At 35.0% G+C, this 62,346-nt stretch overlaps 5 protein-coding genes and 1 pseudogene across 5 annotated transcripts; 5 read left to right on the forward strand and 1 right to left on the reverse strand.

Annotated features, from left to right (window-relative positions):
• Positions 1–5,150: 5,150 nt before the first annotated feature.
• LOC112516805 (palmitoyl-acyl carrier protein thioesterase, chloroplastic-like) lies at positions 5,151–8,357 on the forward strand. Its single transcript, XM_025124038.1, has 6 exons — positions 5,151–5,513; positions 6,753–6,889; positions 7,352–7,465; positions 7,545–7,713; positions 7,795–7,863; positions 7,952–8,357. Exons 1-6 carry the CDS (start codon positions 5,151–5,153, stop codon positions 8,189–8,191), a joined length of 1,092 nt encoding a protein of 363 aa, XP_024979806.1. The 3' UTR covers positions 8,192–8,357.
• Positions 8,358–16,631: 8,274 nt separating this feature from the next.
• LOC112516806 lies at positions 16,632–21,165 on the forward strand (annotated as a pseudogene).
• A 13,339-nt stretch (positions 21,166–34,504) lies between these two features.
• Positions 34,505–37,809, forward strand: LOC112517211 (serine/threonine protein phosphatase 2A 57 kDa regulatory subunit B' kappa isoform-like). Its single transcript, XM_025124573.1, has 3 exons — positions 34,505–34,532; positions 35,398–36,578; positions 37,251–37,809. Exons 1-3 carry the CDS (start codon positions 34,505–34,507, stop codon positions 37,614–37,616), a joined length of 1,575 nt encoding a protein of 524 aa, XP_024980341.1. The 3' UTR covers positions 37,617–37,809.
• A 3,405-nt stretch (positions 37,810–41,214) lies between these two features.
• On the reverse strand, positions 41,215–44,388 carry LOC112516809 (tudor domain-containing protein 3). Its single transcript, XM_025124040.1, has 6 exons — positions 44,139–44,388; positions 43,865–44,032; positions 42,364–42,610; positions 41,974–42,168; positions 41,625–41,893; positions 41,215–41,373 (listed from the first exon to the last, which is right to left on the reverse strand). Exons 1-6 carry the CDS (start codon positions 44,382–44,384, stop codon positions 41,215–41,217), a joined length of 1,284 nt encoding a protein of 427 aa, XP_024979808.1. The 5' UTR covers positions 44,385–44,388.
• A 145-nt stretch (positions 44,389–44,533) lies between these two features.
• Positions 44,534–48,428, forward strand: LOC112516826 (50S ribosomal protein L7/L12). The gene is made up of 2 exons (XM_025124058.1): positions 44,534–44,606; positions 47,401–48,428. The coding sequence occupies exon 2, from the start codon at positions 47,486–47,488 to the stop codon at positions 48,119–48,121; it is 636 nt and encodes a 211-aa protein (XP_024979826.1). The 5' UTR covers positions 44,534–44,606; positions 47,401–47,485; the 3' UTR covers positions 48,122–48,428.
• A 6,140-nt stretch (positions 48,429–54,568) lies between these two features.
• Positions 54,569–58,994, forward strand: LOC112517126 (DNA replication licensing factor MCM7). Its single transcript, XM_025124460.1, has 15 exons — positions 54,569–54,599; positions 54,672–54,739; positions 54,832–54,891; positions 54,974–55,197; positions 55,555–55,732; positions 56,055–56,177; positions 56,302–56,391; positions 56,478–56,620; positions 56,837–57,014; positions 57,250–57,441; positions 57,611–57,783; positions 57,878–58,081; positions 58,230–58,395; positions 58,493–58,714; positions 58,810–58,994. The coding sequence occupies exons 1-15, from the start codon at positions 54,569–54,571 to the stop codon at positions 58,912–58,914; spliced, it is 2,157 nt and encodes a 718-aa protein (XP_024980228.1). The 3' UTR covers positions 58,915–58,994.
• The last annotated feature ends 3,352 nt before the right edge of the window (positions 58,995–62,346 follow it).

A 62,346-nucleotide genomic window follows, 5' to 3' on the forward strand; every position in this document is an offset into this window, starting at 1 on the left:
TTGGAATACTTAGAATTTGAGAGTGTCCTATAAACCCGATTTTCTTGTAGTGTGGGAAGGGTGGCTGTCGAAGGAGTTCGCTACAAAACAAATGACTTTTATCCATAAAAATCACTCAGAAAATTTTTCGTCAGTGATTATCGATATCACCAAGGAAATACCAATGGGTCGGTAGAATCCGATGTTTTTCAAGAAAATACCCACGGATTATCGAGAAAATGTCTGGGAGATCTGTCACTGATTTGAGTTTCCCATCAACAATTTACCCAAAACTTTTGTGATGAATCACCTTTTTAGCGACGGATTTCCCAGGAAAATGTTAGTAGGTAAAAGCATTTCGTTTAGCAGTAGTTGTTAATTGGTAGGAGAACCGGGGGAGACTTGGAGAGGAGGACCAACGATGTCTATTTTAATCTATCACTACAATAAAATCGGGTTTATAGGACACTCCCAAATTCTAAGTGTCTTAATAAACTTCTTTATAAGACTTAGTTCATAGGACCAAAAAAATAAAGTGTTCTATCTAAAGGTGTTGTAATAGGTTTATATGACATTTTTTGACGTCGTAATAAGTTATTTAGGACACTTTTAATATAAAGTGTCCTATTATCAACTTTATAGGACACTATTTGAAAAACTATCCTATAAAAACAAGTGTCCTATAAAAAATTGAGTTTATAGGACAATTTATCAAAAGTGTCCTATAAAGTTGCTAATACGACATTTTGTATTAAAAATGTCCTCAAAAACTTGTTAAGACGTCCAAAAGTGTCATATAAACTTATTATAATATGACACTTTATATTTTGGTCATATAAATTAAGTCATATAAAACGGTCTATTGGGACACTTAGAGATTGTGGGCATCTTATAAACCCAATTTTGTTGTAGTGTATTATATATATATATATATATATATATATCATGTTTTTGTTGTGTTGCAGTATGATGATGATGATGAATAAAAAGACAAGAAGGTTCTCCAAAATCCCAGATGAAGTCCATGCCGAATTAAAGCAAATATTTGTGGACACACCGTTGGTTATTGAAAAGGGTACAAAAAAATGGTCAAAATTGGATGAGAATACCGTTGACTACGTTCGCAATGGTATAATGGTGGGTCAACTTTTATTCACATATGAATGTCGTCTATAATTACTTTCTTACTGCTTACATGACCTTCTTGATTATTTGTATACACTAATTAACGTTTAGCCAAGATGGAGCGATTTCGATGGTAACCAACATGTTAACTACGTCAAATATATCGTATGGATCCTCGAGGTAATTATCTAATTAACTTGCATTTTAAGGATAAATAACGCCAACCCAAATGAATATGGATCGAGACGTACACTTGGTTGTTACACAGAGTGTTCCGGTGACGATTAGGGAGAAGTACGAGCTTGATAGCATGACTTTAGAGTATCGTCGAGAATGTACAAAGGAAGATGTGTTGCAGTGCCGTACGTATGTATTGGGGGAAAACAATGATGGAATAGCGGAAAGCGACCATGTTGATTGCCAACATATTCTTCAACTTGAGGTAATTGGCGGTGGCGGTGGCGGCACTGGTGACGGTGATGAGATCTTGAAAGGACGGACTAAGTGGCGGCCGAAAAACAAAAACTGTTAAGAGCGTGACGCCTTTAGATAGAACACTTTATATTTTGGTCTTATAAACTAGGTCCTATAAAGAGGTCTATTAGGACACTTAGGATTTGTGAGTGTCCTATAAAACCGATTTTGTTGTAATCTAGTTTATATCAATCAATTAAAGGAATAAATTTGTACACTACTTTTGACTTGGAAACTTCAGCTACATATCATAACTCTAGACTAGTATTATATATTTATTTCCTTAATTAATTCCATCGTAGGGATTAGTTTCTATTAACGAGACGTCTATTTTTTAATGCTTTTGAATTTAATCGAATCGTACATAGTAGATCCAGTTTTTTCCAATTTGTAACACTGTTTAACCATAAGAGTTTGAAATACAGACATCTTAAACGACATTATAACTGCTTATATAGTTTTATGCTTATTTTGTCAAACATAATACTGAAATAATTCACAGATAGGGGTCGTTTACCAAATGCTTATCAGGTGAGTGCTGACCGACAAGAGAAACTACTGTTACTTAACTTACCTTATCATGTAACATTGTCAGCTATTACAATGGATTGTTGGTGAGCGTGTTAAATCCGGTAAGTGCTTACCAAGTAGGAGTCGTTTTGCTCACTTACCGGATAAAACTCTGGGTCCTTATAGCACCTCTTACTGGGTAAGATTCTTGGTCACTAATTTGCGAGGGATGGTCCTAATACCAGTTCCTTCTAGTTTTTGGACCATCCTTCGCTGATCTGTGATGATTTTTTTTCGTCGCTAATGACCGTTGCTGATACTCTGTTTTCTACTAGTGTTTAATACGACACTTCTCCAAAATGTCTTGTGAAAAAATAGTACAAAATTTTATCTTAAAACTGTTCTAAAAAACTAGTTATCACGTCAAAAACGTCCTCTGAACTCATTAGGACATTTTACATATGACAAATAATTGTTTGGTTCTATAACGTTAAGTCTTGTAAAGTAGTCTATTAAGATACTTAGACAATTTTTGACGTTCTATAAACCTAATATGATCTCTTTGACTTGACACGTTCCTTGTGATTAAACATATCTCGTCAATACGTTTAATCTCTAACTATAATGGTATAATATCTATGTATTAAAAATAATTCGTAAATATTTATAATATTTAATAATATAAGATTAAAATAAAAAATATTCAACATTGGATTCATTTGGAACGTATTAACGAGACGATTATAATGGTGTAATTTATAAAAAAAACATTAATATATGATTATATGTGTTAATATAATAACTATATAAATGAAAAATGAAAGAACAAGGGATATAAAATAATTAAATAACTTCACACAATTAGGGATTTTCTATATAAAGCCTCATTTTTCTGTGTAAAACGTCTTTTAAATTATTATTATTTTTGTCCTAAATAAACTTTACTTAGAAAAGTATCTTTTTACGTAAAGATTTTTTTTATGAACTTTGGCTATTTAGAAAAAAGATTTCTAAGATTACTAAAAACTAAAATCATTTTAATAAATTAGATATTTATATAAATTCCCTTTAAGGTAACATTTGGTACGCAGACATGATTGGAGATGACTGGACATGACAAAACTAGTCATGACTTGACAAGACAAAAGGATAGGACTAGACAGGACAGGCCTGGACAGAACAAGTGTATAGGGTTATTTATAAAAATAACCGGTTTACACAACTCTTTGCCACAAAATAACCACATTTTAGAGGTTTTGCCAAAATAACCACCCGGATCGCCCCCGGGGGCGATCCGTACACAATGGGGGCGATCCGGGTTAAAAGTCTTAAAAAAAATTCCTCAAAAGTCGAGATTACTGTTCATCTCGTTGACCGTGTTTGACCTCGCCCCCGGGGCGATCCGTACTGTACCGGGGGCGATTCGGGGCGATCCGGGTAAAAAAAAAAAATTCTAATACCAATTTCACTATAAATACCAACCTCCTAATTCATAATTTTTCACACATTCCCTTCCATTTCTTTTCTCATATATTTTACATACACAACCCTTAACCCATTAAACACAATAAACCATCACAACCTTTAACCCACTAAACACAATCAACCATCACAAAACATGAAATCACGTGAAAGTGATAATGTTTGTGTGTATCTTCGAAGTGGCGGTTTATTCCAAGATATAACTGGTGTTTTAGAGTACCTTCCGATAACCTCCCCCACATGTGCAATACGTTTGTCTTCGCCAATAACGTATTCTGAGGTCGTCAAACGTGTGACGAAAAAGTTAAGTTTACGTGGTCCTTTCAATTTATTTTTTAAAACGAATACGTTATATCAGTTTATGGACGATGATGATGTGGTAATCCTCCACAACGCCATTCGTCAAACTTTAACAGAAATGTTGACACTATATGTTGACACAACGCCATGTTGTCAAGCTTTAAAATTAAATATGTAAAAAGACACTTTATGTATTTTTCAATTTTTATTAAAAACACCCCTTAATTGTTAAATAAAAAACACAAAATGACAAAATAGAGGTCAAATTTCGTAAATCAGATATTATATCTGATTTACGAAACCCAAAACAAATAAAAATAATTTTTGCTTCTTCATAATTATAAACCTTTATTTTTAAACCTTACCTTTACCTATGAAATTTGGTTCTAAAAAAGTTAAAAAATACAACTTAAAATGGCGTATCAGTTTTATTAAAAATACCAAAAAATAAAAAAAAAATACAACAATTATCATTCGGTTATTTTATAACGAAAAACTGGGAAATTTAAAATTAAATATGTAAAAAGACACACTTTATGTATTTTTCCATTTTTATTAAAAACACCCCTTAATTGTTGAATAAAAAACAAAAAAATAGAGGTCAAATTTCGTCAATCAGATATTATATCTGATTTCCGAAACACAAAACAGAGAAAAATAATTTTTGCGTCTCCATAATTATAAAGATTTATTTTTAAACCTTTTCCCATAAAATTTGATTTTAAAAAAGTAAAAAGTACAACTTCAATTTTATAAAAAATACAAAAAAAAAAAAAACACGGGGTGAACAGTATGGATCGCCCCCCGTACAGTACGGATCGCCCCGGGGGCGAGGTCAAACACGGTCAACGAGGTGAACAGTAATCTCGACTTTTGAGGAATTTTTTTTTTAAGACTTTTAACCCGGATCGCCCCCATTGTGTACGGATCGCCCCCGAGGGCGATCCGGGTGGTTATTTTGGCAAAACTTCTAAAATGTGGTTATTTTGTGACAAAGGATTGTGTAAACCGGTTATTTTTATAAATAACCCTTATTTTTTTCTAGTGGCCTAAACGCTTAATTTTGTAGACGAATGTTCCATATTTAGTAACTATTTTGTGCCCTAATTTAGACTTATAACATTCAATTCTAGGCTACCCCTAAAAGAAGCAATAACTTTATCCATGTTTTGTGAAATACATGGAGTAATCAAGAATTTCATCAAGAAATTCATCCAACGTGGTTGCTATAAATAGTAATATAACGAACGAACGAACCAATTAGTAAGAACTTCGTTCACATGGCTACCATTACATCATTCTTTCCCAATTCTTCCCACTGCCATGGCACAGTAGGGACCATAAATGTGCTTGGAATTTCCCAAACGAAATACGTTTCTTCTTGGGGTTTGCAAGTTAAAGCTTCGAAGGTGAATGGTACCAGCAGAAATGGAGGTATACTCCTTCCAGCAAATACAACTGTTGTAATGAAAACTAGGATGATGATGGACCAGAAGAAAATGCATCCAAACATGGTTTCAGATGTTAGTTTGGGGAGAATGGTTCACAATGGCTTTGTATTCCGACAAAATTTTTGTATTAGATCATATGAAGTTGGGCCAGATGGAAGAGCTTTGGTAGAAACATTAATGAATCAGCTGCAGGTATATATATATATATATATATATATATATATATATATATATATATATATTAGAAGGTTACTCGTGCAATGCATCGAGACATATTTTCATTTTAATGTTTGGTTTTATTTTTTACCCATGTCAATACAATACGATTTTATGTGGTTTTGAAAAACGATAATGTTTCCATTTTTGAATAAAATATAAATTTGAATATATTATATAAAATTTGCAAAAACTATATCAATATTAGGATTAAAATAAACTATTTAAAAGTTTTTGTTTATGTATTTTTAATTCAAAATTTTTATTATAATTTAATTTAACATAACGAAGTAACTTAATTTAGGTTTAATAATTATATTTTTTATAAAGATAATAATTAAGTATTCTGTTAAAACTCAATAATTATTTTAATTATATTTTACATTTTTTTTATATTTTAAAATGAGATGTTTATCATCTGCAGTTAGTTACACGAATTCAAATATAGAACTTTAATAAGTTGTACTTATGCACAATTTATTTGTAATCCTGAATTTTAAGTAATATGCATCAATAAACAGTACTTTATACATAAAAAATAGTTTTTAAGAATTTTTGTCAAATGTTTTATAATATAGCATAGATATGTGTGTGTCATATAAAATGTTTTATGAAAATGTGCCAACATTTCTTGGCCTCCAATTATGTAATTAATTAATAGTAAAAATTAGAATAAATGGAAATGGATTAGTGTTTATCGACAATTTAATTTTCTGTTATTTTAGATTTGTAGTTATACCTTAAATGTTACTAGTATCATGGAAGATTTCTGATGTCGATGCGTTCGTTGTTGATAATGATGCGACTTTACTTTGATAAATCGAACACTTCTTATGATGTGATTTTGTTGTGATAATTATCTGAATTTTGTTGTAATAATAATGTGACAAATAGAAAACCAGTGCTGTTCACGTCCATAATCATCGGCTTTGTCTTTACATTATGTGATTTGCGGCTTATTTTTCTACTTCACTCTTGCATGCCTTCAATGTTCTTAAATAAGGGTAAATATTAATTCAATATTTTAAATTGTGACTTCAACAAAATGATGGTCTTACGAGCGTAAATCACAGGTGTTCTCATTTGAACTCTTTTATATATATATATATATATATATATATATATATATAATATGGATGTTGGAGTTTCATATCGGTTAGACTTTGACCATTTATTCTCAATATATATATGTTTAAACCTCCTCTCTCTTTACAGGAAACGTTCCTTAATCATTTTAAGACAGCTGGACTCACTCATCATGATAACTACGGTGTAACACCAGAGATGTGCAATAAGAACCTATTTTGGGCAATAGCAAAAACGCAAGTGGAAGTAGACCGTTATCCACGTTGGTACAACTTAACACTCTTCTCTCTCGGTATACTTCAAATGCAATCACGTCTATTTGTACAACCAATGCAACCCAATCAATTGAGATATTTATGAAAATGATGAGAGTTCATTTATTATGATTTGAATATTTATGAAAGATGACTATAGTTCATTAATTATGATCAATACTTTATATTAGGAAACCATCAAAACTTTTATGAATCACATATTCATCAAATTAAATGGACGGTTGATATTGGTTGTACAAATGTAAATGATTGCATAATAACCCACGTCTATATATATATTAGCTTGGTTCACAGTAATACGATATATAAACCGATCATCTTTGTTTAGGGTTATTTAGGGTTAGTTGTTGCTTTGATGATTAGTATAGCAACCAAGTTACAAATCCAGGAACTTAAAGGCTTTGTAAAATTATACCATTGGGAACTTGAGCATCTTTTTCAAATCTCTTACAGGGGTGATGTTATTCAAATTGATACTTGGATATCTGCATTTGGCAAAAATGGTATGTCCACTAATTGGATGTTGTGTGATTGCAAAACAGGCGATATATTAATGAGAGCTTCAAGGTAAGAACATGAAAACTAAAAACTTGAGGCAAAACTTCTTTGTACTAATGATGGTATATCCATGGATGCAATCTTGTAGTACTTTTGTGATGATTAATAAAGAGACGAGAAGGCTATCCAAAATCCCACTCGAAGTTCGAGCTGAATTAGAGAAATATTTTGTGGATACAGCACCTATCATCGAAGAGATTACTAGCAACTTCCCAAAACTTGATAAGAACAACGTTTATGTTCGCAATGAATTAATAGTGAGTCGAGTTTATATAGCCTACAGGTTTTTTGCTGGTTAGGTGACCTTCTTGACATTTTCTGTATGCACACATATTTAGACAAGATGGAGCGATTTGGATGCCAACCAACATGTTAATAATGTGAAATATATTGGATGGATTCTCCAGGTAATTTGGGTTGTCTTGCATTTTAAGGATCTGAATGACATAAGCTCACCCCACTATGCATTAATAAGACACCTGTTTGTTGTTATAGGATGTTCCGGAGCTAATTTTGGAGAGTTATGAGCTTGCTAGCATGACTTTAAAGTATTGTCGAGAGTGCACGAAGGGCAGTGTGGTGCACGCGTACACTTCTGTATTGGGGGATAACAATGGCGGAATAGCTTACTACGATCATGTTGATTGTCAGCATCAGCTTCAACTCGACGTTGCTGGTGGTGATGGCGAGATCATATTGGAAGGAAGGACTAGGTGGCGGCCGAAACAGTGGTGACTAGTTCCCAAATGGAACTGATAGAGAGTATGTTTATATTCTTCAATATTCGTAAACGTTTGCAAATATCTTATTTCCTTGGCGATTGTACATTAACTAGGAATGTATTCACTATATACATATGTCGCATCCACAGTGGCACAACGGCGTGCATGCCTATGATGCCCCTATACGTGGTTAATAGTCGGATGCACCCGTAATCTAAGTGTCACAACACATTTGACAGCGTAACGTCTCAATTATGATCAAGTTATATTAAAGGATGTCAAAATCAAATGAGTACGTGATATTGATCAATGGTTAATTAAACAAGGATGCAAATATGCGATGACCTAAGTGAAATAAAGTCGAAATGTTGCATTTGAAATAAGTGATAAGAGTTTGAATCGACAGTATGCAATTAACACTGTACTATAACTTTGTATCAATATATAGAAGTTCTATCACAATGGGTGGGTGCTCTTGTATAGCCACAATTGATTTAAATGCCACTATCCAACTTTAACGTATGTATTCATATGATTTATCGATCTATGCATGTTTGTACTCTTCATTTCAGCCTTTGTGGTTGATGAAGAAACTTGTTATCCTATCACATTCTTTTGTATGTCGAGAGAATAGTGAAGGAAGTACGACACTAATAAAATAGTGTTTTAGAACTTACTTTGTCTGACATGTTGAACATGTCCCCATACCAGGATGAGTGTTGAAAAAGTTGGTAAGTCAAACTTGTTGGACGAGTTTGTACTCCAAAATCCAGCTTTGTGGTAGTAGTATTTGTCATATTACTATTTTACTTTATCTTTATATTTGATCTTCTTTTCGTTAGATGACAAACTAATCCACTTCAGTGACGATCTTGACCTCACTTCAACAAGTCATCAATTTTGTTGAAGGTTTTTCGTTATCAGATCACTACAGCTCGTGATAAGACTTTTACAAGTAAAAATCCTATATTTTCTATTCCCAAAAATAAGTTATACATCGATTCCAACTATAGAATATTCGTAAAGTAGATTTATTGGATTCTAAAATAACTTAGAATAAAATGTGGATCCTTGAAACTCAAGATGGAAAGACCAAATGATTAGTCAATTGGGTTCTGGAAATTGTATGAAGAATAATCAAATCAAAGATTTGATCTCACAAGTTATCTGAATTACAGATCCAATGTTTGACTAACATATGAAGCCTTACTAAGGTTCAGATGTTAATCCTTTTGAGTTATACTGATTGATGTTGTTTATTGGATAATAATGTTACAAGGAAATGATAAGAATTTCTTTCTAAGTATTGAATCAGATGCTAGTTGTATTATCAGAACATCAGATGGTTAAAACTAAAGATCTCCCCCTTTTTTGTTAATAATTCAGATAGATATCTATAAATGAAACACTTAAAATAAAATGGTATTGAAACTCAAGCGAAAAATAAAATCAAAACTCAGAAATTCAATGATCTATTTTTTGATTCTTTTTGTCTTTTTTTTCTTTCCTTTTTATTTTATTTCCTTTTCTTTTCTTTTTTATTACAAAACAATATAAATGAAAATAATGTAAACGAAACTTTTCATTCAACTTATAAGATACGACCAGAATATGATTACATAAAATTATGTTAATCATAATTGAATCTTGGAGGTTGAAGATGAAGGCAATCAGTCTTTTGATTTTTTCGAGTTACATATTTTCTTGCTCGTCCTTTAGCTTTTTCCTCTTCATATGTCATATGTCATTTTCCTTTATCAAAAGGACTTTGACTTCTGCTTTGCTTCCCTGAGTTGTTGGAGGGATTTGCTCCCCTTCAATGGTTGGAAGTATTTTGCTTTCATTATGTTGCTAATCGGATCATCTTGTTTCTCCCCCTCATCAGCAACAGTGGAAAAAAGTAGGGCATCCACTTTTGTGGTCAAGAGGTGCATAGAACATCTTGTAGTTTCATGATATTTCTCAATCTGAATTATTCGTACCCTATCTTCAACAGTGAACGATGTCGTAAAAGAGGACTTAGTGGAACTTTTGTTGAGTCAGAGTTTGAAGTAAGGAGTTTTGAACATCAATTTTGGAATGGAGTTGCTCCAAATATGTCACAAGGCATCGAATGAGAATAAATGCTACTTCTTCTTGAAGTGTTTCACTATACTCCAGTCTTTTGTTGGAACGAGACCGGTATCCTGTAATGCTGAAAGTTGCTTTTGTATTTCGAAAAGTTGGTGAAATAAGGAGGTTGATAAGATTTAGGTGTTAGAAGAATGAATTAGATGAGAATACGTGTGTTGAACATCTGATTGATGAGGAAGGAAAGTTGAGGTTACTAGATGATTTTCAAATAGTGGAGAATGGATGGGGCTTGAAAGAAAATCATGTATCTTGAGGAATTTGGATAAGTTTGAATCAACATTGCCCGTATGTTGAGATATAGGAATGGATTATGGATATATGGTTAGGATCCGATGAATCAACAATGTCCTTTGAAGAGGGCATTGAGGGGATGGTTGGGGGTGCGGATATTGTGGGTCCGATATGGAATGGAGAAAATAATTTGGAAAGAAAGTCATTTTTTGAGGGATCGAAGTGCACCCTGGGAGTATTGGTGATCACTGAAGATGCATCATAATTGGCTAGGAAAGCAAAGTCTTTTCCTCATTTGTTATTTGATGATTGTGAGATATGAGAAGATGTCAATGGCTCTATTGGCATTATTATCTCAAAAGAGAATACGGGATCATGACTTTGACCAATGAAAGTAAGGTCTTTGTAGGAATCCAGATCTTCTAATGCACTAGTAATCACAGCTTAAGTCAATAAGTGAGCGGAAACAATATTATGAAACTAGTAGGTTAAGAAGAAATGAACAAGACATAGAAATCCTTGAATTATCGAAAAAGTCGACTGTATTTGAATTGTTAATGAGAATATGTCAAGAACACCAAGAACATGCACAAGTGTGTGTACAAAATATCTCTCAACTAGCTAACTTTCTCACAAGTGCTAAAATATCTCTATAAACTGGCAAGGAGCACGTCTTCTTCTTTTCAAGATTGGTAATTGATATCCTTAGAGAAATTACCCTTTTATAGGAGTTTTCTAGAAAAGGAATCTGCCATAATTTGGGAAATAAGAGAAGTTAACGCGTCCACCAATCATCTGCCTTCACGTGTCTGATTGGAATAACCGTTTTTGGAAACGTGTCGGGTTGAGACTTGACCACTTGCAAGACGCACCGTGGAACCTTCACATGAAAGGAAGAGTAGGAGACCTAGAGGCTCTGCATGTATAGTGCAGAGGCTCTGTGTCTTGAGTCGGGATCTGTACGAATCCTTAGCTTTTTGACACGCAATCTTCGATCTTCTTTCCTCTTAGCGACGAGCTCTATATCCGGGTATCATCTCTGTATCTGAGCTCTTGCTTCCAGACATATTTCTAGACCAAGACCTCTTGACTAGAGCAAGAAGCTTATTACTTTCACTTTTGAAATAAACATTTTAACAATCTTCCTCTAAGTGTAATAAAAAGACTTGTTGGAATTAAATTCTAGTCCAGAAAGCAAGAGGCCAACATGGTCTTCTGTAGGATATTTTTATTTGGAATTGATAAAGCAGAGTACAATACTTAACCAAAAAAAAACTTACAATGAAAGAGACCTAGAAATGTTGAAGTTTCATGAACCTCCTAAGAAGCTTATGAAACTCAAGTACACCATCGATTGAGTGTATGAGTGCAGAGGCTCTTTCTCTTGCAGCGAGGTCTTGGTCTTCCTTTTGACATAAGTGATTCTTGATCCAGTGCAGAGTGTCATTTGAATATTTGAAACGTTGATCTACTCTGAAGAATACTTTCTGTTTGAGTTCATTTCGAAAGACCACCCCAAGCTATGGCTCTATGATGACTATCCAGGAAGGGATGAACTTGATGCCTTCAAGATCTTCGTTTGGCACGGTAACAGATAGTTGATCCACTCTTTGAAAGTCGACCTTGCTCCTAAACTCCTATAAATCCATCATGGTTTGGCGTATAGCAGAGTTAGCCAATGCGAACTTGATCTCCTTTTCTCTCTTATGATCCGTATGAAAGTACACAATGATAAGATCCCAAGGGTTCAGATTTATGAGATCACAATTTGTGAAAACACTTATCTGTCCTTGAGATCGTTCCACCATGTATTGATGAAAGATGATATGGTTGTCAATGAAGGTCCTCTTCTTGATGTATGGTACTTGTTTTATCCCATCACAGAAGTGAACTTCTCAGACAGGAAGAATATATTGACGAAGGAACCTCTGCCTTGTATTCTCTTCGGCAGTTGGGTGGAGGTTGATCTTTATTTGTGGCACCTCTTCCCTTTATCTGTATAAAAACTGGTATATCTTTTCATTTGCAATCGGTTCTTTAATTGCCTTGTTCTTGAGAAGAGGCCTCATCATCGCATCCATTTGTTCCCTGATTTTCTTGTACTCTGTCATACACAGGATTGGAGCTCCGAGGTTGGTTGCTGCTTGCTTATGGTTGAGTATGATGTTGTTGGTGTGGTTTTGGAGCTTGGTGAGGATTTTGGCTTGGCTTTGGAGTTCTGGTTCTTGGATCTTGGACAGACAGAGCAGATGCAGAAGCAGATGTGAGCCTTGTTGGATTCACTTATTTTGCAACAAGAGGTTCATCCTCAGACTCGTCTACTATAACATTTACGATGACCTCCTCTTTAATCTTTGTCTTGCTGAGGTAGAGCTTCTTCCATAAGGGTTCAAAGGATGATGATGATGTTGATGAAGAGTCATACGTGTTGATGAGGAGTTTCAAGGCAGAGCTCTTTTCTTGACCAATGCATGTAGAGGCAAGCCCTGATTTCGCAGGCTTTGGTTGCTCTGGTTCTTTCTGTTGAGGTTGTGGTGAAAGCGCAGGCTTTTGATTTGATTCTGGGGCAGACAAAGAGGAGGTGGGAGCAGCATGAAATGAATTTTGTTGAGAGCTCTCCCTTTTTTGATGATCTTGAGGACCAAATTCATCTGGATTCTCTTGATCATCAAACATCCTATGTTTTCTGGAGCTTTCTGCACATGGAGACTCTATCTTCCTCAACCTTCTCTTTCTCTTCTTCTTGAGGTCCGTTGGTATCATGGATTTCACTTTCTCATCGAACATCTCCATGATGTCGGCTGCTGCTTGGTTTGCTTTTGTGATCTCCACATCAGCTCTGAACTTAAAGGCAACCAAAGAGCAATGCATCTCTGCAGCTGCAGTCTTGATTGTGGAGACGAAGTTAGAGGTAAACATGGAGACCTTCTGTAGTAAATTATCACCAAGGGCCACTATCTCCTTCTTGGTTATGTAATCAGCAGGGGCACCAAAAGGGATCAAGGCATGTTCATTGAGCTTTACCATGTTTTATGTGAACCTTTGGAATTGGTCCACAGAGACAAGTGTGACTGTTGCATCCCATTCCTCATTCTGAATGTACTCAAGGACCCTTTGTAGAGTGGCGTTCATGCTTGCCGTCAATTCCTTTTATTGTTCGAGTAAGGTAGCATTTGTCTTCGACTCAGCTTTCAAGGCTGCAATGGATGCTCGAACATGATCCAAAGCAGATGTAGAAGTTTATGGCTCTACACGGGCCATTGTGAGTTTTAGCTCTTTCAAGGAGCATATAAAAGAGGTGGCAAATGCATGGAACTCTGCCTTTTGTGACATACTCTGTATAGGTAACCTATGGCTCAACACATGAGCCAGAGTAAGTCCTTGTTCCTTGGATACCTTCATTCAGATCTGCATTGACGTTGAATCTAGAAGGATTTTTGTCTGATCCTTGTATCTCATCATTAGAATAGGATACTACAAACATACTCTCAAGATGATCTCTTCCAACCAATTCAGAGTTGGAGGGAAGGTCATCAGTAAGTGGCCTAAGAGGTCGGTCGAGATCCTTAAAGCCTTGTGCACCTAACACATGCTCTGAACAAGTTTGGGGAAATTCTAGTGCAGAGTAAACGAATTCCTCTGTGTGGGAAGGTGGCATGGCATGGGGAGACATGTCACTTATAGTTTCAAAGGTCTCATCCTTTTGAGAGGATGAGCCCCCTGCGATGTGGCTTCCCTTTGGATGTGCGGGCTAGAGGTAGATACGACCTCTGGTTGGATAAGCTGGTTGGGGTTCGAGGTGTGCACATCTGTTTCAATTGTTCTTGTTGCTCGACCAACAGAATTAGGAGATCTGCTTACATTGGGAGTTGGGGTTTGGAAATAAATGTGTTTGTTTTGCACATGTCTCTCTTGCTCCAGCTCCCCCTCTGCCTGAGCTCCCTCCCCTTCACTCTCTTCTTCAGCACTCTCTTCTTCTTCACCCTCATTCTCACTCTCACCTTCATCACCCGCAAGTAGTAGGCCAGCTTCTTTTTCTTTTATTTCTCCCTCCTCTCTCTTTCCCTTCGTTCTTGCTCTTCTCTCTCTTTCCGCTCTTTCTTCTCCCTCTCTATTCTTGCCTTCTTGCTTCCTCTTGCTTTCTCTTCTTCTCCCTCTTGTGAGGATGACACATCAGCAGGGCCTTGGTTTTGCTTTTATATATATAGATAGATTAGAGGAACCAATGTATGTAGTTTGAAGAAGGATCTAAGGGGTTGTTCGGTTCGAATCAAAATGAGGTGAAGAAAACATAGGACCACAATGGAGGTGAAGATAAACATCGAACCAAAATCAAAGAGTGGATATTGCAAAAACACCCGTTCTACGTATGCCATTCACCAACGCTCACGGACACCGCTCTCTTGTTCTCTTTTCGACAAGGATAGGCACACATGGAAATGTAAAGTAAGCTCCCCCATTTTTGAATGAGTATGGGTGAACCTCTTTCACCTATGACTTAATCTAAGGTTGCCATTATTTACTAGAATTTAGGTATGTTGAACCAAAATATAAGCTCGCCTGCTCCTTTGTTGAGTTTTGTACAAATTTAAAAAACAATGGTTGAATGTGTTGGGAAATTTGCGGATGTTTAGTTTCTTACAAGATGGAAACGGACAGGGATAGGGATGAAAGAGGGAAAGGGTAAAAGGGGAATAATTGGATTAACAAAGGGTTGAGTCTAAAGTACTCTATATTTTGGCTTACCAAATAAGCAGCAACCGAACACCCATGTATGCCTTACCGAATAAGCCATACAGGCTATTAAGCCCATTAAACCGTTACCCAACATTCCCTAAGAGTTGTTACAAATAGTTGCCACCAAATGTATAATACGTAACAGAAAAACTTTGAAACATTTATGAATCAGTTGAGTTGCCTAAAATTGGTCGTCTTTCAATCCGATAAGAATTCAAAATTTGACCTAACATACTTATTAATATATACTTTTAACATCATCATCCAACAAACAGAACCTATTTACAACCACAAATTAAATAAACAAACATGTATTAATTAAATTTAGTTATTAACTTGTAATGTAGCTTAATTACATGGTTGATATATATATATATATATATATATATATATCTATATATATATAGAGAGAGAGGAGCGATCAAATGAAAACTACCCCCATTTGTGTAAATCATGTAAATCAATCTCATCCATTCGTTTTCTTGATCAATGGTCAATATTAGTTTAGTTTATTTTAGGAAATAAAAAAATATATATATTAAAAAATTCATTTTATAATAACGGGAAGGGCAAAATGGTAAACTCAACCACATCTTAAACCTCATGAACTTGTTTCATGAAACATTTGCACTATTCATCATGCACCCATTTCATGCATCTTAAACCTCATCACGCAACCATATCCTCATGCACCCTATTCATCATGCACCTATTTCATTATGCACCCATCTCATAATCATTTTCACTTACTCTATGCACCAATTTCACCATGTATGAAGCCGGTTTCATCATGCATTCATTCCATAATCATTTTCACTTACTCCATGCACCAATTTCATCATGTATGAAACCGTTTTCATGAATATATTTTTTTATTCTACTACTGATTTCATGGATTTATTACTCTAATAACTTACGATTTTCATGAATCTTGACAATAATAAATCGAAACACAATATAACAAAATCCAATTTTTAATATTATAATTTCATTAAATATTTAAATGTTACCATATATAAAATTTTATTTATTATGTTGCCTTAATTAAGATTTATTAATAACTTTCATATTTAATAGAAAACAATGCAAATGATTAATATACCCTTAATAATTAAATTTTATTAGAAAAAAAAAATAGAATTTTCCTATTGCTTTAGTTTACACGGTTTCTAAGAATTGCATGGTTTTCATTTGAACGTGACTATATTGGTTGTCGTTTTCTAAGAATTGCATGGTTTTCATTTCAACATGCCTATATATATATATATATATATATATATATATATATATATTTTGCAACAATTCGGCTTCAAGAATTCGATTTCAATTAATTAGCAACATTGGTTGTGGTTATGGCTGCCACTGCACCATTCTTTCTCCAAGATTCTTTCACACACCATGGCATGACATTTAACAAGCTTGAAGGTACAACAAGAACCATGGATGTGTGTGGACTTATTAACACAAAATACGCTTCTTCTTGGCGAGTTAAAGCAACTCCTGCTACCAGAATTGGTGTCATGGACTGGAGCACAATTACAGCTAATTTCTTGACACCGAAGATGATGTTAGACCCGAAGAAAAAGCTTCCGAACATGGTTTCAAATCTTGGTTCGGGAAGAATGGTTCAAGACGGGTTTGCCTTTCGACAAAAGTTTTATATTAGATCGTATGAAATCGGGCCAGATGGAACAGCTTCGCTAGAAACACTAATGAATCATTTGCAGGTATATATTTATGGTAAACTTGTGATTCAATAGATCCGATCATTTGCTGGTATGGGGAGAACTAATTAGTTTGTGGTAACTGTGAGATCCAATCTCAATCATAAATCAACGGATAAATTAGGAAATTAATAATTACGGTAGTTTGAGTTAAAATTATAATTAGAGGGCATTTTATGTATTTTAAAAAAAAACTCCTCTCTCCTCTCTCATCTCTCCGACCTCCAATCTCCGACCTCCGGTGAAAATTAATCCGGCAGGTACCAAATAATCACAAAGATACACAATGTGATACCTATTGTGATATATTGTGATACCGTTATGATACCAACTCAAATCTTAGAAACAAAGATACACAATGTGATACCTATTGTAATACACAATGTGATACCTATTATACTCTGATACCGATTTCACCGGAGGCCGGAAATTGGAGGTCGGAGAGAGGAGAGAGGAGTTCTTTAAAAATACCTAATATGCCCTATAATTATAATTTTAACTCAAACTACCATAATCATTAATTTTCTAATTTATTCGTTGATTTGTGGTTAAGATTGGACCTTACAGTTACCACAAAATAATATATATATATATATATATATATATATATGTTTTTTTTTTACTCTCAATCACTTCACAGGAAGCATCCCTCAATCATTTAATGGCAATTGGGCTCTTGCGAGATGACTTGGGTTCACACCAGAGATGTGCAAGAAGAACCTAATTTGGGTAATGGCAAGCATGAAATTGGTAGTGGACCATTATCCAACATGGTACAACGCTCATCTTCTTTTTTCTTTCTTTTTTTCATTAACCTGGATATCTAACTCGCTATGTGAGCCACCATGATACAACGCTCATAGCGGGCCAACATGGTACAATTCTCATAGCGGGCCAACATGGTACAACGCTCATCTTCTTGATCTCTACATAGTATAGTCTTTGGGTTGATTATGGTTCTATCGAGATGATATTGTTTTAATAGAGTATTAGATTACAGATCCAGAAACTTAATAGTTTCGTAAAACACCCCTTTGCTTAACGAAACCATATGGAACTTTTCAAGTTAACATTAATATTACGCAGGGCCCTCTTGGGGGAGGGCGACACGGGTGCATGCCCAGGGACCAAAAATATCAAGGGGCCCAAATTTTTTCCTTAAAATACAATAGTAATCTAAAAAATTTTAATAAATTAAAAAAAAAACCCCAAAAAAATTGTAGCATATAATGAGCAAAACGAATTTAGTAGATAATAAGGGCATAAAAATATATCAACTAATTACATTCGAAAAAAAATAAAAAAATTAATTGGTTATTTATTATATGCTATTGTTTATTGTCTCTCTAATTTTTTTATCTCCAATAAGGTCTAATAATATTGGTTATTGCTATCTCTATATGTTTGACTGTTTTTGTGCGTCAACAATTCAACTTTAAGATCATGTGCTTGCTATTGCTATATATTTTTGTTGGATATTTTTATCGATTTCTGTTTCTATTGACTATTGTTATTTGGTTATCTTGTTCTAATTGTTTTTGTTGGCTATTGTTATATATTTTTGTTTCTACATAAAATATTTTACTATTGTTTGACAATCAATCTATTGTTCTTATAATTTATGACATGTTTCATGGTTTGTGATTAATGAATAATTTTTTTTCTACTAGATGTATTTAGTAATGTCTCTTATATATGTCATGTTCCATAAATTTTTAATCTTGACATCTTATTTTAGTTGAGCAAAGAAAGAAGGAAGATAGAATTTAGATATTTTCATCAATTGTTTGACTTATATCTTTCATTGGGATTCCATCACACTATAAGATTCTATTTAAGTGCTCAAATAATCATTTGTTGAACTTGCATATTATATGTTTAATTCATTATTTATTCTTATTGGATCTCAATGGATCATCTTTTCTTTCATATTTTTATTGATCCTCATTTGTCTACTTGTATAGAAAACCTTGATAATATTATTTATTATTGATGTCTCATTGACCCTCATGATTACTTCATTCATAGGAATTCTCTTTTTGTATCAAAATAACACATATTTCTTGTTATTAAGCTTTCTTTCCTCACTAAATTATTAGCATTTCTTGTACTCAATTTTATATGGAAAAAAAATTATTGAATTTTTTTCCGTACTCACCGAGGGTCACTACAAGAAAAGTGAATTCTGACGATGCACTTTTTAGAGATGAAATGTTTCCGCTACAAGTTATAGCATGTCGTTGTTATATACTCTTTTTTATTATAAATGAACTTTTTGCGACGACAAAAGTCGTTGCCTTATTTCTTGCAGTGGGCCCTGTTTTTACGTTCGCTCATGGCCTAAAAAATGTCGGGAACGGGCTTGATATTACGCCTTGATTATGTACTTGGGCATGCCATAATTCATCTACTAATTACAGGGGTGACGTTGTTCAAGTCGATACCTGGAAAGCTGCATCGGGAAAGAATGGCATGTGTTGTAATTGGATGTTTTCCGATTGCAAAACAAACGAGATGTTAATACGAGCTTCAAGGTACATATAAACCTTAAATCTTGCTATATAAAAACAAGGTTGATTGTGGGAAAACTTGCTTAATTGTATTATTTTGCAGTATTTTTGTGATGATGAATAAAGAGACACGAAGGTTATCGAAATTCCCAGATGAAGTTCGAGCTGAATTAGAGCAGTACTTTATGGATACACCGCCTATCGTCAATGAAGATGCAAAAAGATGGTCGAAACGAGATGATCATAACATTTTTGACCATGTTCAGAATGGTTTAACGGTACGTGGGTCATTCTGATCTACGTTTCAGAATTAATATTGCTTACATAACCTTAACATATTGATTCTTTGATATTTAGCCAAGATGGAGCGATCTCGATATTAACCAACACGTTAACAACGTGAAATATATTGGATGGATCGTCGAGGTACGTATTGGCTTAATTAATTATAAGTACGAATGGCGTACTTATGCCCGTGCCATGCGAAAGATTAATTCACGGCAACGAAATTTGTTTTATAAGATTCGAAATTTGTCTAAACGTTGTAATAGACTCTGGTATAGGATTTAAGTTTATAGAACCAAACAATTATGTGTCATATGTAGTGGTGTTACACTAAGTTAACTGGACACTTTTAAGTGTCGTTTCTTATAAGACATTTTTTATACGGAGCTTACACTACAACAAAATCGGGTTTATAGGACACTCTCAATTTCTAAGCGTCCTTATAGACCTCTTTATAAGACTTAGTTTATAGGACCAAAAAAATAAATCGTCATATCTAAAGGCGTTGTAATAAGTTTATGTGACACTTTTAATATAAAACGTCCTATTAGCAACTTTATAGGACACTATTTGAAAAATTGTCCTATAAAAACAAATATCCTATAAAAAATTGAGTTTATAAGACATTTTCTCAAAAGTGTCATATAAAGTTGCTAATGCGACATTTTGTATTAAAAACGTTCTAAAATACTTGTTAAGACGGCCAAAAGTGTCATATAAACTTATTACAACATCTTTAGATAGAACGTTTTATATTTTGGTCCTATAAATTAAGTCTTATAAAGCGGTCTATTAAGACGCTTAGAGATTGAGGGTGCCCTATAAACCCAATTTTGTTGTAGTGTTATGAACACATTTTTACATGACACATGTTTTTGTAAGACATTTTTCAAATAATATCATATAAAAAAGACTAATATAACAGTATATTGATGAACAACATCCTAAAAAGTTTGTTATAAAGCCTACAAAGCGTCATATATCAACTTATTATAACACTTTTACATGGAACGAACAGTTATTTGGTCCTATAAACTTAAATTGTATTTAACAGTCTATTATAACATTTAAACATATTTATATTGTGATGATTAGATATCTGGTTGTTATTGCAGGGTGTTCCGAAGCCAATCCTCGAGAAGTATGAGCTTGCTAGCATGGCTTTGGAGTATTGTCGAGAGTGTACAAAGGACAACGTGTTGCAGTTTCACACTTGTATATTGGAGAACAACAATATTGGTGGAATAGCTGATTCCAACCACGTTGATTGCCAGCATTTGCTTCGACTTCAGATTGGAGGTGGTGATGATGTTGGCAGTAGTGGTGGTGAGATCTTGAAAGGTAGGACTCGATGGCGGCCAAAATGATAGAAACAATCAAGAGATAATAGGAGCATTGGTTCACGTGAGACCAGTCTGTTTTCGTGAGACCCGTGAGACCATCTTTTTACACTTATAAAAATACTGATATATATGTTACTAATAATAAATACATGAATCTTTATTTAGTCACGTGTGTGTCTTGCTTATAAGAGAAAACCGAGTTGTGATATCTAACCTATATATATAAACAATGATCTTATTTACAAAATTATTCGATAAATAGAAAAACGAGCTACGTAAATTGAAAAAAATAACATTCAACGATCATTTTATCTGATATATTTAGAAAAACAACTGTCTTTTCAGTTAACTGTAACAAATGATATTATTATTATAAGGAATCATATATATTCACATGGGTGTTATAACAATGAGCAAGCAAAGAGACATTGCATTATTAATATATGATACTCCCAAATAGAGGTGGCCAAAAATCGGTCTCGGGCCGGGCCATAACTGGTTACGGCCGATCTCGATCAAGACAAAAACATTCCATAACCGGTCCCTCCATAACCGGTCCCGGTTCCGGTGAAATTCTGCATAACCGGTCAAGCTTACCAGTAACCGATTAAGCCGTCCGGTCCCGGTCCCGGTCCCATAACCGGTTACGGCCGGTCCTTTGCAAAAAAAATATTTTTTTTCTTCAAATTTTTGGTAATTAATAAATTTATATACATATATATATATATATATAACAAAACATATTTTTAAACGTATTTATAAAATTAAACGTATTTATTTTTAATATGTTATTAATATGTTTGTAATATGTTATTTTTAATATGTTTTATGTAAATACGTTTAAAAATATGTTTTGTTATATATATATATATATATATATATATATATACACACGTTGACTTTTGTTGACCGGGCCGGGCCGGTCCTATAACCGGTTACATAACCGGTTCCGGTCTTAACCGGTCTCGGTCCTAAAAAAACGTTAAAATCCATAACCGGTTCATAATCGGCGGTCCACAACCGGTCCATACCGGTCCCGGGCCGGTTCCGGTCCCGGTTCCGTCCTCCGGCGGTTACGGGCCGAGCCGGGCCCATTTGGCCATCTCTACTTCCAAACAAGAATTTATCCAAATAACATTAAATACTTATGTTTATTTTTTAATAGCAAATACACTTTTTTTTTAAATTTTGTCATATGTCATCATAAGTTAATTAACAATGGTTTTATTGTCAAGTTATTTCATATTTTCTGAATATATACAGATATATATATATATAGATGGATTAAAATAAGAATAATTAACTTATGAAAAATACGTATAATGATAATTAAATTATATGTGATTTATAACACTTCCAAAAAAAATGACATTGACATTGGCACTTGACCCACCATTGTGCACACAAGTTTCACATGGTCTTGGTCCGCTAGTTGCTGACCGGTCATCAACGTCCTTGTGAACTCCTTGTAAACTAGCTTGTTGTAAAACGCATGTGATTTGATCATTCTCGTAAGTTGACTCTCTTCTCATTCCATCGTCCTTTATTTTTATATATATATACATACATTATATATATATACTATATTATAAAGTATTTGACAAAAACTCTTAAAAACTACTTTTTATGCATGAAGTATTGTTTATTGATGTATATTACTTAAAATTCAATATTACAAGTAGATTGTGCTTAAGTACAACTTATTAAAGCTCTATCTTTGAGTTTTTGTAACTAACTGCAGATAAACATAATCAAATACAAGATAAATATCTCATTTTAAATATAAAAAATCTAAAATATAATTAGAATAATCATTAAATTCTAACAGAATACTTAATTATTATCTTTTTAAAAGTTATATTATATTAAACCTAAATTAAATTATAATTAAAAATTTTGAATTAAGAAAATTACACAAGAACTGTTAAAAAGATATATATAAAAGGGTGGATTTAAATGAAAACCAAAAAATTTGTATATATATAAAAGGGTGGATTTAAATGAAAAACCAAAAAAAAAAATATAAAAAGGAGGACAAAATTTGTTCATTGATCAAAACTTAGAAAAATTAATCAATAATTAAAACATAAAAAGGTTACTTGAGAAATTATTAGGTGCAAAAATGGAAGTTAAGATTTACGCCTACCATATTTGACTTTTTTTTTTAATTAGAAAACTTTTACCCTTTAACTTTTAAACTAAAGTATCTTTAAAATAATTAATATTTTAATCAAATAAATTACATCAAAAAATAGAGCATTTTATTCTCTTCGATTCGACATTCATCTTGATATAGTTTTTTTTTTATTGTTAACGTTTTTTTACGTCAAATAGTATATTTATATAATATTCATTAGAAATGTTCATGGATGTTCATATGTTTATAACAATTCTTTAATATTTTAATTCAGAATTACCAAAATTATAAATTTTTTAATTTATCTATTGATTTGTGGTTGAGATTGGACCTCACGGCTACCACAAACTAATTAGTTCTCATTTGATTAGACCCCTATATGTGTGTGTGTGTGTGTATAGAGAGAGAGTGAGAGGAAAATTCAAATGCAAACTCAATTTTCATTGTAAATGTGAGAACTGATCTTCGTCTTTCATTTTATTTGATCAAACAACTCACATTAAATATAATTTTTAATTAAAAATATTAATTAAGGTGATTAGGGGTAAAAAGAGCATTTAATTTCAATCCATGCCTACCTTTTTTGACTTTTTCTTTTCTTTTTCAATTAAATTTTTTACCTCCTTAAAAGTTTAAAATAAATTATCTTAAAAATTACTAATATTTTAATTAAACAAATTAAATAAAAAAAACGAGAATTCTATGCTCTTCGATATGACGTCCATCTCGATATAGTTTTTTTTTTGTTTTAACCGTTTTTACATGAAATGGTATATATGTGTTATATTCATTATGAATATGTACGTTCAAACGAGTACAAGAGCTCGACACCGTAAGTTCGTACTTGAACATCACCTTCTTCAGAACTTTCTTCAACGTTGTAAGGCATCATGTTCTTCATCACTGTAACCTAATACCCATCAAGACCGATCGAGAACCCATCGAGACTGAGCGAGAACCAATCGAGAATGGTCGAAAATCCATTCATTGACTTATTGTGTGTTTATATGTGTTAAACCATAACCTACCACCTTCATTTCCCATCAAGAACCTATCAATTGATTTTTTGTTTGTGTGTAAAACAATGGACTATCACTTTCACCTTTTATCGAGAAGGATCGGCAACCCATCAAAACCAATCAAGAACCCATCGAGATCAATCGAAAACCCATTGGGACCGATCGACACCAATCGAGACTAATCAAGAACTCATCCATTGACTTGATTTGTGTTTGTTTTTGTAAAACCATAACCTACCACTTTTAACTTTTATCGAGATGAATCAAGAAATCTATTGAGACGAATCGGAAACTCATTCAGATCAATCGAGAACCCAATAACGAAAAACTAAAGTATGTAGAGTTGAAAGTGTAGTATATTCATGATGAATAATATGTATATGCATGATGAATATTGTGGTGAAAATTAATATTTATGATAAATATCATACTAATATAAATACTAGAGAGTTATTGTATCATACATAAATATTCATGATGAATGTTACAGTAAAAATGTATATTCATGATGAATATCATACTGATGCATGAATCATGAAATACTCGATTTTTTGATGTAAATGTATTTGATTAAAATATTAATTATTTTTAAAATAATTTAACTTAAATATTAACGGGGTAAAAGTCTTTTAATAAAAAAAAGAGAATTAAAAAATCAATATGGTAATCGTAAATCCTAACTTTTTTTTTGCGCTTAATCACTTCTTAATTAACATTTTTATCTTTCAACCATAAATTAGTTTTCTAAATTTTGATAAATAGCCAATATTTATCCTCATGTTCATGATGAAAAATAAGTTTTTATTTGAAATCATCCACACACACACATACACACACACACACACACACATATATATATATATATATATAAAGAGAGAGAAGAGCGATCAAATGCAAACCACACATATTTGTACAAACCGTACAAATCACCATCATCCGTCGATTTCATTGTATAATCTTATGAATTTTTTTTAATGAAATTGTTTAATCTTACGAAATTGTTTCATATAATACTATTTTTGATGAAATTGTTTTATATATGGTTATGAAATTTTAATGAAATTGTTTCATGTATTTTTCTAAAATTAATATAATAAAAATGATAATATTCATGATTAACACTCTCTACAATAAAAATAATTAATCAATCTTTCATAATTACAAAAAATGAACAAAATGAAAAATTATAATTAATTAAATAAGATTTGTATGGTTTGTACAAATATCATGGTTTACAAAGTAAACCTCATATATATATATATATATATATATATATATATATAAAAGTTGCTTTCACAAACAATTTTAAGTAACCATATTTTATTTTAAAAAAAAAAGTAGACACAAACACTCAAACTCACATGCTAAGCTTACCATTATGCATTTACTTTGCCAATTGTTGACAAATTGGTTCTCAATCATGAACCAAACTTTGCTATCTTATATACATAAAGATAACACTTTATAATTTGTAACAAATAAATATACAAAAAATAATTATCTTTTATTGATTCATGCATCTTCAGTAATTTATTATATCATATATTCAAAATCCAACCTAGAGGCTGTTTATCTAAATGCTTACTCGGTAAGTGCTTACTCTTAGGAGTCAACACCGTAATTTACTTTCTAGCTAAGATTGTAGTATATCAAAATGGTATCATGTGCAACAATATATATGACAAACGTTTACCCGAGTAAGAATCGTCACCTTCACTTACCGGGTAAGACTCTCTATCCTTATCATCGCTCTTACCATGTAAGATAATTGGGTCTTGTCATGTTCGTGGAGTGAGGAAAATTGGCCGGTAAACACCCACCGGGTAAGCGTTTAGTAAACGACCCCTTACTACTTTTGGAATCTTCTCAAAACCCGTAGATAAATCATATAGAACAATAATTCATCCAACAAAATTACGATAATTTTTATTTTAAGATATTGTAAGTTTCTGATTTTCGTAAAATTGTAATGGATAGAATATTGGACCGATATAATCCATGAATTTTATGCAAGACGTCTAATTCATATAGATCGAACAAATCTTCTCACTTCCCAAATTTTGAAATTTTATGGGTATCATGTTCTTTTTTAACATCAAATGAAACATGTGTCGTGTTTTTTCGTACTACATAATAGTCTGTACCACAAACATAATATATATATATATATATATATATATAGGCTCATTCAAGGGAGAACTGACTAGTTTGTGGTGACTGTGGGATCCAATAATAATCACGAATCAATAGATAAATTAGGAAATTTATAATTTTGGTAATTTTTAATTAAAATTTTAGTACAAGGACATTTTAGGGGTTTTTTTTTCTCCTCTCTTCTCTCTCCGTCCCCGTCTTCCGGTGATACCACATTGTGATATTCAAGCACATATAAGATGCATTGTGATACCACTGTGTTACATATCTGATCGACCAGACAAACAACCTCAATGTGATACCCAAACAAATATAAAATGCATTGTGATACCACTGTGGTATCACCGGAGGACGGTGGCAGGAGACAAGAGGACGAAGGTCGGGAGACGGAGAGAGGAGAAAGGAGAGAAAATACCTAAAATGTTCTTGTATTAAAATTTTACTAAATTACCAAAATTAATAATTTCCTAATTTATCTATTGGTTTGTGGTTAAGATTGGACCTCACGGTTACCACAAACTAATTAGTTTTCATTTGATTAGTCCCCTATATATATATATATACATATATATATGTATAGAGGAGTGATCATATGAAAACCGCCCTCATTTGTGTAAACCGTGCAAACCACCTTTATCTGTCGATTTCATTGTTTAATCTTATGAAATTTTTTCATGAAATTATTTAATCTTGTGAAATTGTTTCATATAATACTTTTTTTATGAAGTTGTTTCATATATGGTTGTGAAATTGTTTCATATAATATTTAATGAAACTGTTTCATATATTTCTTTAAAATTAAAATAATGAAGATGATAATATCTATGATTAACACCCTCCACAATAAAAATGATTAATCAACCTCTCATAATTACAAAAAAATGAACAAAATGAAAAATTATGATTAGTTGAATGCGGTTTGCACGGTTTGTACAAATTGAGTGGATTGCATTTGATCGCTCCCCTATATGTATATGTATACATATGTGGACTGTAGGATGTTTCTTTTGAACGAATTGATTGTAGTTTCTTAATTACATGTAATTCACATTACTGTTTTACCTCTAGAGCGTAAAATCGTTAGGGATCGATGAAAATGGGGCAAATATTAGGCGGGTTATAATGCAACCCTTGATCTTAATCCCGGTTTAATCCCCTCTTCCCCCGACTTCCCCTTAATGGATTCGGGGGGGGGGGGGGGGGGGGGGGGGGGGGGGGGGGGGAAGGATTAATTACCGGATAGGTTCAAGAATCCGTTGGGTACCCATTTAGTAAAAAAGAGTAAATTATTTTTTTCGTCTATGTGGTTTGTTAAAAATTGCAAGTTTTGATCCTTGTGGTTTACAAATTGTTCGTCCGTATGGTTTGTAATTCATTGTTATTTTTGTTCTTATGATTATAATATTTTTGTTGTTTCGGTCCTAGTGGTTTACAATTCTTTAATTTTTTGGTCCCTTGTAGTTAAAAATATGAACCACAAGGGTGGTGCCTGATTGGTTTGAGCTTGGCTCCAAAGATCAAAAAGTACCAGGAGATCTCAGGTTCAAATCCAAGGAGGAATAAAAATCCCCTCATGGCCACAGAGGTTCAAATGCGGTGATTCCGGACTATCTGCAAAGCAAGTGGTCGCCCTGGAATTAATCAGCTCACATAGCGGTTGGATGTCCAGGTTAATCAATATATATATATATATATATATATATATATATATATATATAGACTTGGGATCATGTGAGACCCGTGAGACCAGCATTTTACACTTGAAACTTCACAGCAAAATACTGTGAAGGTAACTTTTTAAAACCTTCACAGTGTTTTTGCTGTGAATGTTCGACTTTTTTTAAACCTTCACAGCGTTTTTGCTGTGAAGTTTACGTGTAAAATTAGGTCTCACGGGTCTCACGAAAACAGGCTGGTCTCACGTGAACCCAACCCTATATATATATATATATATATATATATATATATATGAATTAGTCTATGAACAAAAATCGCAATTTCTAAATCATAGGAAAGAAAATCGTAATTTAAACTATAGGGACGAAAACCGAAATAATCAATAAACCATAGGGACAAAAACCATAATTTACTTAAAAAGATAATTAAAAATAATGTATTATAAAATAAATCAACACTAAACTAATTACGAATATTGAATATAAATATATTTGTTATAAATATATATACTCACACACGTATATACATATATTAAACAACAACAAAAAAATAAACAAGGGTTGGATTAGGACGGGTATTTGTAACACCCTAAAATCTGGAAATAACGATTAATTTAAAATTTTCAATAAAACATCAAATACAGGGTAAATTCTTTTTTATAAATCAATAACGGATTCCCTTCAATAGCAAATCTAGATTTAACATTAACAGTTAATGAACCAAATCTTACATAAAGTCTAGGTTAAGGTCGGGTGTTACTAAAACCAAATAATAATGGCTATCTCTGAATGCAGAGAAGTCGTCACCGGAAAGCTAGATCCTTATCGGGCCCCTAACTAACACTCAATTCATCACACTGTCGCTAGAACTATTCTCAAACAAGGACCTGATACACATGCCGACAAATAAAAAAGGTTACGTTTAATGCCTAGTGAGTTCAAGTAGTTTTCATCTTAAATATAAAACGGTAAAACTGAAAATATGTTATTCAAATCACAATTTCCAAAATGAAATGTATTTAGCATTTGTGTATTTAAAACACATTTTTATAAGATATTCTTGAAGATCCAAAATTTACTAGCAAAAAGGGTTAAAAAAAAACCCCTCAAATCTCCTGAAATTGGTCAAAGTCCATGGGTGTGTAAAATACACCAAGAGGGATGTTTTAGGAGACTAAAATGAAGTAATTTGACAAGTTTAGAAAAGTTAGACGAACTCACAAATGGGTTTTCAAGAAAACCCCAAAATATGGTCAACAAGGGTGGAAAGATGATGAAAAAGATGAAGATCTTGAATTTCAACCCACAAGACTTGAATCTCTAGTTGTCAAGCTCTTAGAATTTCTGCAAGAAATCGATTCGGAGGAACAAATTCTCTTTGATGGATTAAGTTAAGTGATAGGGAAGGGGAAGACGAGAATTGAGTTTGGAAACAAAAATAAGGGTTTATAGGGCAAAATAACAATCAAAGCCAATTTTCTGTCCAACTCCCAGGTGTTAATGGATTTTTGCCCTGGGAGTGATGAATTTCACCCCGAGTGTGAAGATTTTACCCCGGACGTGAAACTTCTCCAAAAAAATTAATTAGTTTGTTTCTCACCTAAAACATTAGACCAACTCAAAATACATACCAAGAGTTATTCTAAAGTCGAAATATAAATATGGAACTCAAAATTATACGCACCAAAAATTCAGGTGTTACAGTATGGGAGGTGCAACTAATGTGCAATTTGACCTAAATGAGTGCACAATCAAGCCCAAAAACCATCTTGCACTCCTTGAGATACCAAGCAACAAATCTCATTTCAAGGAGGCTGTCGAATTTCTGAAGAACTCTATGATCGGCTATGCTCTGACCTTCAAGCCCATTGCCATCAAAGAATACCTGACCAAATTCTGGTACACGGCTCAGGTAGTTCAATCATCCGAAGACAAGGGAAAAGAGATCACTAGAATCTCCTTCAAGATTGATGACCTTTTTGCAAACTTTGGACCAACGACTCTACGCTTAGTGTTGCAGCTTCCAAAAATTGCACCCTATGTCGTTGAACCAACCACTGAAAAGATAATGGAGTTCCTAGATGCCATCCACTACAATTGGCTATCAAAGAAGGACTCGATCAAAATCAACAAGTCCCTGTCAAAAGTGGAGAATAACAAGATGTCAGCTGTCAGGAGCTACCTCTTCTCTCACTTCGTCTAGTGTATGGGAGAAAAAACTAGTGGACATGATCAAGTTAGTAGAGTACCACTCAACACTGGCTACTATGTGATCTACAAAAGGAATATAGATTACACTCAATTGATCTTTGATGACTTGTTCATCAAGATCAACAAGAGACAGAGGGAAAAGGTCATTCCCTATACACGCTTCCTCAGCGGGTCCTTTCACGAATCTTTAAGGACAAATACCCCACTGAAAGGGACGTGTCGCTGTCCAAACTGGGCCAACAAATCCTTGACCCCAAAGTCAGAGACACAGACGTCGGTCTTTTTTAGGTATGTTCCCTCCTTTCTCTTTTAAATCTCAAACTTCTTTGATTTGTGAAACTAATTCACTGAATTTACCTTCAATGATACCTAATGTTTCACGCTCTTCTCTGAAAAAGACCTTTTGACGCCCCTCTTAGTCCTTCAAGGAAGGCTAAGAAAGCCAAAAGGGTGAAAACCATAACTCTGAGGGGAATATCTCGACAGGTTATACTCTTTGAACTTGGACTCAGCACTCAGGCACCTGCAACCACCACCACCACCATCTTTTCTACAACAACTTCCCCAGTTGTAGTCGTACCAATGGATGCTTCCATAACAACCACCTCAGTGACTCAAATCACTGAGAGTATGATTTAGTGCTCACCATAGCCTACCTGCTGCACATGATCAATGTCTTTATGCCTTCAACTATCGTCTCCCCCTCTCCATCATTGGTCTCCACTACACGAGTTGATGAGGTACCAGTGATTGTCCCCACTAGTGTTGAAGCAACAATGGGCATAGGACCTGAGGATGCTACTCATAAGCAACCTCAGCAAACAAATGTTGATCCTCATGACAGCATTGATGAAACTCTCAGGATTGATCCTTTAGACAATTCTGAAGAACCCTCATGTACTTCATCTTTACCCATCTATTCTTTAATTTCTAACCATGAGCTCCTCAAAGCTCTATATCTTACTTCCATTTCTAATATTTCAGGTCCTTTTTTGAAGGAACCACCCTCAGCCGATAACTACAACATGGTTGAGGATGTAAGCCCCTCGATATCGTCCTCACCAATGTCCAAATAATGACATCCAGAGTTGAGGACCTCTAGGCCTCCATGTTCTCGGCTAAGAAGGACCTCTTCCCTTTCTGTGGTGATGTCTCCAATCTAAGGCATGAGGCCACTGAAAACAATAAAGTTGTTGCTGCTCTTCACCAGTCCTTCCGTCAACATAGCAAAGGGTGAATCTGAAGTTGCAACAGCACACTGATCTGCTCCAGCAGATTATGTCTTCAGTACAAGGCCTACCTACTCCAGCACCATCCTTCCAAAGTGTTGATCGTCAAACATTGGAGATGGTGGTTGATTACATGATCAAGCAGACAGAGTCTTCCAGCAAATTGGAGGTTGAAATCCTTTGGTTACATCAACAACCTCTCCCTCATTTTGATGATGACAAAGAGGAGAGAAGGAAGAAGAACAAGCTGAAACATAAGCGAAAAAGCTTATTGCAAATGCTGAATGACTTCTCTATCCATCCACTTTAGTTGCCCATCTTGCTGATATGAAGGATGAAGAGGAAGAAGAAGATGAGGACGAAGAGATTGATAATGATGCTAACATCGTAAAAAATGTTGATGACAATAACGATGATGAGAAGGATGACTTCTGCATCTAGAGTGCACCTACCTCCTCAATCACTCGCGGAATCTCCTTATTGGATCCCTCATCGAAGGGGGAGACTCAGCAACAGTCTTCCTCCAAAGGAAAGGAAAAGGAACAAAATGAAGTAAGTCCTAACTCTCCATTCTCTGAAGACCCATCACCTCTCCCTATAGTATGCATATCTGAAACCATCCTCTTCCCTCACCCAATAAAAAGCATACTCTTTCCTCTTCCATTCACTTTTATTACAATAATTATTTCCTTTGTCTCTGCACATACCTCTATCTCTCCATGTGATTCCTAACCAACAATGGATCCCTAAATCATCTTCCATGGTTCGTCCTGGATGACTCTTATACTGAAGAAGATGAAGACATTGACATTATTCCAAGATCCTCATATTTCACTGTGTTATATTCAAAGCTGAAGAATCAGCTAGGATGAGATCTAGAGCTGCATCAAAGAGTTGAACTCTATCAGAGTAAAAGTTCTTCTTCGTACCTGTGGGGATGAGTTCAGCTTCCTCTCGAAGAATGAAAAGCAAGAAGTTATTCAGGCTCAACAAGAGATAGAGAGGCAACAACAACTAATGAAGAAAAGCCTAGATCTTACAAGGAGCCTGGCAATCGATACCCTAGATGAAGGGAGGGTCACCAGAATCAATCGAATCGATGCTCAAGTGGCACTGTTCGGAAAAGCTGAAGAGGACAAAGCCAAAATGGACTCACAGGTGGAGAAAGAACAAGAACAAAGGCGGTATAGACTAAAGGTTGAGCTTTGTTTGAATGCTCATAAAATAACTAAAGTAATTGTAAATGGAAGGAAGAAAGAGAGAAAAATCTTAGTTACCACCACCATCTTCAGGGATGATACTAACTGGATCACTGATTATCCATCCTTCTTCTACAAATACGGCTTCCATGAATAGTTGGAAATAAGACAAGCCATACAAAAGTCCAAATACAGATACAAATGCTAGATTGAGAGTAAATTGAACAAACTCTTTGACAAAGTCTCCAAAGTTGTATCCATCCCTCCTCTACAACAAAGGACTTCAAGAAAAAAAAATCAGCATTGATGAATGACCTTCCTTCAGAAATGAACATGAAACAAAGTTCTCAGCAGATGTGATCTTTAGAAAAATAAAAAATAGTTTGGAAACTTAATCATTCAAAAATAAAAGACCAAAAACCAAAATCAACCATGATCAATAACTGGAAACTTTAAGAATCGACAAACAAAAACACCCTATAGCGAATCAGATCTAGCAAACGGAAGACCCTACAAGTAATTATAACTCTGGTTTGCTAGAAATTGCTTGTCGTTTGTTAAAAAGTGGTCAAACTAATAAAAGCCCGAGGACGAAAAATCATAGTTTACTCTTAATTTAAAAAACCTCTAATAAAAGTCGATAAACATCTCCAACACCTATGTTATTTTAAAATATTCTAAAGATTTAAAAAAAACGCTCCAACAACTTTGCTAAAATCTTCTTTAAAAAGAGAGAGAATAAAAAAAAAAAATCTCCAAATTCGAAATAATAAAAAATATATAACATATGTGTTAGAGATGCTCTTAAATACATCTCCACGAGCTTTATTATATTTTCTTTTTCTAAAATCAAATACTGAAAGTCAACATATTTTAAAAAAATTACATCAAACTTTAATAGGTATTATTATATTTTAAAGAATTTAATATTAATTATATTATTAAAATATTCGATACATTTAGGGGTTATTTGTTTACCTCTTAATAGTTACATTAAGATGCAGCATCTGAATCGTTAAGAGATGAATCTTGTTTGGCAAAAAAAAAGTATGTCTCTTAATGGTTCTAAGACCCTCTGAATGATTTTGTATCTCGAGTCTCCCTTAACCATTTAGTGCTCTAATTTCACCATAAACAATTACCAAACAATTATATTTCCTTTTGCATTATATCATAAGAGTCTCTTAATCATTATGACCACTTAATCATTATGTATCAAACCATTCATGTCAAATAGCTCCTTAATAAAATATTATTTTTATTTTTTAAAAATAATTAAAAATATAGAAAATATTTTAAAACACCAGAGATCCTGTTTTAGCATAAGAGTTAGAAATTCCAAGTTAAAAGACTGTGTTTTGCACAAAGTGGTGATCAGCCTTGCTTTTGGAAGTTCCAATCAATTAAAGCACTTTTTGCTTTTTCAAATATTAATTTCTTTTTGTTGGAAATTGGTAAATAAATAATAATAATAAATAAATAAAGCAAAAATCAAGAACCAAATGGGTTTTAAAACTTCAAAACACCACAACACAAAAATCATAAACAGAACCATTTCTTGGATCCTTACAGAAACACAGAAAAAGAAAGCTGGGCTCCATTTTCACCATTTTCTCATTATTACATCTTCAATCTCAAGATTTTAACATCATCATTCTCTCTCTCTCTCTCTCTCTCTCTCTCTCTCTCTCTCTCTCATATTTGCATGTCTTCTTCTTCCCTCTAAACTCAAAAACCCATGTCCATTTTTGTCCCAGAAAGCCCAGGTATATTCTCTCTCTCTCTCTCTTCCTCTCTCTCTCTCTTTCTATACATATATATATGTATATGTATGTATAGATCTTCTGTGAATAGCACCTGATTGTCCAGTGCTCTGACTTTTACATTATAATATTACTGTCATCTTCAATCTTTTAATGCAAAGACATGTTGCTATTTGACAAAACCCTACTGCCATTATCAAAAAATTGAAGTTTTGCTGACATATAATTGTTAAAGTTGTTGCCTTTTTCTTCAAAAATTTGGGGGTTTAGGGCTTTTTATGATCTGGGTTTTCTTACCAGTTTCTCTTTCACATTTCTTTCTGGTAAGCTATCAGATCCTGATCTGGGTTTCAGATCTACACATTCTACTCTTTCCTTCTTACCTTCATTTCTTTTTTCTGTTTTTGGGTGTGTTTCAGATCTGTATATGTGTTTTGATGTGGTATGAACACAATTGGGGGTTAGGTTTTCTTCAAAAGTACAAGATTTTGTTATGAGATCACACATCATAGCAATTGGGTGATTGCTTTTTCAGTGGGTATCTGCTTCTTCTGTAAGATTTCAAGATTTCTTGAAATAAGATGAGATCAGGAGCAATGAGTATCAACTTTCTTGAAAAAGTTCAAGTTTTTCTCATTAAGAGATGAGATCATGATTGAAATTGTTCTTGAATGAACACATGGTGTTGAATTTGGGCAAATGATTTGAATTTATTTTGGTTTTAATTTGCTTAGTGGAAACAGAGTTTGGAATTCAGCTATAAATCAAGCTTAATCTGTTTCTGAATCAGATTCTTGATAGAAATACATGAATCTATAGATACATCCCTTTGTCTCTAACCCTACTGTTTCGAAAACACTGATTTCAGGTTTGTTATTGGCTGCGAATTCGACTATTCCTACTATGCTTAAGCAAATCCTTGCGAAACTCCCTCGGAAATCATCGAAATCGAATCCGACGTATTCAGACGGTAGCAATGCTGCTACTGATTCGGGCAACAATGGCAGCTTCACCAACACCTGTAACGTTATTTCAAGTCGATTGAATGTTGTTAAAAAGATGTCGTCTTCGATCTTTCCGACATCCGGTGGCGAGATGATCCAGCCTCATATACCGTTTAAGGATGTGCAGAGCTCCGATAAGCCGAGGCTTCTTATCAGTAAGTTGAATCTTTGCTCTAACGTATACGATTTCGATGATCAAGATAAAGATAACGCCGAAAAAGATCTAAAACGCCAGGTTTTAGTCGAGATTCTTGATTTTATTGTGTCCGAATCCACAAAACTCGCGGAGCCGGCCATGTCGGCTATCTGTAAGATGTGTGGCGATAATCTTTTTCGAGAGTTCCCTCCGAAAAACTCGGCTCGTTCGCCTCGCGGCGAGACGGAAGATGAAGATCCGTGGTTCGATCCGGCGTGGTCTCATTTACAACTCGTTTATGAAATCCTCCTACGATTTGTTAGTCTTAGCTCTCTCGATCCAAAGATCGCTAAACAGTTCATCGATCACTCGTTCTTGTCGAGGTTACTCAATCTCTTTGATTCCGAGGACCCACGAGAACGCGAGTGTTTGAAGTCGGTTTTACACCGGATTTACGGCAAATTCATGGTCCACAGGCCGTTTATACGAACGGCTGTCAGCAATATCATCTACAGATTTGTTTTCGAAACCGAAAAACACAACGGCATTGCGGAACTACTGGAGATTTTCGGGAGCGTGATTAGCGGATTTGCATTGCCGTTGAAGAAAGAACACAAGACGTTCTTGTCACGGGCTCTGATTCCACTGCATAAACCAAAATCCGTGGGAATGTATCATCATCAACTAACGTATTGCATCGTTCAGTTCATCGAGAAAGAACCCAAACTAACGAGCGTCGTGATTAACGGGCTGCTGAAATATTGGCCCGTAACCAGTAGTCAGAAGCAGTTGATGTTCTTGAGCGAGCTGGAAGAGCTGCTCGAGCTCATTCGTAGCGATGAGTTCGAGAAGGTTATGGTTCCGTTATTTCAACGTATAAGTTGCTGTCTCGATAGCTACCATTTTCAGGTAATGTTCAAGTTTTCGGGCGTAACCATTGTGCAAAGTTTCTAAGCTTTTAATTTGACATGGTAGTTTGGTAATTTATCAAGCTTTGTCCGGTCCTACTCTAATTGTCAGACCAAATGTGGGACAAGTTTTTTGTGTCATGTCTTGTACTGTCCTGCATACCAAACACATCCGAAGGGCATTCTGGAAGAGGAATCCAACGAGGTTTCACATATTCTTACATGGTATCAGAGCAAGGTCTACCACTTTAGGGACTCGATACTCTAAGGCAATCTATACTCGTTTAGCCCCCTCTCGACGCTTTGAGACATATGTACTCATCTAGCCTTAGTTTTTTTTTTAAGTATATAATATTTATATACGGCAAATAGAACAAATAAACTCACTCACCCTCCTCATCTTTGGTGAGGTTTGAACCTCTGACCTCATAGGAGGCGAAAGGCTCACATACCGCTAGGCTAAAGGCCCTTTTGGTGTCTAGCCCTAGTTGGAGGGGGTGTGTTAGGGTCCCACATCAGCTAGTCTTTGATCATTTATCCTCAATATATATTGGAACCTTCCTTCTCTCCTGGGTCTCTTTTGGAGAGTAATCTAATAGGGTTTCACATATTCTTTATAGGGTTAAACTGTATTATAACGAGTTAATCCTGATCTTGTGGTAATAACATTCAGGTGGCCGAGCGAGCGCACTTCTTATGGAACAATGAACACATACACCATCTTATAATGTGTAACCGACAAGTGATCATGCCTATCGTCTTCTCGTCTTTACAACGCAACTCCAAGAACCATTGGAACCGCACTGTGTTCAACCTAACGCAAAATGTCATGAAGATGTTTCACGAGGTAGACGAGCCGTTGGTGGTTTCATGCCAAGGCAAGTTCGAGGAGGACACATCCGCCACCGCCGCAGTGGTTGAGAGGCGGCGCTTGACATGGGAGCAACTTGAGAAGGTTGCCGGTGGCGGTGGTTTCGAACCGGTTTCGGTTCTAGAGAAACCCGCCGTCGCCGCCACCGCTTGTGTCGTCTCGTGCTAGGGGAAGTAGTCGGTTACGACTTTTAGCGGTCGTGAAGGCTTCCGATGTTTGATATTTGTGTTGGTGCACTTGGGCAAGTGTGGTTTTTGTAGTTTTTGAGAGTGTTGTTGCTCTCATTTCAACAATGTTGCTATGTATATCAATGGTGTTGTCTTATTTCAATCAGCAACTTCTTTTACGCGTTTTATAAAGATATATATATTAAACTGTTAGGGGGTGTTTGGTTCGTAGAATGATTTTTGAATGAATGGAATATGTCAAAGGAATTGGAATGAAATGTTATCAGGTTTGACTAAGTGTTTGGTTAGCATGAATGTAATGTAATCTGTCTAATAGATTAGAATCTGTCTGTTTGGTTTGTAATGGAATGAGAATGGAATGATGAAAAAAAGGACAAAATACCCTTTCTTTGAAACAGTAAATCATATACAAAAATATGTCAAATTAGTAATATGAAGCAGTAATATGATGTAGAAACAGTAACAAAATCGATGCAGAAATTAAAGTATAAACCGGAAGCGGAGATCGAAGTATAAATCGTAAGCAAAAGTCGGAATAGAAATCGAAGTATAAATCAAAAGCAGAGATCAAATTATAACTTGTGAGTAGAAATCGTAAGCAAAAATCGGAAACAGTAACAAAATCGAAGCAGAAAACAGAAATTATACGTTGAAGATAACAAAAATCGTACATGCAGTCTTTGATCAATGAAGAAGATGAAACAGTCGTTCAAAATGAGAGAAACCAATGGTTCGATAGATTGGAACTTGGAAGTAGTAGATGAGAATGGAAAAGGTGGAATGAGGATATTTTTGTCATTTATAAATTTTTGGATGGAATGGATTTCAATTCCATCTCTTTTACGAAGGAATAGTGAAATCCCTAAATGAGAGAATCTTTGGACTTCAATTTCATTCCGTGGATAATCAAACGTTAGAATGAAATTTATTGACCATTTCAATTCTATCATATTCCGGCAAACTAAACGCCCTCTTACGGATTGAGGACCGGTGCTAAAAACGTTCGGCCGGCCCAAAGACCGGTTGTAAGCAAAAGCTCATTTTGGTCATAAATTTTGAACCTAGGACCGTCCTTAACCGGATAAAGCCCGAAAACTGTTCATTGGTTAGCCGTAGTGATGGCCAAACCGGCCTGGCCCGGCCCGGGACCGGCAGGGACAACACTTTTATCCGAAAAATTTATTATCCAACAAGTCATTTAATTTTACGAAGACCAATACGATTGGGCAAGGTTGATGTCTTGCATGAAAAAGAAATTATTAAAATATTTTATGGGCATTTCATTTGCTTTTCTTTGTGCTGTGGCGTTAAACCCGTATTTAAATATTGTCGGTGTTGAAGTTTTAATTACACAAGTATGTGTGGCTTTTGGTTTGGATACCGCTACGGATAATTCTTTTCCAATGGAACAAAAAAGTTTGTTTAATCGTAATTTTCAAGATTTATTTGATCATTACTAACATTTTTACGGGGGAGAAAACCAACCACAAACACCTTCAAGTCGTGGGTTTGAGGGCTCTAGTTCTTCTTCTAGTGGTCATCGACAAAGTCGTAAAGAGTCGATGACTAATTTAATGAACGAAGTTTTAAATGAATCAAGTAAAAAAGTCGATATGATAACGATTTGGGTGAACTAAATATGTATGTGCACACTAACTTTATGGTCGCATGCCCCGCAAATGATGTCGAAGATTTTGAAAAAATTGATTTATTAGATTTTTGGAAACAAAAACAACCTCAATTCCCGATTTTGGCATGCATCGCACGTGATGTACTAACAATCCAAGCTAGTACCGTAGCTTCGGAGTCTGTTTTTTCTCTTTGTGGCAGGATCATTTCGATACGTCGGACAAGACTAAACCCGAAGTCCGTGGAGTGTTGCATCTGCTTGAAGGATTATTTGGATAGCGTTGATAGGATTCAACACACGGCATCGTTAGAGATGGAGATTGAAGCGGTGGAAGAAAATCCGGAAGAAAATGAAATCTCCTTGGGACTAAGCACGCCACCAACTACCGATACCGAGAGCACTTACTCACAATATGACGATGATGAGAAACTCGATATTGATGAGCTTGAAGACCAAGAGGCTATTAGATGAATTCAAGAGACTGGAACTCTTCAAGTCAATCCAACATGGGATACCGAAAAAGATTGATGAATAAACGTATTTTCAAAAAAACTGGTCAAAACCTGAAAGAGTAATTTGTGGTCATCAATAAATTAACGTAAGAAATTACAATAATTAGTTTATAAAGATGACCTCCGTTTTTATGTGTGCCTAAACTTGAACCCAACATTCAACAAAAATTGGGATGTTTTATGTTTAAACACCGCTCGATTTGATTACGTAAAGAACGACGAAAAAATGTGAAATATTCCAGACGTAATGATAAAATAATAAAAATGTCATACAAGACCAAATACGATGACTTCGAGACGAGAAACGTTTATCATTACTGATCCCGAAGATACAATTCCCATCACAAAATTCAGTGTGCCAAATGTACATGAAACTCACATAGATGTTTCGGCCGTAGAGGCACATGAGTTTCAGAAGATGAACCAGCATCCGAACATTGATAGCAATATTATAGTTGATGATCGTTGGTCGAAGGTTCACCATCATTATGGTCAAGATTGCCGAGACACGAGATCCTTTTCGCAGTTGGTCCTAATTCTGCAACAACCTGAAATTAATCACACTCTTCCAAAGAAAATACAACACTTAATATTTTGGATTGTCCAGATAAAATGAAACTTCGCATTTTGTGGAATACTTTTTTTACAGATTTAAAAGATATTGATGAGACGATTGAGGTCCGCAAATTTTCTCGACTTTGTCAGGGGTATTTTAGGTATTTGATTATTCATCAGTTTTATTAAACTATTTGTCAAATAAAAGACTTGAACCTATTAGACAATTAACTTGAAAGAACAAGATTACATTACCTTCAATAAGAAAACGTTGCTACCATTAATCTTTTATGGGCTGCCTAGGGGGTGTTTACTTACAGCTTATTGAGCTTAATTGTCTGGATGGCTTATTCGCTCAGCCATACACGAGTGTTTCTTTACGGCTTAATCGTTAAGTCATTCAGCCAAAATGGTTACATGGAATAAGCCAGGATCCCTCACTTGTCCCCATTAAGCCACCTTAAACAAATTAATACCAGATATGCCCTGGAAATAATGCAGCCCTCGGTCTTTGTCTCCCTCAATCCCATTGGCTCCCGTCCCTCAAACAAACATATCCTACTTGCTTATTCTAAATGGAAATGCTTTAGGGATCAGAAATAAACAAAGCAAGCCATGGATGAATCCAAGTGATCTTTTTAATTCCCAGATAAAATCAGGGGAAAGAATCGGTATAATCATGAGCTTAATTAGTCCATAATAATGTGGTCTTTAGAAAATAAAACTTGATCAATAATAATCACGGGCTATTAAGGTAACTTGTATTCGGTCTGCTATTTCATGCCCAATAGAAGTTAAGCCTATTAAGGGGCTGAAAATAGAAAAAAGAAAGGATAAAATGGAAGGCGAAGGTACCTGCCGGTGTAGAGCAGGGGCAAGCATTATCCAACTCTGCCGCGCCCCCTCCCCCTTCTCCTGCCTCGCCCCCTCCCCCTGCCCCTGAATTCTCCCCTACCATGGGCTCCAGGATCATCTCTTTCAAAACTAAACATGCTCATTCTGATATCATCTGCTTCTGTCACATGAGGACCCCTCTGTTCCTGAACCAATTAGAACTTAATCATGTCAATTTTTTTTGATGATCTGAGTGAAATGGTTGCGATTGCATATAAAAAATCCAAATGAATGACCTTTTATTCACTACGAAAAATAATTAATTAATCATCAAATACCCTTTACAGAAAAGTTGACCTTTTCGCGAAAAGAATATTGTGTATTCACTTGTGTGTATGATTAATGCATCATTAGTCTAGAATTTATACTAGCAGAACAAACAAGAAGGAATGCTAACATGAATGTCTTCCAAATCGAATTGGTTTTGAAGCTGGCGTGCAAGATCCTCATCTCGAGTAACATTTGGGGGTTCTTGTCTCGATGAAGAGCTCCCGCTAGCTCTTTTCTTTTCCCATTCCTCTAGAGTTAAAACATCAGAATCCTCCTCCTTACCCCTCCCTCTTTGTTTCCAACCTCTAGAATGCCCTTCATTGCGGTTAGAAATACTCAGTTTTTGGAGAAGCTTTTGTGCAGCAGCCTGATTTTGCACAGGAGCAGACTCGGCTACTGTCAAAGATAGAAGAACTCTGTCGGTACAATTATATCATAGAAGGTAAAGAATATTGTAATCATATTATATATAACACCTTCTTTTGGTCTTGCTTCAAGAGAAGGTTGGTTTTCTTCGGTTTTTTCAGTAAAAGAACCCGACTTCACATTAGCGTCCCTGCTATTGGGTTTTAGATCAGAAGCTCGTGATCCAGTTGTCTGCAAAGAACCAGACCTTGTACCCTTTTCGAAAACAGTAGGTCCAGAAGCTTTCGATGTTGCCTTAGAGTTGTCTGCAATTGATCAACCAACTTTCATGAGCTACAAACAACACCACTTTTACGAGATAACACAAAGAGACAAAGAACTAGAAATAAGAATCCAGAAGCTTTTAGTAAATTTGAAATAAAACTAAATTTTTTTATGGAAGGTCCATAATAGTTGCTAGCAGATATGCAATTTTCAGATAAATGTTTTTTGATGCTAACCAAAAAATCTGTTTTGTTGATTGATCCGTCTTGAAGGTGCCCCTGCCTGAAACTTCTCGAAAGGTGGTGGACCACCTGTGTCATCACTCTGTGACAACTTTAAGGTTGAACGGGTAAACCCTGCATATTTACGGTTCATCTCCCACTCTTCATACAACGCTGGAACAATACCTCCAAGAACAGTTACTACCTTTGCATTCAAGCATAAAATACCGCTGTGCATTACAACATTATTTTCCAAGCGGATCTGTGAACCAAAAACAGCAAAAAAATGACAGATTACCCTCCTACGAGAAGATTGTTACAAATATGACAACTATAATAAGATAATGTTTCACTGAGCCATAAGCATGCACGCAACAGCTGCAAAATGTCCATGTACGATGCAAGCATAGATTTTAATGTCTCATGATTACCCAACAACATGTTAGCCTATTATTTACTGCTATATATTTGGTTATAACAAAATAAAGCAATAAAGGTTCAAACTCATCCAATATAATACATAGCAGGCATACCAAGTTCAATATCAATCTCGAAGAATGAAGATAACCTAAGCAAGAATGGGCACTTAGTCTTATAAAATGCTTCCATAAACCATACATACAAAACCAGAGTTCCCTTTGTAGATACTTCAATGGTGTAAGTTCGATGCTCACATGATGTTTAAAGTGATAAATGGTAAGTCAATATTACCATGGTAAAGAATATGCACCTACATAACAATCAAAGATATCCAGAGATACAATATCCACATTTTCTATCTTTTTATTAACCTGGATATCCAACCCGCCATGCTAGCCGACTAATCCCAGGACAACCACCTGCTTTGCAGATAGTCCGGAGTCACCGCATTTGAACCTCCATGGCCACAAGGGGATTTTCATTCCTCCTTGGATTTGAACCTGGGACCTCCTGGTACTTTTGACCTTTGAAACTAAGCTCAAACCAATCAGGCACCACCCTTGTGGTTCACATTTTCTATCTTTTCCTTCATGGTCAAACTATTTTGGAACTATGGCCACGTATTCTACACGATTTCTTAAATTTCATCGGATTAACCTATTCCAACGAATTAGTTCATGCACGAAACCCATAAAGGGTGCGAAAGAATCAAGTTATGATTTGTAGGTGTAAGGTGAATCCGGAGACATTGTGTAAAACAATATCCTAAAAAAGCAGTGTGAAGACTATGGTTTAATACCCTGTAGATGTTCTGCTTACGGATGGAATCGATCTTGAAATTTCTTGTTTCCATGATACATTCCATAAATCTCTATTTACTGATCAACTAAAGGTGCATAAACTAGAGTACCCAATTTCTAATTCCCTGGCATTCTCATTTTCATTCCCATTTTCATTCCCATGTCTGAACCAAACAGACCCTAAATGTTTCACAGTCATTGTAACCTAAAACCTAAGTAGTACAAAGAACATAACCAAAACCCATAATCACCAAATGCCATACACAACTGTATTGAATTTGAATTCAAGATTGTACCTTGGTGCCTGGAACAACATTATCTGGAATGGAGGGAATATGAGTGAACTCTACAGCAGTCATATCTGAATGACCATCAGTAAGCTTCAATCTCAATAGCCGTTTACTGCTAGACCCCTCTGAACTCTCAGCTATACTACTTCTACATATGTCCTTCGCAGAAGATACCTACACAAAAGCACCAGATGGCAGCAATTTTTATACTTTCCGTAATAAAACCTAAACACGAATTGAATTGCGAAGACATGTAGGATAAGAAGATAAAACAATTTGCCTGAAGAACTTTAGGGCCATGAAAATGAGTGGATTTGCGGAGGGTAGAAGCATCAGGTAAACATTTCCCTCCGATTACTCGTAAGTCCATGTTACAGAGCTCCAATTCGATAGAACCAATGGTGCTATAATCCCCAGAGAACTTAGTTTCGATTAGCGTCTTGATTTGATCGATTTCTCGAAAACACCAGCCTCTGTTAGTTAGGGTTTGAATCAGAACCTCGGAGGAAGATGAAGTACTCGCCATTTCTTTGAGCGCCCACCAGGTGTTTGATCTTTGAACTATATAAACCGTAAATGGAGTATTTGGGCCAATTGTTGGACCCCACCTGGATTTTCAAGAAAAGCCCATTACAAAATAAAGAAGCCCATATACACGTCTCACCAGTCACCACCAGTCTCCCTCTACCCTCATCGACGAGACGACGCTCACCTGGCTCCCGCCGTCCGCCGCTGAACGCCACCGCAGGTTCGCTTTTCATGGGTTCTTGCATTAAGGTTCTGTTCATATGTGTCTTAAAGTTTTTTTCTGGATGCTTATCTCTGCTAATTTTACAAACCTGCACATTTCATACACTCTCACGATCTTCCCTTTAGTATGTGGTTTAGGATCGAGTTAAACAGTTTCCGACTTGCTAGCTTTAATGGCGGCACACACAGCTGCGCACACTAGATTTTAACACGCAGCTTTGCAAGTTAGGTCTTATTGGCCCATTATTTGTCAAAGCCCTAGTCTCAATTTAACCTACAAATAGTCTTTTTAGATATATTTCAATTCTAGGTCCAAAAAAAAGTGATTCTTCGACGATTTTGGAAATTTTAGAAGAAATTTCAAGGAAATGTGTGATTAATTCTTGAAACGATGTCATGATTATGGTTTATTAGTTTAATGGTGGTGATATTTGAGAAATCACATACCTAAGGCTGAGAGCAGTGAATCACCTCTGTCCTTCTGATGGCGGTCCGACTAAAAACCCCACAGGGACCTGAAAAAGAGGCTGTGAATGCTTGTACAATGTGCAGCAAATAGTGTAACAATCACTGAAGTAGTTTAAATTCCTACTTTAAACAGTTTCACTGCAACATTTCAGTTGCTTCTTTTTTGTGGAAATCTAGATTTTGATCTCATTGAAGCAGGAAAAGAACTTATCTTCTTGTTAAAAATAACTTATGTAATTTATGCTCATAATTAGTTAAATTCATATACTTTTGATTGTATGTTTAGACTTCATTTAACATAGCAAGTACCAACGTATACAATTTGTTTGACTATTATGCTACATCATATGTAATGTCGAGAACAAGAGTTAGTGAAGATAATAGATGCAACTTGTTAACCTTTCGGCTCCCAATTCAATAGAAAGCACACTGAAGGGGAAGTAATTCTCCGAAAGTAAGAACCTTTGAGCTCAATTTCTTGTCAGTCCATTCTATAATTTAAATAAACAAAACCAAGTGAATCCAATATATCCCTCTCGTCTTTTTGTACTTAGAAGAAAGTAGAAGAGTGTCTAGGAGAATAGAGGCAAGAAAGATCCCTTCCTGGGAGATATTCTATGATTTGTCAAGTCAAACAGGCTTATTTGTATCTTCTGTTTTCGAGCCTAATTTGATACTTCCAGAAAGTTATAACAGCCAACACAATAGATAAATGTTGGTGTTAAATTTCTGAAGATATATGTATATATATTGTAACTTAGAAATTACAAGGTTTGAACTAAAAATCAAAGTATATTTCTTCTTCTGCAACAGAGTGAATAGTTTAGACTATCTTCTAGTGACTTTGCAGTGGCTTAAGGATGTCGTGTTTTCATTTGTTGCACTACATTTGTACTAAACAATGGTAATTTTGTTATGTTTGGAGTAAACTGTAAATGCATAGCTTCCGTCTGTGATAATGATTACAATAAAGCAGAGGGTAACATTTATTTAACTGTTATTTTAGCTCATTTTTTATCAATTTTGTTTCACTATGGATGTTACTTGCAGTACTACATACCTTTGATTATATAGATATTTGGGACTTGTTTTATTGCAATGGCATGTGACAAATTGAATTATATATAAGCATCTTTATATGGCTAATAGCTTCTATTTTGTCATCTCTTTAATAGCTTCTATTGCGCCATTTAGTTTATTTCTTTTAAACTATTAGTGAATAATCTTGGTACGTAAAAGGTTTTTTTCTTTTGAACTATACATAATATTCAAATATGGGGGAGATATCCTTCTTTGTGGTTCAGGATCGTTGTCATTTTTTTGTGCATTCTTCTTTTAATTGTAGTGCTAACATAGCAAGAGACTAAGGGCCCATTTGTTTTGACGCAATGTTTTTGAGGGATTTGGATTTCGTGGAAGAATTTGGAATCTTTGGTGTGTTTGGTTTTGTGGGATTTAGAACGGAATCGAATTTTGTTCTTTATAAATAATTTCTAAAAATGATTAACTACCCCCATGGGATTTCTGCATTCCATGTTTGTGGGATTTCAAATCCAAGCATTCTTTCAAACCAAACATAAGACTGGAAATTTGATTCAATTCCAAATTCTGCAAACCAAACGGGACCTAAGAGGTAGGAACGAAGTGGTAGGAGTGTGCCACCTATGATATGAATTTTGTTACCATTATCATTTTATGCAAATTGAAACTTTGCCGGTAATGAATTGGATAAGCTCACTCAAGGACATATAAGATGATATACCACGGTGTATGCGTCTATTTAAGCTATAAACCAAACCAAAGTAACTCTGTAATTCCCACGTTGTGGTTGGGTTTTGGGGGTCCTTTGGTTAAATGACCTTCTAGTAGGGTTTGATTTTTTAAATTCATGAACTTTTGTCAGGTTTGAGAATGTCACTGTATAACAAAAGATAATCACTTCCATACACAAGAATGCCTAGAAACCTGTTAGTAGGTCATGGAGTTAAAAGCACTTGTCAGGAGGCCATTTTGCTAAATAACCCGTTCAGGGGTAGGATGTACGCTTGGTTGCTATCTCCATCCATTTTTTGGAACTATAAATGAAAGTCTGGCCCCAACTGGTTCCACACAAAGGCTTCTGCAATTTTTTTCCATTGAATTTTGCTCATTACTTTATGCATGCAAGAAACATGTTTATGGAAGTAAAACAATATAACTTCAATATTTTGTTTGTGGTCATATATGTGTGTATTTCTAAAGTTCTTAAATGACGTAAACGCTACTCGTTGTATCATAGACAACCTTGTTGTCATCTTGATGTTCTGAAATTCTACTTTTTGCAGACAACTATTTCCTTCCACGAGAGCCTGCAAATGTGTTATTTTTAGGGCAGTTAAAAACTGAACTGGGGTTTGTAGAAAATTGGAAATGAGTTTGTTTTTAAGGCTTCGGCATCATATACCAAATGGATTCTGTACGAAATCTATACGTTCTCCTCTTATTTCTCTCGCTTCCATAAAGTCAACAATCCTGACTAGAAACTTTAGTCAACCTGCAAGACAAGTGGAAGAAGAGGAAGAAATAGAGATCGAACAACGAAGACTGCCAACAGATTACGATCCTGCAACATTTGATCCAACGGAGCATCGCAGCCCTCCAACAGACCGTGTATGGAGGCTTGTAGATGAAATGTCATCACTCACATTGGCCGAAGTTGCAGAACTGTCTTCAATCATGATGAAAAAGATGGGTATGAAAGAGCCGCCAGTTGTGGCGGTCATGAAACCAGGAGCCGCCGGTGTGGCAACACAAGGTCAAACTGCAGCAAAAGAAGAGGCAAAGCCAGAAAAGACTATTTTCGAACTGAAACTGGAGGCGTTTGAAGCCGCTTCAAAGATCAAGATTATTAAGGAAGTTAGGAGCTTTACTGATCTGGGACTTAAAGAAGCAAAAGATTTGGTCGAAAAGGCGCCAATCGTGTTCAAGAAAGGGGTGACGAAAGAAGAAGGCGAACAGATAATCGAGAAAATGAAAGCTGTTGGTGCCAAAGTTGTGATGGAGTAGCAAGAATCAGATGCATAAAAAAGACAAACTTTTGGATCTTTTTCTGCATTTGAGGTACACCCACCTCTTGAAACACCCCTTTCTTGATGAAACTAGTGTTGAAAGTGAAGCATGTGATCAGCTTCTCTTCTTAGTGAAGAATGGTTTTAATTAGGGTTAGGGTTTTAGCAGCATATTTATACATTTGTGTGCTTATGAACCATTGCCATGAGGGAAAGTTTGGATTTTTGTTCTACTGCTTTTTGCCCACTTGAGATGTATGCTGAGAACAAGTTCTAATAATATGATACACTTCTTTGATGTTAAATCAAATCAAACAAATCCAGTTCTCGTATGAAAGTTGGGTTTGAAGGTAAGATGTATGCAGACTCTGTCTGTTCTTTGATGGATGTGTTTGGTACGAACCATTATATATTCTAACGAGGTGATCGTCTGTTGATGGGTGTGTTCAGTATGCAGTCTACTGATGAAACTGGACCGGAGGGGTGAGATTGAGGTAAGCGGATGAATGAATTGTGCAAGGTTGTAGGATTTTTAATTTTGTAAGGGTAGTTTAGTAATTTACCAATCTTGTTTCATTTATCTGATTTTTACATATTTGTTTGTTTTTTCGAACCTATCTTATGGCACTCGAGTCCTTTTGCATGATGTCGTAAAAAATGGAGAATATATGATTTTCTAAAACAATGAATCATGGTTTATAATCATTATGTTATCCATGAAATTTCATCATCATCGTGACAATATTGGATTTTTGCATGTTTGCAGATTTTTGTCATAATACTTCATCAGTATTTTAATTTTCTAAAATAAGTCGCTCAATCTAATGGATTTTGAGTTAACAGAGCAAACTCTTAGGGGTTGTTTGTTTACCTCTTAATAGTTCCATTAAGAGGCAACCTTTGAATCGTTAAGAGGTGAATCTTGTTTAACAAAAAAAAATCTGTCTCTTAATGGTTCTAAAACTTTCTGAATGATTTTGTATCTTGAATCTCCCTTAACCATTAAGAGCCATAATTTCATTGTATACAATTATATTTCATTTTGCATTATATCATGAGAGTCTCTTAATCATTCTGACCACTTAATCATTCTGCATCAAACCATACAGCAAAAACCAAACAGCCCCTTAGTATTTTAAGAGCTTTTTGGCAACAAAATATATATATATAGAGGTTGGAAGTGTAATTTTCAAAAATTATGTAAATTTGGAAATTATAAGTATGAATTTAATCTCTCCGTCCTAAAATAAGTGTTCACATTTCTATTTATTTGCACCTTTTATCTATTAAAAAGTCCAAAAATATCTGGTAAATAACATTAAATGACCTATAAGTTTGAAAAATGACATCATTTCACTTCTCTTTCTCTTATGTACCCTTTTTTTTACTTTTTTTTTTAATTAGTAGATGATAATGATTATTAGTCTATAGTAATTATAATTTTCATTTATATTATATTAATCAAATTTAAAATCAATAAACTAGAAAGACAGTATGCCTTGTTATTTATAAAAAATAATATATAGTAATTATAATTTTCATTTATATTATATTAATCAAATTTAAAATCAATAAACTAGAAAGACTATATGCCTTGTTATTTATAAAAACTAATATAATTTATTTTATAATTTTACAAGTTTTAACGATATGGATAGTTGTATGGTTTGTCTGTATAATTTTTTTTTTAAATTTCATATACTAATCCTTAATTTTCCTTTTATATATATTTTCATAGAATATGTCATTAGTCCCGTTACAACTTCAAAAATTTAGAAACTAATCCATCATCTTTTTCCAACTTTAAAACTTAAAGAATAGTCGACCAATTATTATTTAAATTTTGAATATTCAAATAATAATTTTATCAGTATTTCAACAGTTTTTAAAAAAAATAAGATAATAACTCATCTCTTTTTATTAAAACTTCAAATATAAATTAGTTTAAGTTGTATTATGTTTTATTTATAAAAACAATATTGTTGTAATAAACATATATAGAAGAAGCATTGTTATATAATAATAATAATTATAATAAATATAAAATGATGTTAATATTGAAAATTTAAGAATTTAAAATAAAATATGTATTTTTATTATTTTTTATATTTGTATTCTTGTTTAAAAAATGATATATTTTTTTTATCTTAGGTGCTAAATATTAATACAAACAAATAATAATAATAAACTTAATTAAACATTTTAATATCAAATTAAAAATCATTGACTTAAATAAACAAATAACAAAATTAACTAATCCAACTTAATATACATTATCAAAAATCCAAATTTAGATCGGATAATCTTAGGGGTGTTTGGGATTGCTTATAAAAACAATTTATTGACTTATTCCGGTGTGGCACCGGTAATAGGTACTTTTGAGTGTTTGGATAAATAGCTTATACTGGTGACAAACCGATAGTAAAGAGTTTTTGAAGAAGTTAAATCATTCTAACTTATAATAAGTTGATAAAGATTTTTTATAGAAAATCATGAGTTGTTTCAAATAAGCAATCCCAAACACCCCTTTAATAAAAATAATATATTTTTTATACATTTAAACAATGGGAAAATAAAAGCCATTTACTATCACACAAAAAACCTCAATATGAACCACAAGAGTGATGTCTGATTGGTTTAAGTTTGACCTCCAAAGATCAAGAGTGTTTGGAGGTCCCGGGTTTGCATCCAATGAGGAGTAAAAATTGTTTTGTTGCCACAAATGTTCAAATGTGGTAACTCCAAGTTACCCGTTAAATGGACGGTCGCCTTATCGAATAAGGTATTAGATATCCATATTAATAAAAAAATAGAGACACTGAAAACTGTATACTCTCGTTAATCATAAACCTTTCACAATTACATAGAGACTAGTTGTGTACTCGTGCAATGCGGCGAAAACCGTGAATTATAACAATTTTGAAGTTTCATTGGGTTTATTAGAGAAGATTTTTGATAGGGAGGGGGGAGACCCCTCCAGATCAATAAAAAACACTAAAACGCTAATAAGCAACAATGAAGCTCTCGGGTAGGAGGAAACCTCAACTACTAGAATCCAAGGCACCCAGAAGGGAAAGAGAAGGAGAAGAGGAGAAGAGGGACGAAAAGGAGAGAAAGAGAAGAAGAGAGAGAGGGAGAGGGAGAGAGAGAAAGAGAAAGAAACCAGCCACAAGGGAAAGGCCCAGCCAAGCCAAGACCAGGAAACAACAGGGAACACCACAAGGGCAGGAGAAGGGGCCTAAAAAGGCACACCCTAGACCGCACCAAGAAAACCCAGAGCGCAGAAAAGCACACACAGAAAGACAAACTACACAAACGAAACAGACAGTTAAGGAAGGTTCCAGGCAAGCCGAACCCGGACAACATTGGGGGAGGGCTTGAAGGTCAGACTAAGGAGCCTAGACCGGACATCATCAGTAATTGTCTTACCCACCGCATTATGCGATCTTCTTTTGCTTTTGAAGATGCGATTATTTCTTTCTTGCCACAAGTGGTAGACGGTCGCAACAAGCACTAAGCGACGAATGATAGACCATATGGTCTTTCCTTTGGTGGCTTGCTGAAACATACCAATAATATCAGCCCAGATGTCCGGGACACCATTGAGATTCAGCTTGGTTTTTAAATCATTCCAGACCACATTAGGGAACGGGCACTTAAAGAAAAGATGCGAATGCGAATCAGGCCCGTTTTGACATAACGCACAAGACAGGTCGGAATGGGTCTCCCAGAACCGGAGTTTATCGTGCGTCTTGAGACGCTGCTTTAGGGCAACCCACAAAATGAAGGCATGTCTGGGGATGCTTTGAGAGAACCATACTAAATGATGCCAGGAGACATCAGGCTCATTTGGACGGAGGGAGAGCCACACCTCACGAACAGAGAAAGAAGTGAGACGGCCATCCCTAGTTCTCCAGAGGAGCTTATCAGGGGTGGTCGTGGAAAGGACAGGGAGGGGAGAGACACGGATAGAAGGGTTGGAATTGTCCCTCAGGAGAGGAGACATCCAATTTCCCTGGAAAACAATATCTCTGACAGAAGCAGAGAGAGAGATATTAGAGTTGAGAATACTACAGGAAGAGATATGCCGGTAGAGGGGCCCAGCCGGATGCCAGTTGTCATACCAGGCAGACGTGGACGCGCCATCACCAATCTGGGAGACAATGAAGTCTCTTATCTTTTCCCTCATACCCAGGATCTTCCTCCAGCCTCAACCAACATCACTGCGTATCGGGGCATCCCAGAAATTACGGTCTTTCAGTCTGTAGGAGTGGATCCATTTAACCCAGAGTGAGTCCTTATTGGTAAGGATTCTCCAAGTGTGGGAGGCCATGAGGGCAAGATTCCAGCTGGCAAGGCTCTTTATACCCAGTCCGCCTTGAGATTTGGGGAGGCAGACAGTCTTCCAGGAAACCTTAGTTTTCCCTCTTTTTAGCTCACCGTGGCACCAAAGAAAAGCCCCGCATGAGCTTCTCAATCTCTTTGGATATGGAAATCGGAAGCACGAAAATAGAGGCCCAATAGATCTGCATCGAGGACAGGACCGAGAGAATGAGCTGCAGTCTACCGGCGAACGAGAGGGACTTATTCTTCCAGTCATTAAGCCTGGAATTGACCTTGTCAACAAGGCCCTTACAATCCCTATGGTAGAGGCGGGTGGTAATGAGGGGGACACCAAGATAACGCACCGAGAGGGAACCCTTCGGAAATTGAGTGATGGATTGAATGGACTCCTTGGTGTGCTGGCCAACATTACAATAGAAGGCCTCGCATTTGGCCGGACTCGGAAAGAGACCAGACACATTCGAAAACTCATCAAGGGAATCCTTTATGACCCGGGCAGAGTCACTATCACCATGACTGAAAATGAGGAGATCATCAACAAAACAAAGATGGGTGATCTTCTGCTCCTCACAATTCCGGTGATAGGAAAAGGTGTCCGTCTCATGAAATTTTCTTTTGGTCAAGAGGTTGAGGACCTCCATGACCAGGGTGAAGAGATAAGGGGAAAGAGGATCACCCTGCCAAAGTCCTCGGCCTCCCTTGAAGTAGTCATGGAGGTTTCCATTTATACTGACCGAGTAAGAGGCCGTGGAAACACATGACATTATCCATTTAATAACGGTAAGGGGAAAACCAAAGCCGAATAGGGCAGTGCGAAGGAAATGCCAATCAACGGTATCATAAGCCTTTTGGTTATCAACTTTAAAGGCACAGCCGGGGGGGGGGGGGCGTTGCTTATGATAGCCACGCATGAGCTCCTGAACAAGAAGAATATTATCAGTAATGAGCCGACCCGGGATAAAGGCAGACTGGTTGAGGTCAACTAGAGAAGAAAGGTGATCTTTTAAACGGTCAGCAATGATCTTGCTAATGATTTTATAAATGACATTACAGCAAGCGATAGGACGAAAATCAGTAACACGAGACGGGGCATCCGTCTTGGGGATAAGGGCCAGAATAGTGCTATTGATAGACTTTAAGATCTCACTATTCATGAAGAATTCACGAACGGCGGAGCACACATCTCTGCCAACAATACTCCAAGCGGCTTTGAAAAATTTAGAAGTGAAACCGTCAGGCCCCGGAGCGTTATCATCTCCCATTTGGAAAAGGCTAGAGAAGATTTAACGATGATATAAGTTACACTTGGTCTTTACATATTAATACAATTTGAATAAATAAGAGTTATGTTTTTAATTACAGTCTATCGATGAAAAAATTTGTATGTCAGTTTAAAATCTAATATATTTAAAATCCAACATATTTAAACGACTCCATAAATGTGTTCGATTTGCACCAAGGGCAAATATTGAGGATCGAGAGCAATTGAATGAGAGATGAACAAGATAACTTTTAATAACTCATGGTGAATATCAGTTTAAATCTCACCTTAGAGGATGAAAAGAAGAAATAGAGGTATAAGACGGTGAAGACATGAGTGAAAGATGTCAAAAGTATCTTAAAAACATGAAAAAATAATAATAATGTGCATTGGTAACTTGTACTATATGTTATTTTAATTATAGATTAAGAGATTTTAAGACTAAATGCATAACATAATAATATTTAATGCATTATAAATTGTTTTTAAGACTTGTAAAACTTTGTACATTAAAAATTGTTTTTAAGACTTTTGATAAATATGGTTGATAAGATAGTCATATGGGCCTAACCCAGACTATTATATTATTATCCATCCGATTCCGGCCCATGGCTATAATGGGCTTCATGGCCTGCTTAGCTATAATGGGTTTCATATCACCATTTCCTTCATTCTCTCCCGCCAAAACATACCCTCCACCCCCATTTAGGCGCCAAATCTCATATCTCTCTCTATCTGTGAAATTCTCGCTACCTCCTCCTCATCCTCCTCTCTCTCTCTCGCTCTCTCGCTTTCTCTGTGTCTCTGGTTCGCGAACTGCTACAATCGGCCGGCAGCACGATGAAGGATGTCGATTTCAGCCGAGACAAAGGTATGTTTTCTTCTCTAAACCATGTACTACATCATATCTTCTTCAAGTGTTAATTGTCTGTCCAATTTACAGATCTGGCCAAAGATTTTCTTCAAAACTTTGCAGATGCAGACGGCGATGCCAAATATATTACCATTCTTGTAAGTTCACATAACTCATGTTTTTTTAGGGCTTCGTTTTATCATTTTATATATTTACTTACAGTAGTAACTCTTTTTTGCTCCCTGCACAGCAAGATGTTGCCAATCGTAAAGTCAAAGCAATTCAAATTGACCTTGAAGATCTATTTGATGTATATTCCGCATTCCTTTCAGTTACTATTTTATTACCGCTTTAGTTTTTAGATTTGATGCTAAAAAACCTCTTTCCATCAGTACAAGGATTTGGACGAGGAGTTTGTGGGACGAGTTACGGAAAATACCCGGAGATATATTGGAATTTTTGCCGATGCCATTGACGAGCTAATTCCTGAGCCAACAGAGGCTCTCCCGGACGACGATCATGACATATTGATGACACAAAGAGCTGAGGAAGGCAATGAGAATGCTGATGGAACCGATCCAAAACAGAAGATGCCCTCAGAAATTAAGCGTTTTTAGTAAGTATAAAATGGAGCTCTTCTTTTTTGTTGCTTAAATTGGTTCTGGTTTTCATTTCCTGTTTAAGAATACTACTTTGATTTCTGACATCTTTTCTCAATTTGCTGCAATTAGACAAGTGTATTTGAAAAGGGTTCGTTTTAATTCATAACCCATGCCCATTTTTGTCGTTATCGTGAAAACATGACCACAATTTTTTAACGTTATATTAATGGAATCAACCAATGGAGCTATATTATATTTTACAGCTTCTGCTTGAGACGAATTATGTTTATATGATAATTGCTTGAAAAAATCATGTTAATGCTCAAATTACAGTTTATTCAAGTGTTTAATGCTCATTTTTTGTAAACCAGTGAGGTTTACATCAGAGCTTCTTCCAAGGGTCAGCCATTTACTATAAGGGAGGTTAGGGCTTCACACATTGGTCAGCTTGTCAAGATATCTGGTATTGTGACTCGTTGTTCAGATGTAAAACCGTTGATGAAGGTTGCTGTTTACACATGTGAAGAGTGTGGTTTTGAAATATATCAGGTATGTAATCATGTTTACTTTACACTCACTTCAGATTTATATTTGTGTATGTTAAGGACTTGATGCTTAATTTTTTTTGCTAGTATGGTACTACCTATTCCATTTTTAGTCTGTGAGCTATATTTTTGTGGAATCTCACACAATGAAAGCAATATTTCACAAATAATCCCTGCAGGTCCATGAAGTGGGACAGACTTGTGTGTTTGGTTAGTGCTTCAAAGCACTATCCAGCATGTGGGATTGTTGTAACTAGACTTCCTATTTATACATTTCTTAGCACTGGACATTCTTGATTATATGACATTCTAATTCTATGAAACAGGAGGTAACTGCTCGAGTGTTCATGCCTCTGTTTGAATGCCCATCCAAGCGCTGTAATGTTAATCGGGCAAAAGGAAATCTTATCCTTCAACTCAGAGCTTCAAAGTTTTTGAAATTTCAGGAGGTCTCTTGTTTTGCACTTCTTAGTAGTTTAAATACTTGTTTGCAGGATTTTCATGTTTTGTGTAACACGAGATGTTTTCATATCGGCTTTCTTACATGAGATGTTAACATAAAAAAAAATTCAGGCCAAACTTCAAGAGCTTGCTGAACATGTTCCGAAAGGTCATATTCCTCGTTCAATGACTGTCCACATCCGAGGCGAACTTACAAGAAAGGTTTGTGTTGAAGTTGGCTAATCTTAGAGATTACTAAATGTATAAATTGTTTTAACTGCATTTTAACGCCTGCTTAAAATTTTCAGGTATCCCCAGGTGACGTTGTTGAGCTATCCGGAATATTTCTTCCTATTCCTTATACTGGATTTAGAGCAATGCGAGCAGGCTTAGTGGCAGATACGTACTTGGAGGCTATGTCTATTTCCCATTTTAAGAAAAAATACGAGGAGTAAGCAACTGTTAGATTTTTCTGCTCACAAGTATCTTTTATTAAGTATTCTCTTTACCCCAAAAGCTACAACTTCATGGATCATGGGTTTGAATAGGCGTTTTCCTTACCGCCTTGTTTATTCTACTTGGGGACGCTTAAATATAAGAAATATGTTCATTTGTTTTAGGGTTTGCCACTACTTATCCCCTGACTATGCTATTTATTTTTCTTCAGGTATGAACTCAAAGGGGATGAGGAAGAACAAATTGCATCCCTAGCTGAGGATGGTGATATATACAACAAGCTGGCTCGCTCATTGGCGCCTGAGATTTTTGGACATGAAGACATCAAGAAAGCTCTTCTCCTCCTCTTGGTTGGAGCTCCTCATCGGAAACTGAAGGATGGGATGAAGGTAATTGCATGGTTGAGAGTCATGTTCATATCCTGACAAACAAGATTTCTGCATGATAATATGGCCAATTTTCTGCCTTTACTGTCTTCATCCTCTTGCCATCCATGTATCATTACTTGCACAAGTTGAATTAGATCTATGTTAGCTAAAAGTTGGGTTTTTAATATCTTATGCATGAGCAATCCTGATATATATTTGTTTGTCATTCTAATATGGTTCTCTGCATGTTGTGCAGATAAGAGGAGATCTACACATATGTTTGATGGGTGATCCTGGAGTTGCAAAAAGTCAACTTCTTAAGCACATAATTAATGTTGCACCAAGGGGTGTGTATACCACCGGCAAAGGAAGCAGTGGAGTTGGTCTTACGGCAGCTGTTCAGAAGGACCCAGTGACGAACGAGATGGTCCTGGAAGGGGGAGCATTGGTGAGGATAACTTTCTTCCTACTCAAGTCATTTTCTTTTTCATGGGGATTCCAGTTGCTGGCATACAACCACTATATTTACCATTCATGTATAGAAGAACTCTTGCAACAGGAACTTGTGTTATTATTACACTTTAGTTCTAAGGACTTCTGCCTCTGTCCTTGACCAGGTGCTGGCGGATATGGGCATATGTGCAATTGATGAGTTCGATAAGATGGACGAGTCAGATAGGACAGCCATACATGAAGTCATGGAGCAACAGACGGTTAGCATTGCGAAGGCTGGGATCACAACATCCTTGAATGCGAGGACTGCAGTCCTTGCTGCTGCCAATCCTGCCTGGTACATATGAAACGTTGTTTCTGTTCCTGATCTATTTCTAGTCCTTGTCTTTGCCTAATTTGAATATTTTCTTTTCTGGGTTTCTATCTTGAAGGGGAAGATATGATCTACGTAGAACTCCAGCCGAAAATATCAACCTCCCTCCAGCACTTTTATCAAGATTCGATTTTTTGTGGTTGATCCTTGATCGAGCAGATATGGACAATGATCTTGAAATGGCTAGGCATGTTGTTTATGTCCATCAGAACAGAGAATCTCCTGCCCTTGGGTTTGCCCCACTTGAAGCTTCTGTTCTTAGGTATTTTCCACAAGTCTTGTTTGTAAATATACTGTGTGGTCATATTGAGCATCGAAAACTGAATCTTGGAAAGTGGAAACTAGTTCTTTTAATCAACCACGGTGAAATAGTTACTAAGTTTAATATTTTGCTTCGTGGTATTTGATAGGGCATACATATCAGCTGCGAGAAAGCTGTCTCCTTCAATTCCAAGAGAGCTGGAAGAGTATATAGCTACTGCGTACTCGAGCATGAGGCAAGAAGAAGCAAAATCAAACAGCCCACACTCTTACACAACTGTCAGAACTCTTCTCAGCATTCTGCGGATATCCGCTGTGAGTTTTCTTGAATACGTATATATGTCGTAATAAAGGGTAGAAGAATGTAATAGCATCGGATGATGATGTTGTTGTTGTTTGTACATACAAACAGGCACTTGCTCGGCTGAGGTTCTCAGACAGTGTTGGTCAGAGTGATGTCGACGAGGCACTTAGGTTGATGCAGATGTCAAAGTTTTCTCTGTACTCGGAAGATCGGCAGAGGTCAGGTCTCGATGCAATCTCAGATATTTATTCGATTTTACGCGATGAAGCAGCGAGGTCGAACAAGATGGATGTAAGCTATGCACAAGCTCTCAACAGGATTTCAAGAATGGTTAGTAGTAGCATCTTTACATACCCTCTTACTAGTAGTAGTAGTAGTAGATTTTATATGAGAGAATGTATTGGTGATGGTTGTGAATGTTGCAGGGGTACACCGAAGCTCAGCTGAAAGAATGCTTGGAGGAATATGCAGCATTGAATGTGTGGCAGATCCATCCAAACACCTTTGATATTCGATTTATTGATGCATGAACATGTTGTATTTTTTAAGATTTTTGTAATGTATTTGTGGTAACAAAATACCTTCTGATATTTTAAGATTAGGAGTCGTGCATTGTCATCTATTTATAGGATGGTTTCACGTGAAATCAATTTGGTTTTGTGAGACCATTTGTTTACACTTGAAACTTCATAACAAAATGTTGTGACAGTAAAAAAAACGAACATTCACAGTAAAAACATTGTGAATGTTATCTTCACAGCGTTTTACTGTGAAAGTTATTTTCATAGGGTTTTGCTGTGAAGTTAAGTGTAAAAAAATGTTTTTACGGTCTCACGAAAACAGTCTGGTCTCAAGTGTATTTTGGAAGAGAATGGGTATCATCAGAATAAGCATTAGTGATCACATGATATTAAAACATTAGTCAACTATTAGAGCAAAAAATTGTTAAAATGTCTTTGTTTTCTATTTTAGCATAGTTGTCTCACAAATTCTTTGTAGTTTATTTAAAATAAAGAATTATATTTTTAGGGTGTGTTTGGTATACTGAACAAGGATAAAACAGGATAGAGATCCTTGTCCCATGTTTTGCATGATTTTTATGTATGCCAAAAAGCACAACCCAGAAAACACAATATGCGCTCCACCACCACAATGTGAATAATCCGTCCTCTTCTCTTTGAAAGAAGGGGCGCTTCCGGTTCTGTCGGTGCTTGAAATAATTTTGTCTTCTCCATATTACTATATCTCTAGAGTCAATAATTTTATATGAGGAACTACTGAACTCCCGGATCTATGCTTATTTTCAACTCCCCGAAGCATTTCGTCGCTTACTACGCCCTTCCTCGTCTCTGGGTGCCTAGGTATCCACCGTGTGGCTGATCATCCTCTCGGACCAGCTACTGATCATCGCCTTGGTAAGCTATTACCTCACCAACTAGCTAATCAGACGCGAGCCCCTCCTCGGGCGGATTCCTCCTTTTGCTTCTCAGCCTACGGGGTATTAGCAGCCGTTTCCAGCTGTTGTTCCCCAGATTTAATTCTCGTGTCATAAGAAAAAAAAATTTGGGAAGACTGGAACATAAGGTAGTGTTTGGTACGCAGACTGGATGAGACGGGACGGGACAGGACTAATATTCTATCAATATAACCTTAAAATATAATTTAATAATAATAAAATTATAAGTATAACGGTTTTGTTATGATTTTAATTGATGTGAAATGGATTTAATGCTTGATTTGGAAAGAAACAAAGTAAGGGAATGGGATGTGGTTATCAGAATATTGAATTACATGGATCAACCACCACTATTCTATACCTACTCCATTTATGACCATTTATTATTTCACAACTATTTTTGTTCACATTTCTCCATATTTCAAATTTTCCAAATTTAGTATTTTTTTTATAAAAAAATACAATTTCATGACCAGTGAAAACGGGTCGGGTTGGCAACATTTCTTGATATATATATTTTTTAATATAATATATAAATAAATAGTTGTATTAGATATCAGTATGAGATTGAGTTTACGTGAGATCAGTCTGTTTTCATATTATAGTGAGACTTTTACAGAAAAATATTACGAAGGTTTATTTTCACAGAGTTTCATTGGGAAAATTCATTCAATGTTTATTTATGTGGTCTCATAAAAAGAGTCTGATTTCATATGATTCTAAGAAGTTATTTGGTAGTTGCTGAATGATTTTGTGTAGAATGATTAAAAGACTCTCGTGATATAATGTCAAATGAAATATAATTGTTTGATAATTGTTTACAATGAAATTGGGGCGTTGAATGGTTAAGAAACACCCATGATACAAAATCATTCAGAGAGTTTTAGAACCATTAAGAGACATTTTTTTTACCAAACAAGATTTACTTCTTAATGATTCAGATGCTGCCTGTTAATGAAACTATTAAGAAGTAAACAAACAAACCCCTAATTCCACCATTTATTTTATGTTATATATTTTATCCCATGAAAATGAGATGAATACTATTTAAAGATAAATGTATTTTCCTTATCATAATCTTTTATAAAAAAATATTTTAAGAAAATAGAAGAGTGTTTAAAAAAAACAAAGTATATGGTTAAATGTGAGTTATTATTAGAGGGATTAATAATTTGAAAGCATAAATGTAGTATTTATTGAAGGTTGTTTTCATAAAATATGATAATAGATAGAGGTTTATTCAAGGGAGAACTGATTAGTTTGTAATAAACGTGAGATCCAATGTAAATAACTCGTTTGAGATATTTAAAAATATTTCTTAAAAAATAAGCTAAAAGTGTAATATAATAATTCTATTTTTGACAACTAATTAAAATATTTAATTAAATTTTTTAAAATGAAATATTTAATTAAAATTAGTTACATAATATATCAATTACCAAATGTACATCGTATTTTAAGGCCGTTTGTGAATCAAAGTGTATCATAGTGATATTGTTCACAATGTTTCACGTGTATCACAATTTTTTTTTGTTTTATTGAATGTATCATAATGTGCATTTTTGTTATTTTCATTGTTTTACAAAGGGTATCACATTGTGCATCTTGGATGTATATCTGAGTATCACAGTGAATATCTTTTGTATGTATCACAGTGTGTATCTTTGTTCATATAAGGTTCGTCGAATAATATTCGACAGAGAGAGGAAAGAGGAGAGATAAGAGATAATATTTATAAAATCCTTAAAATGTCCTTAATTATTGTCCATTTATACAACAAATGCAAACCAATTAATTGAGATATTTATGGAAATGATGAGAGTTCATTTATTATGATTTGAATATTTATGAAAGATGACTAGAGTTCATTAATTATGACCAATACTTTATATTATGAAACAATCAAAACTTTTATGAAATTACATATTCATCAAATTATATGGACGGTTAAGATTGAGTTGTATTAGTTGTACAAATATAAATGGTTGCATAATAACCCACCTATATATATATATATATGTATATATATATAGAGAGAGAGAGAGAGATGAGCGATCAAAAGCAAACCACCCAATTTGTACAAATCGTACAAACCACCCTCATCCGTCGATTTCATTGTTTAAATCTTATGAAAATTTTTAATGAAATTGTTTAATTTTATGAAATTGTTTCATTTAAAACTTTTTTTTTGATGAAGTTGTTTCATATATGACTATGAAATTATTTCATATAATACTTAATGAAATTTTAATGAAACTGTTTCATGTACTTCTCTAAAATTAAGATGATTAAGATGATAAAATCAATGATCAACACCCTCCACAATAAAAATGATTAATCAACCTCTCATAATTACAAAAAAATTAAACAAAATGAAAAATTATGATTGGTTGTAAACCTCCTCTCTCTCTCTCTCTCTATATATATATATGTATATATGTGTATATATATATATATATATATATATATATATATATATATATATATATTCAAATTAAATATGTAC

This window comes from Cynara cardunculus (genome assembly GCF_001531365.2).
Source record: "Cynara cardunculus var. scolymus isolate 2C chromosome LG 8, CcrdV1, whole genome shotgun sequence".
NCBI classification, from domain to species: Eukaryota; Viridiplantae; Streptophyta; class Magnoliopsida; order Asterales; family Asteraceae; genus Cynara; species Cynara cardunculus.

Excerpts from the sequence above, each read along its gene's own strand:
- LOC112516805 (XM_025124038.1), top strand. The coding sequence starts at position 5,151 with ATGGCTACCATTACATCATTCTTTCCCAATTCTTCCCACTGCCATGGC. Across the intron at positions 5,514-6,752 it reads CATTAATGAATCAGCTGCAG|GAAACGTTCCTTAATCATTT; the intron begins GTATATATATAT and ends CTCTCTTTACAG. Across the intron at positions 6,890-7,351 it reads GTAGACCGTTATCCACGTTG|GGGTGATGTTATTCAAATTG; the intron begins GTACAACTTAAC and ends AATCTCTTACAG.
- LOC112516809 (XM_025124040.1), bottom strand. The coding sequence starts at position 44,384 with ATGGCGAGTACTTCATCTTCCTCCGAGGTTCTGATTCAAACCCTAACT. Across the intron at positions 42,611-43,864 it reads ATGTTGTTCCAGGCACCAAG|ATCCGCTTGGAAAATAATGT; the intron begins GTACAATCTTGA and ends TTTGGTTCACAG. Across the intron at positions 41,894-41,973 it reads TGAAGCAAGACCAAAAGAAG|TAGCCGAGTCTGCTCCTGTG; the intron begins GTGTTATATATA and ends TATCTTTGACAG.
- LOC112517211 (XM_025124573.1), top strand. The coding sequence starts at position 34,505 with ATGTCCATTTTTGTCCCAGAAAGCCCAG. Across the intron at positions 34,533-35,397 it reads TTTTGTCCCAGAAAGCCCAG|GTTTGTTATTGGCTGCGAAT; the intron begins GTATATTCTCTC and ends CACTGATTTCAG. Across the intron at positions 36,579-37,250 it reads TCGATAGCTACCATTTTCAG|GTGGCCGAGCGAGCGCACTT; the intron begins GTAATGTTCAAG and ends AATAACATTCAG.
- LOC112516826 (XM_025124058.1), top strand. The coding sequence starts at position 47,486 with ATGAGTTTGTTTTTAAGGCTTCGGCATCATATACCAAATGGATTCTGT.
- LOC112517126 (XM_025124460.1), top strand. The coding sequence starts at position 54,569 with ATGAAGGATGTCGATTTCAGCCGAGACAAAG. Across the intron at positions 56,621-56,836 it reads TTTAAGAAAAAATACGAGGA|GTATGAACTCAAAGGGGATG; the intron begins GTAAGCAACTGT and ends ATTTTTCTTCAG. Across the intron at positions 58,082-58,229 it reads CTTGAAGCTTCTGTTCTTAG|GGCATACATATCAGCTGCGA; the intron begins GTATTTTCCACA and ends GGTATTTGATAG.